At 22.9% G+C, this 72,089-nt stretch overlaps 6 protein-coding genes across 13 annotated transcripts in view; 2 read left to right on the forward strand and 4 right to left on the reverse strand.

Annotated features, from left to right (window-relative positions):
• The window catches only part of ClC-a (chloride channel protein 2), a 32,717-nt gene extending 29,827 nt beyond the window's left edge, over window positions 1-2,890 (reverse strand). Inside the window, exons 1-2 of the mRNA XM_011505165.1 lie at window positions 2,324-2,890; window positions 2,160-2,255 (exon numbers count right to left, since the gene is read on the reverse strand). Coding sequence (XP_011503467.1) covers window positions 2,160-2,185 — 26 coding nt within the window. The 5' untranslated portion in view covers window positions 2,186-2,255; window positions 2,324-2,890. The remainder of the gene's footprint in view (window positions 1-2,159; window positions 2,256-2,323) is intronic.
• Window positions 2,891-8,424: 5,534 nt separating this feature from the next.
• Syb (Vesicle-associated membrane protein synaptobrevin) lies at window positions 8,425-9,160 on the reverse strand (the record flags this gene model as incomplete). Its single annotated transcript, XM_011505164.1, has 2 exons — window positions 9,135-9,160; window positions 8,425-8,734 (listed from the first exon to the last, which is right to left on the reverse strand). A coding segment is annotated over exon 2 (303 nt), but the record flags the coding sequence as incomplete, so codon positions are not given.
• nSyb (neuronal Synaptobrevin) lies at window positions 9,009-26,466 on the forward strand. Of its 7 annotated transcripts, none has more exons than XM_011505162.1 (6): window positions 9,009-9,044; window positions 15,165-15,394; window positions 17,463-17,542; window positions 18,335-18,386; window positions 19,584-19,628; window positions 26,231-26,289. In XM_011505162.1, exons 1-5 carry the CDS (start codon window positions 9,019-9,021, stop codon window positions 19,595-19,597), a joined length of 402 nt encoding a protein of 133 aa, XP_011503464.1. In that variant the 5' UTR covers window positions 9,009-9,018; the 3' UTR covers window positions 19,598-19,628; window positions 26,231-26,289. The 7 variants fall into 7 exon arrangements, with proteins under 7 accessions (XP_011503464.1, XP_011503465.1, XP_011503462.1 ...); XM_011505163.1 differs by having other exon boundaries at window positions 19,584-19,624; window positions 26,231-26,285; XM_011505160.1 differs by lacking the exon at window positions 26,231-26,289 and adding an exon at window positions 22,235-22,267 and having other exon boundaries at window positions 19,584-19,624.
• Window positions 26,467-28,808: 2,342 nt separating this feature from the next.
• On the forward strand, window positions 28,809-35,007 carry Mccc2 (methylcrotonyl-CoA carboxylase subunit 2). Its single transcript, XM_011505166.1, has 9 exons — window positions 28,809-28,926; window positions 29,785-30,038; window positions 30,834-31,105; window positions 31,582-31,729; window positions 32,499-32,914; window positions 33,647-33,781; window positions 33,999-34,135; window positions 34,620-34,705; window positions 34,774-35,007. The coding sequence occupies exons 1-9, from the start codon at window positions 28,816-28,818 to the stop codon at window positions 34,889-34,891; spliced, it is 1,677 nt and encodes a 558-aa protein (XP_011503468.1). The 5' UTR covers window positions 28,809-28,815; the 3' UTR covers window positions 34,892-35,007.
• Window positions 35,008-35,451: 444 nt separating this feature from the next.
• On the reverse strand, window positions 35,452-58,216 carry qsm (Zona pelucida superfamily protein qsm). 2 transcript variants are annotated; one of them, XM_011505168.1, is made up of 9 exons: window positions 58,091-58,216; window positions 57,817-58,002; window positions 48,018-48,119; window positions 45,252-45,361; window positions 44,669-44,850; window positions 38,516-38,746; window positions 37,926-38,073; window positions 36,103-36,247; window positions 35,452-35,750 (listed from the first exon to the last, which is right to left on the reverse strand). In XM_011505168.1, exons 2-9 carry the CDS (start codon window positions 57,893-57,895, stop codon window positions 35,590-35,592), a joined length of 1,158 nt encoding a protein of 385 aa, XP_011503470.1. In that variant the 5' UTR covers window positions 57,896-58,002; window positions 58,091-58,216; the 3' UTR covers window positions 35,452-35,589. The 2 variants fall into 2 exon arrangements, with proteins under 2 accessions (XP_011503470.1, XP_011503469.1); XM_011505167.1 differs by having other exon boundaries at window positions 57,817-58,216.
• A 1,950-nt stretch (window positions 58,217-60,166) lies between these two features.
• On the reverse strand, window positions 60,167-70,441 carry conv (insulin like growth factor binding protein acid labile subunit convoluted). Its single transcript, XM_011505170.1, has 12 exons — window positions 69,991-70,441; window positions 65,894-66,142; window positions 65,374-65,661; window positions 65,040-65,277; window positions 64,637-64,883; window positions 63,610-63,864; window positions 62,883-63,199; window positions 62,362-62,659; window positions 61,801-62,281; window positions 61,334-61,594; window positions 60,840-61,068; window positions 60,167-60,530 (listed from the first exon to the last, which is right to left on the reverse strand). Exons 2-12 carry the CDS (start codon window positions 66,138-66,140, stop codon window positions 60,191-60,193), a joined length of 3,201 nt encoding a protein of 1,066 aa, XP_011503472.1. The 5' UTR covers window positions 66,141-66,142; window positions 69,991-70,441; the 3' UTR covers window positions 60,167-60,190.
• Window positions 70,442-72,089: the final 1,648 nt, after the last annotated feature.

The following is a 72,089-nucleotide window of genomic DNA, read 5'->3' on the forward strand; positions in this document are numbered from 1 at the left end:
TAAATTAAGATAACTCCGTTATTAATTTTTTTGTGTTTAAAATCATAAAATTTAAAATAAATTTGACCTTATGTATACATAAAATATTTATTCATAAATAATTAAAGTCTTTTGAAAGATTATTTTGATGATTATTTTATATATCATCGTATCATCATATACATACAATTGAGTGACTGAATGTTGTCTATTACAGAATCAGTTAGAGAAACTTTTTTTATATGGTATTATATTTTTATATTGTAAAAAATAATTATAATATTTATTAGATGTCCATAAATATCAGAAATTTTGACAAATATTAAATCGATATTAATTAAAAACACTTAAATAAAGTTTATAATTAGAATTGTGCTTATAAAGTAATCTTGAAGGATGTATGAATTAGTATGAAATTTCATAGAAATTTTTTAATATGGATGATTTTATGTGAGATAAAATAAGTAGGAAAGATAAATGATAATGTTAAATGTTACGTCATCATAGCGTGATCTTTTACGTCAAAGAGTAATTGATTACACAGTCTAATGATGATAATATAATGTGAGAAATATCGAGTGTACGCGATAATAATAATGCTGTGAAAATTTCAATATTTAAAGAATCAATATCATCTGTAATAAACATGTTTTTATTCTTATTTTGGTAATTACTCTTTATTTAATAATTGAAATATCTATTTATATTAAACTATGTTTTCTACTAATCATTGGAAAATGTTATCTGAAATCTATAAAAAAATGGAACGTTTTACATTTTGAGTATATTTTATTAAATTTTATAAATTAAAAATTGTTTTCTCATAAGCTATGACAAGTTTTCTGCTTTTCAATATGTTATAGCTTTAATTGGAACAAATATTAATTTTTTTGATATTGAAATTATTTAAAAAATGAAATGGATATATTAAATTCAATTTTAATATACTTTAAACTATAATAAATAAATATAGTTCAATAGGAATAAAAAAAGTTAAAATGAAATTGTTCTATAAAGAAAGAATATTTAAAAAATGTCTATGTTCATAACTTGTAATTAGTTTGAATGTAATGTATGTATATAAATGTGTAGTATACATAAATACAATTGGAATTTTTTAAAGATATATTTTAATTCTTTTAAAACGATTTGTAGAATTTACTACTATTTATTTTCAACAATCCTTTATTTTTTGTTATTTATTCAAATTGATTGATATGAAACATAAAATTCAAATGATATTAGTTTAAGAATAAAAAAGCAAGTATTTAAATAACTTCAAATATTTATAGTTATATATGAATAAACATATAATGTTTATTTAACACACATTTATATTGTCATAAAAGTACTTATTATTACAAAAAAATTTAAGTGTTCTCGAATAAAGAATCTGTTAATTAAAGTATTATTTTTTATAACTTTATTATAACATTTATTTTACGTTCCATCTGTCTAATAATAATGAATTATAAAGTTATCATTTATTATAAATTAATTATTAGGTTTGAATTATTTCTTGATAATAATTTTTGTAAAATTATGATGTTCTTCGTTATTGAATAGTGTATGAAGTTACTAATAATAATACATTAGTTATATGTCGGGTTAGAAAAATTTTTAATTTCTTGAGAGAATATTGCAACCACATAAATTAGTTAAGTCGAGTAAAAAAGACACTCTCCATATAAACTACCTAAAAATAAGGATAAAGTATGGTTCTTGGAAAAGGGCAATGGCACACCGGAATTTTTAATGGCAGCAATAAGAAATGTAACTAAATATCAGTAAAATAGAGCAGTAAACATAGAGATCTAGGATTCACCTTCTTGAGATCTTTTGTCATCATCAGTTTTACTCAAGTGTTTTATAAACGAGTATGATAAAAGATCAGTCTAAATGGTAGGTATGTATTCAATTCTATAAAATGCTGAAAGATCTGAAAATCGGCGTTTTTACAAAAATAATCGGAAACTATGTCCTAATTTACTTGTATTGAGTCAGAGATTATATAAGTAGTTTGAAGTATCTAAATTTGTAGACACTTTAAAGTTTCATTAAAAACGAAAAGTTACGTGATCACTAGCTGATATGAATTATTAATTTTGAGACAGAACTTATTACGCTATACTTCCGATAATTGAAACAAAATTCCGTTGATAATGATTAAATGTACTTACCAATGTATTCTGGTAGCCGAGGCCATAATTTCCTTTATCTTTACTGGACATCATCTCGGCACTTTGTATTTGAAAATTTGCTACTGGTGCATTGCACTGGAAATGTGGACTATACTATTAAGACTCGCATTCGGCAACACTTGGTGCGGTGTTAGTGTACTAACGCTTGACGGTAGTTGCGCGATTTTTTGTTGAGAAATCGATAGATATGCATGCGTGGTTCTACTTCGGTTGTTCAAGTTGACGTCCGAATACACGACGTCACACTGCTGGTCTGCTTCGTTAATGTCGAAATTGCGACGGATGTTTTCGATATCTCTCCAAGCTAACTTATCACTGAACGATGTCCCAGCTGGTTATTATATGTTAACCTTGATTTCGCTTGTATGCGTGTGTATGTGCATGTACACACAAATATGCCATCGCATTCTATCTCTTGTCTTTTTCTTTCCGTCTTCAATAAACTTAGCTTTTCGCAGTCCTTATAAAGACGTGTCGCGTTTGATCTTTAAGTTTCTACTGGCACTACGTGACTGTGCCTGTATCTGTTTTTAGATAGGTGGATTCGCGCAGGCATTTGTTGATTGTGGCTTATCGCGGGATTCCTCTATTCTTCTACTTCGTTTCAGACTGATTTTCCCCTTCTTCTTTATTTTGTACTCGGGGGATGATACCTGTTTGAGTTATTCATTTTCGGTTCTGAGTATATGCTACTCTTTTATGAAAACTTATTAGCATTGTAGTTGCCTCTCCCACATTAAAGACATCGCCTTGCCATGCTGGAAAATCATAAGCTAAAAATTATACGAACTCTTTTCTAAAATCAGTATTATTATTCAGAGTAATAAAACAGTTTGTATAAAATCGGTATTTATAATTACCAAATTTTTTTATGACAGGTATAATTTTAATGAAAATTTAATTTCATGTTAAAACTATTAGTGAAAGTTTATAATTTAAACCTTTTCTTATCAAAACAAAGGTTCTATTACTTGAATAAATATGAAAACTTAAACTAAATATAATCAAATACTTTAAACATTAAAAAAAAATTATGGCAATAAAATTAACAGTTATTTCTTTTTCGTTGTATCCGATCCAATATTATATACAGCAAAATATTATAAAAATTATTCTATATATTTATTTATATTCAATCACATTGTTTAATAAACTAGAGTATACTTCCGAATGACAATTTTCTATTTTGTAGAATTATATAAATCTAGTTTTCTAGTTTACCAAAAATGATAATTTTCATTATAGTTAAAAAACTGTTTGAAATAGTGAGAAAGATATTATTAAAATAAAAATAATGCCTTTATTAGACATTTAGATGTTGTAAGTCATTGAAAAGATAAATATTTTAATAAAAGTATTTCTGTCATATTCTGACATATTTCAAATTCCTCTTGATTAAAAAATGGTCTAATAGTAAGATAACACTTTGGTTATGTAATTCTAACAAAAAAATTAAGGGAGATGAAAGAAAATAGTAGGGGAGGAAAATAAAAATAAGGCAGTGTTTATTTACGATTGACATTCGTGCGCTATTTTTTTTCACTCTTTTCACATCATGTCTGGTCAGTGTGAAACGTGATAGTCGACTGATATAATGAATTAATGAATATGAAATCGAAAGGGAGACGGAGAAGTCTTCTGCCTCCCTAAGATTTTTTGCGTTTTCTGCGGGAAATTCAAAATATTGCTACACAGACTGAAAGTGAACAATACTATTACTTCACCTTTTTCATCATTCTTTATCTTATTTTTCATTTTCAAACAGCACATGTGTTCACTTAACAATGTCATTTTTCGAATTTTAAGAAAAGTTTTGGTTTCTAATTCCATTATTAATTTTCAGATTGATTATGTGCTAATATTGTTATACCCATAATTGCATTTATTAATAAAGTTATTCATTACTTAATTGGCTATATTTGAATATTTTTACGGTGTGAAAAAATAATAAGTTTATTATTTTATTAAAATAGTTACATTCATTTATTAATTTGAAATATTAATTTAAATAATTTTTTATTTGTCCTAAATTCTTATAACAATAAATCCTTCAATTAATCAGATATAAATATAAGATTTCATTATATTCATTGAAGTGTATAATTTGATGTAAATATATTAATGTAAATATAATATATATATAATATTTTATTTTATGTCAATATTTACTTTTATATGCCAAATCTTAAATATATAAAAAGATAATTATAATATTATTAAAATTAAACTGATTAGTATATTTCATACTGTCTGACAAAAAAGCAAATTTTAATTTGAAGAAATACTAAGATATTTTTTAATGTAATATTAAAACATTTTAAAAAATGTTTTATTAAATTTTTTTTTAATGAATCTATAATATTTTTAATTTATAAGAAAATGAAAATTATTGTGAGATTAAATAAATGCATGTCCATATAAAATAAAATATTAAATTCACGCACAATGATTTCTACTATAATTATGCAAAGTAAGAAAAATAAAGCACTGATCTGCAGTGTACATATACGTTATATCAATAGATACTATCAATATAAATAAAATTAAGAACCTTGAAAAAAATTAAAAGGAACAATACGTTCATCTGTATATAGAGGTTTTAGAAGGACGTAGGTGTTCATTATTTTTCATATATATAGTTACTTGAGTAATTATTATCATAATATATAAGTAAATATATATATATTATTAAAATATTTTAAATGTTAAGTTTAATAATTTAACAGTATAAAATACAATTTTTGGAAGAACATCAACACTACAAAATTTATACGAATTCATATTACGCTATGATACATAATATGTAATGTTATATAAGTTCAATATCCATATATGATCGCTTAGTATGTTGTTCTATAGTCTTTTAAGTTTTTATTATATCTATTTAGTACATTTTACCCACTTTATAATATACAAATTATTTGTCTATTGAATTTATTAAATGATATAGAAATTATGTCAATGTTATTTTTATAATAAGAGTATTTTATTAAACAATTTGAAAATGAAAATCTGTGAATTAATTGTTTTAAAACTATTGAATTATATATATTTCAAAATATATAAATTCAATATTTTTTTAGAGCACTTTTTTTGTACATTAAAAGATTATTAATCAATATATTTGAAGCAGAATAAAAAATACTACATATGTAAAATATATAATGCAATAATTAATATAATATAATATGAAATTCTTTTATCATAGAACGATGTAGTCTTATTAGCATATTTATAGTTCTGAAATAAAATATGATATACAAATTGATTTTGTAAATTATTTTTTTTATTATTTAATGACAACGGGTTCTCACCTTCGGTTTATTATTTCGGATCATTAAACTTTTGTAAATCAATTAGTTCAGTATATTGATTTTTATTATTTTAGATTATATTAATTCATGTTAATTAAATATATTAGTAAAAAACATTTTTAATTGAAACATTTCATAATATTTAAAACAATATAAACTTATATGTAAATTTAGTTATATTTAAAAGAAATAAATATGTAGATAAAAATAATTTTAGTAACTTTCTATAAATGAAAAATATGCATTGATGTATTTTATTTTTATTTTATAGATAAACTTCATAAATTTAACATATTCTACTATATTAGTGTTGTATTTTACACGCAAATATATTTTATAATTATAATCAATATTAAGTCATAAATTCCTCGTATGTTCCTGGTACAAATTGTTTACAAAAAGAATTTCAGTCAATAATCATTAGTAATATACGATATATTTTTTAATATTCACTATATTACTATATCAATAATATTTATCTTGTTATTTGATTTGTTTTTAAAATAATTATTTTGATTGCATATCACTAATTCAGTTCAGATATGCATACTTTATGTCTACAATAGATATCTAGTTAAATTAAATTTGAAATTTATTTCTAATCAGAATAAATGAAAAAATATTTATAAAATTTATGGTTTTCCAAAATTTATTTATATGCCATTATTTCTAAATCGATCACATAAATAAAAAATAGATAAATTGAAAAGCTGTATGAATACAAATTTATTATTTTCACAATTTGATAATTTTAGAGTGTCTACCTGTACAACATCTGTAAAGTAAAATGTTTTTATTTGTCAAATTATGTAATAAAATAATTAGTATCAATTATTTAATCGCCTTGATTAATAAAGGAATAGCTTGTTTATTTTTTAGTTCTAATATTAATGTTTTAACTTTACTTAACTATTAAAGCAATGAATTAATTTAAGTACAGTATTATAAGTAAAACTACTAGATATCTTTTATATATATTTCGTTAGAATAAATATTAAAATATAATATATTAAACATATTAAATTAATATTATCATCGCTTTTCGTTAATTTGTTAAATAAATTTCACGAATCAGATATTTTATTAAAAAAAAGAAAGATTATATTCTAAAACTTATAGTTTATTAAACATCGACTTTATTAAAACAGTCTATAAAAGGTATTAAAATTCGTTTAATTATAATATTAAATAATAATTTAGTTTTATAAAAATATAAAAGAAAACGATATTAAAATAATTAATTAAACTTAATATAATGATTTATGAATTTAAAAATGTAAAATGTCTTAAACAATTTATCTAAATTTATTAATTTATAATTGGTTCGATTAAATTTATGATTTTTAATTATTTAATTTTTAATAATATTTGAATAGTCAATTATATAAGAAAAAGTTTTAATATAAATTAAAATTTTTATATAAATAAAGTATAGTTAATTTTAAACAGAAATAAAAGCTTTAGTAATTATATGGGTATATCGTATAAATATTTTAATTATATTTGAAAAGATTAATATTAAAATATGGATCATAATTTCAAAATATTGAATTGAGTATACATCATAAACAATATATTTTAATCTATAGTTATTATGATGTCAGAACAATAATCTTTTATACATTTTTTATTATTAACAATTATAAAAAGCACATATATTTATTTTCAGTACAACACATACCTACATTATACTATTACTTCAGTATATCAGTGTAAAATTCATTGATTAAATTAAATTTAAAAACACTAACAAGGAATTTCGCTAAATGTATTTAATGATTATTTTTATTTATCTATTATTTAATTGATATTTAAATTGAAATAAATAAAAATCTTAATACATAGATATAATGTAAGTTCCATTTATAATTTAAGAAATATAAGAAAAATTCATAGTAAACATTTGTATATAAATTATACATTTTCTTTAAAAATGATTATTTACTTATGTACTGTTTAGGTGCAATAGTATTATTTCTAAACAGATTCTTTTACGCCAGAATAACTTTTATATTGATGTCTATTTAATCATTTTGTTCACATACCAAATTTAGATTATAAAATTTTTTTACACAAATAATAAACAATTTTGTTTTAATGAACAATATATAAATTACTTAGCCTTGTTATTTCAAAGTTGTCCGTAATATTACAAATTATTTATTTTATAATATATAATAAATATTTATTTCATGATACATTTGTTAAGCAAGGAATTATGGAGGAATTTTATTATGCTGATTTGGATCAAAATAAATGATAAATTACTGCACTATAGTGTAGCTTTAAATAAAGAAATTTATTAACTAAACATTCGTGTTTGTTTCAATATTACATCACAAAAATATTTATCTGCTACATAAATTGTTTTATTAAAGTTTAGAAATATTTAAATTGTTATTTAATAAATTTATGTATAACATAGATTGCTATACATAAATTATACAAAATACATTATTACTTGCATGAATATAATGTTTATATCCTGTATGAAATATTAATCATATGTTGTAAATACAAATTTCAACTATCATAAGTTGAAATGCATCAAATTGATCGTAACCAATTATTTTATTAAAAAAAATCAGACCCAAATCCTAGATTTCTAGTAAAATGTAAAAACTATTTGTTTATGTGCTCACTTAAAAACTACACTTATTTTAATTCTTGTATATTTAAGATAGAAAATATGTTCAAAAAATATATTTTTTACCAATAAATGTCAATTAATAGTATTGACTGTACTGTCTTATGCTTTGAATCTAAATAGTATAGTCTTAAATCTATGATTTTGTTATTTATCTCCAGTTGGTGAATCATCAGAACTTGAACTTGGCACAATTGACGCTATAATAATATATTTACAAATTAAAAATTTTGGTATTATTATTTTTATTTAATAAAGTATATGTAATATTATCACCAATAATAATAACTAGTATTATTAGAAAAATAATACCAATAATTATCATCATTTTAAGATTTTTCCACCAATATTTTCTTTTTAATTTTCCTGCTTGCTGCTCAAATTGTGCAGCTCCCATTTGCAGCGCGTCAGCTCTATTGTCAAGTTCAGATAATTTTTGATCTCTTTCTAAGACTTTGTCTACATTTACTTTCATTATTCCAACAACTTCATCAACCTTGGCTTGTGTTTGTTGTAATTTTTTATTTGAAACAGATGCTTGTTTTACTCCAAAGTCTCCATCAGATGAGTAAGTCCTACCTTCCATATTAATTCTAAAATAATATATATATTTTTTAATCTAATAGGAATTATTTACATATTCATATTAAATAATTATTACAAATAAATAATTTTGTTTTTTATAAAAATGATTGATTGTCTTTCCTATTTTAGTAAAACATTGATTATTCTTGTGTCCGAGTTTCTTAAAAAATCTAACTATTAATACTGGTTTTAAAGTAAAACATCCATAACCTCAAAAACATTAATACGATTAATAATTGATGAATCATATAAATTTTCAAATACCATGCTTAAAAATAAACAGTAATGATAAATGATATCGTATGCTTTCTCAAAATGGTAAATATTTTTTCTTTAATTGCTCAAGATATTAAGCTTTTCTACGGATTTCTCATTATTTTAGCCTATAAAACATTGAATATAACTTACGACTTCAAATATTTCAGATTATTATCAGAATAGAAAGAAGTTATATGTAAGTATTGTTAATTTATTTTTAGGAATTGATGATACCAAGTCACTTGAAAGAAATTGATTCCGTATACTATCCACCTTTCATGGATACATTTTATATGTGGATTAGCTTGCGTTGGCGATTTATCGGAAAGATTTAATATTTTCCACAGTCGTTATTTCTTGCATATTTTTTTATTGCTATTTAAAGATGGCGATATTTTGTGGCGTAAAATTAATCGAATTATTACGTATAATTCTTCTTATGTATTAGCATAAATAAAATTTTGATATTTTTATTATGAGCAATATAAAATAAAATTATAAATTAATCTGTTACGGAATATTCATATGATTTATATAATCCGAAAAATATATTATAATATAAAATTTTAGAAGAAATAATGGTCTTAGATACATATTATATATGAATATTTTATTACACAATAGGTAAAAAATATAATTGAAAAATTTATATGTAGTCCATTTTAATAGATTGACTACGCTTTCTATATTTTTTATTAAAATACGCAATTAGAATAAATAGAATTATAAAAAGATATAAATAAATATAATTGAAATAAATTATTAATTTTTCGCGGCAGTATTAAACAAAAAATTTTAAAAAATCTTGAAAAATAATTATTTTCTTATATTTAATGTTATGAATATAGACAAATAAAATACTTAATTAACTAAATATATTGAAATTATTTTTATTTTTAGATATTTAGTTCTAAATAAGTTATTAGTTACCCAATACACTAATAATAAAAGTATGAGAAAAATTGTAAATAAAAATTTCTTTCTAATAAAATCTGTTTTATTATTAACTTTATCCCAAAATTTTTATTATATATACTATATATATAATCTTATATATTCTAATTTATAAAATTAATTTTTATAATTGACAATAAATTAATTTAAAACCTTTAACTTTATATGCAAAACATTATTTAATTACAAGACTAGTACGCGTCAATTGTAAGATGGACTCTAGAATATAATATATAAAATTATAATGTTTTAGTTAGATTAATAAAATTAATCCATTTAATAGATATCATTTATTAATTGAACTATGTGAAATTTTAGTATAATAAAAATTATTATATAGTAATAATTATAATGTATTTTATAATTCTTTTTTATTTTTACAAAAAATTGATAGTTATTGTAGGTTTTTTTTCTAAGCTTTTTGGAAATTATTATTTTTATATATATTTCCTGTACAAAAATAAAAGAATTATTATTTAAAATTGTTTATACTATGCTAAATTTTTAAATAGCAATCTTATAATGTTTGTACTAACAAAGATATTATTAATTTTAAATTCAAAATTCGCACTAGTTATTTATAATGTAATTATTATGCGTCTTGCCATAGTTATAATAGTAAAAATAGTTTAAATTTTTCTCATTAATAGAGTAACAGTTATTACAAAAAGTAGATAGAAAAATTAAAGTATAATCATTTATATAATGAAGATCTGATTAAAGTAATATGGTTCGTTTTAAATTATAGTTGAAAATGGATTTGTATATTTAAACATCAGCTTTGTGTTTATATAATAAAATAACATAAGGGAAAGTATAGAAGTTCCATATTTAATTAAAATTTATATTGTTTTATATCATTTTTATTATTAGAAAATTATATGCTGGTCGTTCATCTATAAAAATCTGTAGAGGCATAATTTTACTTTATGCAGGCAAGTACATACTAAATTCCAGTCAAATATCAAAAACGTTGGATCAAGTATGCGTATGATTAAATATAAAAAGAAATTGGGATTATAGCTCATTTGCTTATTGACAATAACGAATTATAATTAGTATTCTTATATAAATACTCAGTCCAATTACGCTACCTTTTTTTAGTGTTCTTTTATATTTCCTTGACGCATTTGTGATCGTTAAAACTTCCTCGCCTTGGTAGCAAATTTGTGGTCATGCGTTATTGACTTTTTAGTGCATATGGTTTTGGCGGGAAAATTCAAATGATATCGTACGAGTTGTGTGATACATTACGAGCGAGGGCGCCCGCAGCAATGTCTCGTCGTTCTCGTTCGTGGCGGTGACGGCGGCTCGAGGAAAATTCATCAATACCCGGTAGTAGTAAGTAAAAGTTACTAGTGAGGGGTTTTTGATGATACCAGAGTGGTCTTAGTCAGTGTAGTATTTGTTGCTGTCATTACAGAAACGAAGAAGAGTTATACTAGCCAATCGAGGTTGTGGCGAAGCTCACTCGCTTATTTGTTATATAAAATAGCAGTAACCTGTCCATAATGTGAGTACGGATTCCTAAACCTGTCTAACCTATTAGCGTACATATCGTCCCCTGTCTTCACTCCCCTGCTCATATTTGCGTGTGTACATTGATCTTCATTTACATATAGTTATATATATATATATGCGCGGATGCGCATTGTACCGTTGCAGGATTCGCGCAGCCTTCAACTCTCGCTTGAAGATCGAACCTGCCGTGTCCTTTTTTACAAGTATAAAGATCTTTATCGACTATAAAAAATAATGCTGCCTAATTTCTGAAAATACTTAATAAAATGACAGTTGGAGAATCTATTAAAGAAACTTTAGATCGCTTAAACTGAAATGCCTGGATAATAACAAATATTCGCGGAGGCCTGATCGAAATTGATCGATGTTATACAAATGAATGTTGTTTATAAAGTGCATATAATTGCATCCGAGCATAATGTGTAAAATCAAAGAGGAAAATAGCCATGACTAATAGCGCCAAAATGAAAAGAATTTGCGAAGCCAGTCAAGAAAAACGGAACGACTTAATCAGACGGTTGTTCGATAGAAAGGGTTGTAGGACGGGAAATATCATTTTGATTGAAGATAAAATGATAAAAGAATCGCATAAAAAAATTGAAAAATTAATAAAAATGCTGTTTATTTAATTGTTACATTCGTTCATTAGCCTACGAAAATTAATAATTTACGGAATGTTAATAAATAAGTACGAGATTTTTCAAAACTAACTGGAATGTAATTAAGCTCTATTCAGTTTTCATGTTGGGAAAATTAGGACTAGTGTATTAATCTATAACAAAGTTTCTTTTTTTTTAATAAAATAGGCATTTGTTATCTGAGAAATTTTTATTTTAGTCTTTCAGTGTTCTGAAATTGGAGTATTCTTTGTAGCATTCGAGTTTATCCTTTAATGTATTTTATTAAACAATTGCAATAATGCAACTATAGCTGCAATACTCCATATTATGAATTTCTACTTCATTGTATATCTCGAAAATTACTTTATTGATTCTGAGAATTAAATTTTAAGAAAATGAATAAACTTATAGCGTAGGTTTAATTAATTACCTGACAATTTGTATTTTAAGGTTTTATTATGAAATAAAAGAAGAAGATTATTCTGTCAGAATAAAAATACTTATAGGTATATATATATATATATATATATAATGTATGAATTTTTGCATATATAGTTTTTATTTTATGAAAATTTGGCGTCACACTAAAATATACTTTTCTTTTTTAAAAATGCTACTAATGTTTATTAATTCTGAATTCTGTATTTTTAGATATCTGTCAAAATTACTTTATAATGAAGAGTTTGTTTCATGAACTAATATATAATTTTTAATAATTTTACAAATTATCAAATACGTGAAATATGTACAAAAAAATTGTTTAACTTTTCTTGAAATTTATTAATATTATTTATAAATATTATTGTGTTAAATGTGTAATTGAACCAAAATAATTTCTTATCCATAATAATTGCTATAATAATCAATAATAATTACTGCATAAAAATGTAATAAGTATTAACCTTCTAAATAAAATTAGAATAAGATTTTGCATGATTTTTTTTTAAATGTATAAAATTATGCTTATTTTAATGAAATAATAATATAATTTCAATTGATATTAAAATTAAAATCATTGTATTTAATAGTATAAAACAATAAATTTATATTAATCAATGAAATCGCTGCTATATAAACGCGTTGAGTTAAATGGTATTTGTGATATTTTTAAAATATTTACGTCTTTACTTCGATTCAAAAAGTTTTTTAATACATTTATTTTATTGAAAATTATTGATTTATTTAACTTAGTCTATTAATTATGCTTTCAAAAAAAACTAAAATTATACGTGTTAAATTGAAAATGATATTAGTTTTATGCAGATGGTAAAAATATGCATTAATGTTTTATTATTCTTTATAATTATACTAGTGAATGTGCTGTTATTTACATGCTAGTCTTAAAAGCTTTAACAACTCAAATATATACTTAATATCATTGTCAACAAGATTTAAAGTCAAATAGTATTAATATGTTTATGTAGGCTTTTAAATTTAAAAATTAAAATTCGTATTAAGAAAGTGCTTACTATAAACACATGAGCAAATAAAATAAAATAAAATATGGTATTATTGAATTTTTTAATTACGTTTTTAAAATATTTTTATAATCTTCCCAATAGTTACAAGTGTATAGATTAAATACTAATATGACGAAATATTTTTATATTTCTATTTTATTATATGCTATAAGCTATAAATTTTCCATGTAACATTTATCAAACATAAATATTCATTAACTGCATTCTGAATAAGCTGAATGTATCCGAATTATTTTAGTTTTAGTTAAAAAAGGAACATTTATTTTATAACAAATCAAATTTAGTGAAAAGAACATTAAAATAAATATCGATGTTTACTAGAAATTGTTGTATTTAATTGTATGATTATTATTCAAATAAGTGTATTTGATTCGACCATAAAATATCGTAAATGTTTAAACGACCATGTAATTGATATGTATCTTTCTAAACGTCGTTATTCATTACAATAAGTAGAATGAACGGTTACAAATAAAAAAAGTAATATAGATCTGACTTGTTTTAACGTTTGTTTCTAATTGAAATCAAATAAATGCTAAAAATTTAAATTAGTTAGTATGTTAATATTAACCCAGTATTTATATCATCTTTATATAATTTATATAAAATAATATTAGACTGACGCCTCGTATCATTTTATACAATGATTAAAATTTGATTCATTTTTTAAAAGTTCATACATAAAATTAATAAAAGGAGTAGTTATTTAATCCCAAAATAGAAATTTCCCGAAAATATTTACATATTATTTTATACTAGAAATATTTACTGGTATTCTAATATTAAAAATGTATAGCAATACTTATTCATTGTAACATATAGTATTTTTTTGTAATAGACAGTAGCTTCTCTTTTTAGATTTTCTTTTATCTAACTAAATCAATTATATAAAATCTGAATAGATATATTCGGATTACATAACATAAGATTTGATAATATAATATTGTAGTATTTATTATTTTATGAAAAAAGGTACCTCCATAGCTTAAATTTAATATATTAGTATTCAAATGTCTATTCAATTAAAAACTGAATGAATAAATTATACATTTAATGCATTCATGAATAAAGATTTTTTTTACAATTAGATAAATAACTAGATACAATTCATAATTTTAATTTGATCGAAGAATAAAATAGAATTAATAATAGATAAACTGCTTTATTGAGAAGAAAAATTTTTAAATATAAATAAATGTATAACAAATTGAAACAATTGGATGATTATTGATTACATGATTTAATGTATTATAAGAATTTTAATTTTTATCAACATTTTATTTATAAATTAATATTTTAATGATTCATAAGTATTATACAAAATTAGAAGGAAGATTCAATTCCTGAAGCTCGAATTTGAAACACATGGATATTATATAAAAATATAAATGTAAATGAAACTCTGCTTATAAAATATAAAAAAATAATGTTTAATATCTAATATTGTTAAGCTGTTAAAATTAAAATTATTTACTTACTTCATCTCATTCAAAACCATGCTTTGAAATATGTAATGCATTATGAATAAGATTCGAAAGAAAGTAATTAATAGTAAAGAATTGCAAAGCGTATACTAAGGTTTCAGCATCTAATAAATGTTACAGGGCAACTGAGGGGGGTGGACTTGTTCCTGACGTGGCAGGTGGCGTGGGATCGGGAGTTCCTGGTGGTGATGGCATCATAGGTGGTCCAAGGACTCCTCAGCAGGTTGCCGCACAGAAACGGTTGCAGCAGACTCAGGCGCAAGTCGACGAGGTTGTCGATATCATGAAGACTAACGTTGAGAAAGTTCTTGAACGAGACCAGAAACTTTCTGAACTCGATGATCGAGCTGGTGAGGATTTCTTAATATATATATTTTCAATAATGGAGCCTTATCCGAGAGCTATTAAGTCACAACCAAATGATGATAAGAATGATCGCAGAGAAAGGAGGCTTCGGCTTAAAGACTGATTTAGTAAATTGCAGTATTTTATATAAATCTACTAAAATTTAATTGTAATTATCACTGGCAACTCTGTGCATCGCTCTAATTTTATGCAATTGGGCATATATTATAGAAGTATTTTTTTAATGCAGGTAATAAAGCTAAATAATATGTTACATATTCAAATTATACATAAAAATTCAATAAATATGATCCTCAACAATCAATATGTATACGTATATATATATTATTTGTTTACATATTGCTTTATTTATTTCTGTCCTTTGATAAAAATTATAAAAGATCCATTATTATCTTATTTTGAACTATTATTATACTATATATGTTATTTAATACTGCATTAACTAAGTTTTATTAATATAAATTAAAAAATATTTATATCTTAATATAAATACTTTAACAATCATACATTATTTAAGTCATTATATTAGAGAAAATCATAGCTTTTAGATTTTAATTAAAATAATTTTCATTTTATTTCTCATATAAAATATCAGTTCTTTTCTTTATTTTTACATTAATTTTATAAGTATTTTGAATTATTAGAATTTAAATATATATCTATTTTCATTGGGTCTAAATACATTTAAATGAAATCTATTATATATTAATATTATGCAAAATGTAAAAGAAAATATAAATTTAAAAGGAATAAATAAAAATAAAACTTTGTTAAATGTTGTATGAAGAGATGAATAATTATCAATTAATAATTCATGTTAATAAATGTATACTTTTTAATAAATGAATTTTTTAACTATATACAGTAGAAAATAATTTTTGATTAAAATTTATATTCTAAATTCACTTTTCAACTTAAGTATCTTGTAAATTACATGAAATATTATGATAATTCTAAGATAACAAATTTTAAGAAATTAATTTTTCTAACAACACAGATATAATATTATGCATTAATATTCAGATTTTATATGTATATATGTATATATATATATTGTAATTCCTTAATAAATGAGTAAAGGCTAATATGTTTAAAGTAACTTATTAAAATTTTATACTACCCACATAGAGAAACTTATCTTATGATAGCGAACCAACCAGTACTTTAATCAATATACAATTTGATTCGTAAAAGCGATTATATTATTGTATTTTGCTACAAGATTGTAGATAAATCTATCACTAAAAAATGTTGAACTATATGATTATTATGTTTTAAAACATTATGAACAAAACATCAAGAGTACAAGATGTGAACATATAAGACACGTGCTTGAATTTTTATTAAATAAAATAATATATTTTAAAAAGTACTTAGTATTAAATGATATGTGTAAGTACACATTTTGTGTATGTTTGTTTCAATTTTTAACTTTTTTTTATCAAATATACTTGTTAATACTGAAACCTATAAACAAATTATTTATCTAACTTTTATTTAATTAAAATTTGTGAAACAAAAGTTCATTAGCCAGTAATTAAATTTGATTAATATAAATAGTAGAATTGTATTTCTTTGTTTTCATCAACATAATATAAATATAATAAAAATAGTCAAGTTATAAAAGTGTAACATAATTTTGATGACATTATCAAAGTCAATAATTAAAACATATAATTAATTTTTTTAATAAAATTATATAAACATAACAGCATTTGATAGAATCTAGAAAATTTTGCAAACGAAAACAAAGTTTCTATTTAATCAGCCATTTCCATATTTTTTAAATTGTATTGATTATAATAAGATTGAAATTTTATGCATCTGTCTTAGATATTTTATTCTTCTTTAGAAAAGTTAAATTTGTGCGAATTTCATTTACGCACGCTTTCAATTCAATAAATTTGTATAAAATATTTGCTTTACAATTTTAGAAAAAAGTATATAGCTAATGAAATAGAACATTTGCCCATTTTATCAAAATTTTATCAGAATGAAAATTTTTTATGAAGTACTGAAATGTAGTGTAATTGTTGTTCTTCGGTTTTTTAGATGCACTCCAACAAGGTGCGTCTCAATTTGAACAGCAAGCTGGAAAGTTAAAGAGGAAGTTTTGGCTACAAAATTTAAAGGTGATTTGTACACTATTAAAAGATCTTGTTTTAATGAAATAGTTTATTCAACTTTATAAAATAAATTTCCATATTATATATAATTCGCACTTTTCTTTTGAAATTGATTTGTCATTTTGAAATTTTATACTCATTAAATAAATTATATCATAAAAAAATATTATATATAGTTTTACATCCATAATTGTAAAATAAAAATAATGAAAGATTAATAAAATTATTATTAATCTTACAATTAATATGACTGGTATATAAAACTTAAAAATGTTTAATAAAAATGAGATTTTATTTTACATTTTAATAAATTTAAACTTTAATTTTTTCAATGAAATATTTTTAATCGGTGTAGAAAAGAAAATAAAATATTACTTTGACACTTATTTTTAACATGGCATATATTAAAAAATATAATAATTTTATTTGCAATATAACTTATAATATAAACATTTCTATATTCAGTTTTAATTAGTATTGGTTTTTAATTATACATTATTCCAAGTATTACTTATTTTATGTAATACCTTTGCCATGCGATTAGGGGAAATCTTTTAGTGTACTTTCTGTGACATATTTATGTAAATTTTTAAAAATAAAATCTATTTGTAAAACAATATATTATAATATGATGAACTAAATCGAAATTATTAGAAATAATAAGTATCGTATTTTTAAAATAATCCTGTCAATAAGAATTCAATCAAAATTTTTTAATATATTAGATAAATTTTTGTTCTAATCAAATATCTAAACACGTGATATACAATTAATAGTTTTTTACTTTTATCATTAAAGATGATGATATTTATGGGAGTTATCGGATTAATTGTGCTCGCCATTATAGTTGGTAAGTAAAATACGCACAATTTGTTTGCTTTAAAAAGCTACCTTTAAAACTCATAGCTGTTCAATGTCCAAAATGAAATGTATGTATACGTCGATGTATGTCGCCGTACTGGTCACTTACAAATTCCAACTTTTGCTCAAAATTCATAACAATATTTAGAGTGCATCACAGCTTTAAATCAAAATTAAATTTACAATCAAGCAATAAAATAGTTTATAAATTACTGATTTATTTCTATTCTGATTTATTAAAAAAATTTTAATGATTTATTTAAAAATTTTGTCTGGTCAACTTGTTATTAATGATTTTTATTAATTTCCTTTAGAAACAACTCTTTAATCATATTAAAATTACTTTTGTTTTTTAAAATAAAGGAAAATTATTTTTGAATTGACACAAGGTTTCATTCATTTATTTTGTATATTAAATATAATTAAATTGTCATAGAAAATTGTCATCCGAACTTATCAATTAAGTCTATTCAGTCTTTACATTTATTATAACAACGGAAATTCGTGTAAATGTTATATTTTTTTAACGTTTCTATAAAATAATTATTTGATTATAGTTTTCATAACATTTATAAATTAAAATTTTCATTACTTTCCAGGTAGTATTCTTATTGTAAAATATTCATTTATATTATTATATCGAACTTGCATAAACGAATTTTCAATAAAAATTTTAATCTTGGTAGTTATATTGAAAATATATTAGTGATTTTTAAGAAGAAAAATATTATTAATGAAGCCTTTATGTAACAATCAATCATTTTATACATTAAGAATAATGTAAATTGAGAGATTTTGAGAGAAAACTAACGCTACTTAAATTTCTTGCTAATAAATAATGTTTTTGAAATTGCAAATTGAAATATAAATTATTAACGTAGAAATTTATTTATAATTTTTTTTTATTTTATAAAATCTGTAGATACTTATAATTTAATCAATTGAAATTTATTACAATATATATAGAAACTTAAATATAATTATAAAATCTGAATTTTAATCTTGTAATCATAAAAGTTCTATCTATCTATACAAATATATTACATATTTCAATTCATGCATATTTCAATAAATCCATGTTATAAATTTTATGTACTTTATTTTCTATTACGCATTAATCTTGTTTATTGAAAGAAAAATCACCTATAATGTGTGATTTTCTATTTTTCTTTTTTTTTTCGTTTAGGAAACTTCATGTAGGTGTGCTGTTTAATGGAAGGGATGTGTGTGAGTGAGTTAGGCATACGAAACATTGTCTTTATTTTTTCATTGTGTAGATTATTACCTCACCATTAATTAATCTTTTTAAAATTTTAAATTGATTATTACATTGTACTGTATGCTTTTCTTTAATTTCATATAAATTTTATTCTGTACGTCAACATTCCATAGAAATTACTGGTTATCTGTTATGCTGCCAATCTTGTATTTACAACACATACGCGTGCACGTGGATGCGCGCATTTAATGATTTATTGTATTATTGTATTTTATAAAATAATGTGTTGACGAGTTTTTGACAAAAATAATTTTTGTATTTGCTGATACATAAAGTAAATTTTATGGTGCAATTTGTGGCGACTTTATTGTTTCAGTTATAAGTGCATGAGATAAATCGATTGCTTTTATTTTTACCCAAATTATCAATAATCAGAATATAAGTTATTAAACTCGTGTATAAGATTATTCAATTAATAAAATTAATTATAAAGCTACAATCATAAATTCAAATTTAAAAGAATAAGCTTTGAAAATTTTGTTTTCTTTTTGGATGTCCATTCAAAATTATAATACGTTAAGTATAATACGTAATAGTTTAAGAACTTCAAAAGAATATTAATTAAATGCAAAATTACATAATTTAACATATTACATTTTTTTCTATTTAAAAATAAAAACGATTAAAATGTTCTGTATCATAACAAAACATGTAATTAATTATTAAAGTAAGCATTGTATATTTTCATTAATGATATGTTATAAAATATAAAAAATGTATCAGAATTACTACAAATTATTAGAGAAAAATAATTATAATAAATATAATGAGTTTATTGACACCAATTTCTGTGAGCTAAATAATCTTTTCAAATTGAAGACTTTCTTATTACCATTGCTTTTAAGTACAACATAAATATTAAGAAAAGTTGAATAATGTAAATTACTATATTACATATTTTGGGATATTTAAAATGTTATGTGTCTGTCTATTTCAATTTATTTTCCACATCTTATATTTTGTTCGAAGCTAGTCCCAGCGAACGAATTTCGTCATTTATAGTAAAATTATTAAATTTACAATAGATCTAATCATTTTTATTTAATCATCTTATTTAATAAAATTTAGAAATAAAAAGATCAAAAATTGAAAAGTCAAAATATTAACGAAATAAACTTTTTTAATAAAATACGAGATGATTTTGTTGTTGCATTATCTATTCTATTCTGTATTATTTTAATGCTAAGTTTCGTTCAGGACTTTTTACCTCTATACCTTCTACTCAATACGATAAGCTTTATTTTTTCTTTAGTTTCAATATTTGTATTTTTTAACTTTTTTTTATAAATATTATTTTTCCATTTTTCATTATATAATAAATATGTATGTAAAATAATTTATTTGTTTATATATAATCGATTCAATTTAGAAAGGAAATCAAATAACAAAAATCATTATTTAATTGATTTTTTCCGTAGGCAAAATTTTTTTTAAAGAGTTACTTATGTCAGATTATACGAGAACAGAAAATAAAATTTACTAATATATTAAATATTAATAGAAAATATTAAATAGAAAATAACAAATAGTATAATCATTCAAATATGATTATATAAAAAAATAAAGAATTATTATGTATACCTTATAAACATTTTCTATATCTTTAATTATATTCTTATATAAATATGCCTCATGTATTAACTATAAGTATAAAAACTAATATTAATTGCACTTTTAGAAAAAATACAAAAAAATTGTACTTGTTCAGATATACTATTAAAATAATGTACTGGGACTCTTCGAATATAAATTCTAGTTCCGCTTAATATAAATTGAGTATTTATGAAAATTTATTTGAATATCATAGGAATAAAATTTATCAGCATGGCTACATTTAAACAAATGCATGTTTATATATATTTTAAAATAAGTATACAATATAGATATTAATTGCCCATCAATTATTAAAATTATTTGAATTTTTTTTAAAAAGTGAAATCATTAATGAATGTTTTAAAAATATTTAAAATAAATAATTATTGATTTACTAAATTGAGTATATATGGCACTATTATTATAGTTACATTTGTATATATTATGATTGAACAATCAAAATATTTGAGGTACTTTGTTAATTAAAATTTTGATTGAAGTTTATGCATTATTTAATATGCAATATTAATATTATAGATATAGTATGTTTGCATTAAAGAAGATTTTAATTTACCTTGCTTTTTGATTAATTTGAAAAAATACCTCCTTTTATTATAATAATATACTGAAAAATGTAATAAAACCATATTCAAATAATTTTTTTTATTTGAAACACACGTAATATTTTTATTTAGTATTCACAAATAAAGAAAGGCATATAAATATAATTTATATAGTAAGTTACTTTCAAGTCGAAAATTAGTTGATATACTTTGCATGTAACTGAAAAACAAATCAGATAATTTATTATAATTTGTATCTATTTTAAAAAAAAATAATTACAAAATTTGATAATCCGCATGCAAAGCTTATAATTTTTTTAACATGAAATGGCTCATAAAAATAACACTCGTCCATTAACTATTTTACACAGTTCATAAAATCTATGGATGTGTTATTTTCAGCGAGCACCACTTGGGGAAACGACTCCGAATAATCATTAAAAATTAATATATTCGGGTTTAGAAAAAATAGAAACGGGGGATAAGAAATATTCACTAAAGAAATAATGTAAAAAAGGAAATAAAGAACATTAATAGAGGACTCAACATCAATCGAGGACTGTGAAGATCATCAAATGAAAGCGCAGAGTAAATTAAAGTGGAAATACATCCAAAAAGCGAGGACGAAGAAGATATTGTGAACTAACTAAAATGAAATGAAATATTGATTATTTTATTAGACTTGAATTAAGAGGATAAAACTATGCTTATTCTTATAGAAAATAAATCACACAACGAATGCTGATTGGATTTCCCGCATATGAAACATGTCCGCTCATGTGATTATTTCAATATACCTAATTAACATAGTGCACTTGTATTCTTGGTTTAAATTAAAACAGAATAGCAAATAAAAACATAAGCTCGTTTTCTTGTAATAGGATGCCTTTCATGGTGTGGATATTAAATTTCTGAAACGAAGCTTCAATCAACAAGACAAATGAAAAAAATATGAGCATGTTATCTCAATCTTTTTAAAATGCATTGATTTTTATTTTCAAAATGTTCATGTTTTCGAAGTTTATTTTCATCTCTGAATTGAATACATAAATTAATTTCTATTTTAAAGGGAACGAAAATTTAATAGTAATTTTAAGTGCAGCTATCAAAACAATTAGTGCTTATCTTGTATATTTAGATAGATCCTACAATCATTTTACTGTACAAAATGATCTCAAATACAAGATCTGAATTAAATTAACAGAGTCAAAGTAAAAAGAATAGGATTATTAATAATAAAAATATTAATTAGTTTTTAATCTGGCTTAGTATAGACAATTTGCAAGAAAACCAAACTCATCAATATAAAGAAGTTAATTAATTCATGATTCATATTTGCAATAATTGCGTTCTAATACTATATAATATTAAATATACAATGTTGAATGTGTAATAAGAATATAAAGATCAATATTATAAAAAATGAGAAAAACATTAATTTATTTCGAATAGGTATAACGGCTTTTTATTATAGCTATATGAATGTAAAATAATAAAACCATTTTTAGTTTACACAATTCATCTTATAAATATAATGTTTGTATATTATAATTTTATTTTATTATTACATACCTGTTTGTGAGTTTGTTTGATAAAATATAATAATATACTATATAATGTTAAAAATTCCAATAAGTATAATTATAAATATGTCTGAACTATAAAAATGAATAAAATTGTAATATGAATATAACGTAAATACAGTACAATGTAGAAAAGAGAAAAACTGAAAACAAAGTAATAATATTTATAAGCTATTTTTATTAGATTTTTAAAGATTTTATTTAATGATTCATTTAGCTTCTTGTCAAAATTTGAGCTTTGAAATTGTTATCGAATAATTGAATCAAATGAACCATCTATGATGATAATTCTGAAAAATAATTAATTGTATAACCAGTCGTAAATCTTTACAAATTGCTTACTCATGGTATATATATATATATATATATGTATGTATGTATATTGATACTAGTTATAATATAAAAAGAAATAAAAAAAAAAAAGAAATATGATAATAAGCAAAAATATACTATTGCTATATTAGATACTAATGCTTTATTGGTAAATTGTTCGTATCTTATTTTTAAATAAATTTTACAATTACACAAAAAAATAAAAATACAATTTTTTTCACAATAAATTCTAAAAGACAAGGAATACTAAATATATTAAATTACACCACTATAAAAAAGGATTGTATAAAATTAAATTTGTTCTATGAATTCTATTTGTTGCTTTACTATAAAGTCATTTTTATTGCGCAAGGCATGTATTTTTGTAATTGAATATTCTATGTATTTATTTGATTTTTAATCAATTAAGGTCGTACATAAAAATGCTAAGTGTAAGAATATGAAAAATAAATCAAGAACGAATTGGATGAGTTGTTTATGTAAAAAATTGGTAATGGAGAATGAAATTCAGATGCTAGATAAATAATGCGTTACATTAAATATATGTACATTAGAAAAGAAAAGAATAAATTTAGAAAATAATCTCTGAAGTATTAGTTTATTTTCAAATTTTGTTTGTTAAACAGTGTTTCCAAATAATCTAGAGAACATTTTTAAAGTATAAAATGTAATTCATTACTCAAAACTTACAATTTTTACAATAACCCGATGTGATATAATTTAATCACTTAATTTTGTTCTTAAAAAAATTAAGAAATAAAATAGTAATTTATTGTACTATTTAACATTATCATTTTTATTTCGTGAATCATAATAAAGATTTACAAAAAATATTATATTAAAGATTTGTAATTAAATATTATAAAATTAGAAAAATAATTTAATATTATTGCTTTTCATTTTATTCGATTTATTTAAGATAGAAAATAATTCAGTATAAATATAAATGATATTTTCTTATTTTTGTCGTGTTATATATTAAAAACAGCTATGTAATAAGAGCATCATATTTTTATATTTACCTTTTTAATCCTACGAATATTATCGATATAAATATATTTACTTTTATTATTACTATCGTGGTTTAGGCATTATTTATAAATAAATATTCAATAATATTTAAAAAGGAAATGTGTACAATTTTAAGATCAAAGAATAGGTGATCTCCTTTCTATAATTATAAAATGGCTATTGAAAAAACTATTTTTAATGTTTTATTATTACTTTTCCAATATTTCATATCCTTTTATTACGTAAATAATAAAATTGAAACTATAAAATAATAATTGATTAAATATAAATAAAGCTGGAGAATAAGCTGAAAAACACGACAAATAACTGATAAAGTATTCGAACTCGTCAAAAACTGGGTAAGGAACAATTATTCATTTTGAATGTGCATGACACAGATTTCTTTTTGTGCATGTTTTGTCATTTTTTTCTAATATAATAATTATGTTTATTATAAAAATATATTAACGAAATATATTTAGCACTTTTATTATTCTTTAATCAAATTAATTAGATAAATTTGTATACGTAGTTATTTAAATCGTTTATATTCTTTTTATAATTAAGATAAACATGTTTTACACTTAAAAATAAATTTTCTAATATCTAGTTTATATTTAAATTTTTTTAAATGTAATGGTAACTAAAATTCATCATAACAGATAATAGTATGCCTAAAAACCGTAATAAATACAATAGTAAAAATGTGGGACAGACACATAACACATTGAAATATTTTACAAGATTTTATTTGTACTATATACAATTACCTTAAAACAAATTCAATCAAATTTATCTTATACAATTATTGTAATGAAAAGCAAATACTTGTTCTGTTATCAATGTTCATTATTTAAGTTTTTGTATTTAATTTACTTGTCATTATCTCTGTACAACTATTTATAAAATTTATGGTAACTAAATAATTTTGTTATATTATTTATTATATGTGTATTATATAATATTTTATATTTTTTTTATAATTCTTTAGTTTAATAACTAAATTTTTATTACAAATAAGTTGTATAGTATCATTGTTTGGTAATTAAGAAGATGATATTTTTAACATTCAACTTTTCTGATAAATTTACATATGTCTAAAAAATAAATAATTTGTTATCAATAAATAATAAAAATATTTCATATTGATATTTTTAAAATATCAATTTTATCAATATCATTTTTTAAATCCTTCTTAATATAATAATTTATAAATATATTATATTAAAGTTTTTTACAATTATAATATAATAAGTTCTCGGTATTTCTTGATAAATTTAGTTTGAAATAAAGAATTTTCATTAAAATATAGGTAAAATTTAATAACCGACGGCAAGACGTCTAAAAATAAGCACTAATCCTTGATCTCCAAGGCAATATATATATTTAGATGTATTGTTTCTCTGGTAAATATGATACTAGAAATAAGCGAAGAATAATTCGATTAATAGTTTATCTGTTCGATTTACAGCGAAATTCATGCCGGAGTCAGTATCTGCACCTCCGACTCCAGTCTACCAATATCCAATACTAGAACCACCAGCAGCCGCTCCCGTGGGTAAAGCTTCAAGTGTGTCCCAGTTAAGCCCAGATACCGCTGTTGGATATGCCAATCTTTTGTATTAAGGTTCAACATCGTATAATTTACCACCTTTAATCTCCTTCTCTTATTCTTTAATTCTGTACCAACTTTCTCGAGCAGAATTAAATTATTAATTAAATATTAATTAAATCGAACCATCATATTAACACTAAATCAGGGAGTTGTTTTGAGCCATTTCTTGAAACTTATTTTCAGAGTTTGTAATTGCATGGAAAGTTTTTTACCTATTTAATTACCTTTAAATTGATTCCATATAGAAGAAGCTGATTGATTCGCCACGCATTTTATGACTTTTATTATTAAATTAATGAAATCGAGACTCCAATTGATAAAATACCATTTCTTATTTTCATTCATTTTATTTCAATAACGGGTTTCAGATATATTATTTAAGGAAAAGAAAATATAAAATTCATTGAAAATGTTTATATGACATTTAAAAATTGTTCAAGTTTGTTTTATTTTTATATATGTTATCAATTAAAAAATATTTCAAAAATCTAAATAAATATTTAATATACTAAAATTTGTTAATAATACTATACTATTTTACTAATTTTAAATTCTTATTTTTTATCTTAAGGAAGTATCTTAATTTCAATTATTTGAATTCTGTTACAAAACTAAGCAAGGTCATGAACTTATTACTTTACTCAAAAAATAAATTATGAAACATTCATAACAATAATAATTAAAAACAATGATAATAATCAGAACCACTTATTCATATATGTTATGTACTAGTTGATATTCCAATTTCCATGATGACGATAGGAATACATAAACGATATAGATACTTAAAGTTAGAGATTTTTTATTTGAATAATTATAAAATTGAATTCGAATAATTAATTTATTTAAATTTATTTGTTAAATTAAGATACATTAAGAATTAATATAAGATAATATTATAAGATATATAAACTTATATATCTTATCTTATAACTATAGATTATATAAACTTATAAATATAAGAACAAATTAAATTTGGAAGTAAATCATAACATTAAATTTATTTATTATTTATTATTAAATTTATTTATTTATTTATTTATGTATTAATACCATTTTAATAATGATATGCGAAACTGAGATGATAATTCGTCGATGAAAAACAAAAAAAATATTCCGAATGAAAAAATATGCATTAAGGCAATAGTTACATAAAAAGAATCATTTAAGTCTAAAACATAGCAGTACAACATCTCTATAACATTTTTAGATTAAACTTCTTATTAAAATTTTATTAACTTTTTTAAAAATTAAAGTATATACTTAAGTATTTAGAATTGTCTAAATCTAAGGATAAAATAAAAGTTTTTGTTTGAATAATAAAAATGTCATAGTAATTTAAAAAATAATTTATAATTGTATTCTATTAAAGAAATCACTGCATCAACCAAAATTATTGAAAATCTATAAGCATTAAAGCATATTTTTCCATTCAGACAATAGTAAATATTATTTTAATTTAATAATTAAGATTATGTTAGTTATAAAAAATTTATTAATGCAAATGCTACAAATCCTATTTAAGAAATGTCTTTTAAAGGCTCATATACATATTATGATAAATGTTTCTTATAGGTCTCTTATAAGTCTATTGAATATAAAAAATAGTCAATTTATTAAAATATCCTCATTTAATAATCGTTCTTTCTTAAAGAAATAAAATATTATATACGATTGAGTACAAATAAAATAATTACATTTAATTATCACAAATTTCAGAGAAACTTCTATATAAATAACTTGAGCTATTATTATTAAATCTGTAAATTATATACAAAAATATCTTCATGTACTATGTTGTTTCTAAGAATTAAATTCATAGCAAATAAACCGCGGTGCCCATACATAATTATTGTATACTTACACAAAATAAATATTTCAAAAATGAAAAATATTACTTTAAATTTTATCAATTATTTAACCTTTTCTGCATTTATATTTATAATATAATATTCTGTGTTTGTTTCAATTACAAATTTAAAATACACTTATTGAGTATATTTTATTAAATTATATATCAATCTTAATTATATCATGATATTAATTTTATTTTTAAAAATAATTTTGTTAGTGATATTGTAAAATGAAATAAAATTGAAAAAATTAATTTTTTTATACGTTATGTAGTTAACATGTGTAAATAAAATTCTTACAGATATTAAATATGTATTTTTATATGATATAACATATAAAAAGTAAGATAGTAAAATATTTCTGATTAACATTATGGATTAATAATTATTTTGTTTTATGTAAAAATTTTATTGATTGAAAAGTATACATTTTTTAAGATGCTCTTATATCCTCGAAGATGTCTCCACTTATTTTTCTTATATACAATTAACGGTTATAAGGTTATATATGTATTTAGATAGAGATTACAAAAAACTTCTCTTGTATTTTATTTTTAGTTTAAGAAATAAAGTCGCATTTATAAAAAAATGTCTCGAAAAATCATATATTTAATTAACAATTTCATTATAAAAAGAAAGTATTGTGATAAAGCTTCTATTATTGGTACTACACAGGATATTAATTCACCAGAATATCAGGTTAATTATAATAAGCATTTAGAAGTTATCAATTTGTGATAAGGTTATAGAAAGTGGAAATATGACTCTAGTAATGAGATGAAATTAAAATAGAATTTTCTACTAATGCCTTTATCCAGTAAAATTTATGTTCTATTGATATTATTTGTGTACATATTATGAATTAAGTAGTTCATACATTTAAAAAGAATTTAAATTATTATTTTATTGATTTTTTATTAATATGTATTTAATCTATTTTTTAAAGCAAATTCTTTTAAATAAGTTGTATTGTAAAAAATTTGTATATTTACTTATTTGAGATATTTTTACATTATATGTATTATATATGAAATAATGCATTGTTACATATTTTTATTGAAATAATTATACAAATAATTACAAAAATTGTTTATGAAATATAATCAGCATAAATGATACTTCAAATTATTTAAATTTTGTTTTCATCCATGTATATAATATATTATTTATGTATATTTAATTATATTTGTTATAATAAAATTATTTTTTATGAAGCAAATTATACAGTTTATAAATATAAATTTTTATGGAAATGAATGAAGAATAATTATGTACTTAAATTTTTAACAATATCAAATATCATTTGTAAGAATAGAAATATTTTGATTATCTAATTTATAAATTTTGGAATACATATTTTTATTTAAAGAGAGTGAATATTTTTAATAAATAATGATAAAAGTAAAAGATAATTACAATTTTAACATTTTTATTATAATAGTTTTTTAGAATTCATTAATATATCTTCAATTTTTGTAATGTTAATAGAAATATGTAAGTTTTTAATTTAACTTAATAAATAATAATATTAACATCATAAGATATATAATATTATAGGAAAATTATATCCAACTAAAAGCTTTAGTCGATCAATTAAAATCAATTGTTGCAAACATAGTAGAAGGTGGAGGAAGAAAAGCGAGAGAAAAACATATTAATAAAGGAAAACTCCTACCAAGAGATAGAATTAATTTACTACTAGACAAAGGTTCACCTTTTTTGGAATTTTCTCAACTTGCCGGATATGAAATGTATGACAATGAAGAAGTTCCAGCTGGTGGTATTATAACTGGAATAGGTCGTGTAACAAGGTACCGTAGTTATTGACAATATATTTATTATACTGATAATTTATTTTAAGAGTGTATATGAAAAGTATAATAGTTTCTAAAATAATTAGAGTTAAAACAAATTATTTTATTGATATTTTGTATTTGAATAAGTCTGATTAATAGAAACAAAATTTATTGAATATACATACAAAACTTAAATATAAAGCACTTTCTTTTAATGAACAATAAATTGAAGTCTATGTAGTAAATAATTTTTTTCTTAAGTATTTTATATATTTTATATATACATAATTTATTCTTAAGCTGAATATATATATATTTTATTAAAATGATATTGGATTCATTTAATTGATAATTAAGCATTTTTATTAAATGTAACTCTAATGATTTATACTATAGGATAATCTAATTATAAGTGAAACATACCGAAAGTTATGGAAAATGTTAATTAAAAAATATGATAACATGAAAGATAGGATAAAATTATGCTAATCTATTAAAATTTTTTTGAAGTATTTTGTTGTGTATTCTTATAATATTCTGACCACCGATAAGTATAGTATCAGATTATACATTTGAAACAAAAATATAAATATGCACTAATACAAATGATTTTATCATAAAATATTATTAGATTTGGAATCTTTACAGAAGTTACAATATTTTAGTAGATAAAACTTTTATTTATTGTTTTGATTTTATGTATGAAACATATATTTAATGTGTGTGTCTTAATGATAATGAAAATATTTTACAACAGGCTTAAAAAATTTATGAGTAATAAGCGGGTAGCTAAGAACGCTTTTCTTACAGGACCGAATGTGTTATTGTAGCAAACGATGCAACAGTTAAAGGCGGTACATACTATCCAATCACAATAAAAAAGCAGCTTCGTGCACAAGAGATTGCAAAAGAAAATAAGCTGCCTTGTATTTATCTTGTAGACAGTGGCGGAGCCAATCTATCTAGGCAGGCAGACACTTTTCCAGACAAGATGCATTTTGGACGAACATTTTACAATCAGGCAAATATGAGTGCTGCTGGGATTCCACAAATTGCTGTTGTAATGGGGAATTGCACTGCTGGTACATCATTTATAATTTGAATCTTTTGATCATGTGTTACCCAAGTTCCATTTTTTTAATATTATTATTTACTTATTATTAACTTCATTTCAAAAGTTGTTTCATTTTAAACTATAAATAATGTATATTAAATTATATTTTAATTATTTAATTTTTAATTTGGTTTATAATTTTTTGTCATTTTAATTTCTTTTATTTTAATTGTCCTTAAGGAAATTCTATGATACAATTTTTATTAATTAGATTTTTTGTCACAAGATATAACTTTATATATTTATATATTTATATATTTATAAAATTTGAAAAGTAAATGTATAAATATAAATTTTTGTTTATTTTTAAAAAAATGTTTTATGTATTAATAAATTTGATTTTAAAAGGCATATACACCTTTATTTTTAAACTTTTGACTGATTTCATTGCTAGTACGTGAAGCAAAGAAATAAGAACTTTTTTGTTTCTGGTCTACATTATAGGTGGTGCATATGTACCAGCAATGGCTGATGAGAATATAATAATTCGACATCAAGGTACGATTTTTTTAGCTGGACCCCCTTTAGTCAAAGCGTCCACTGGAGAGGAAGTTACAGCTGAAAATTTAGGTGGTGCAACTCTTCACTGCCAGTAGGTTTTTTTTTTATTTTCTATCTTTAAAATACTATTTTGTACAGTTAAGTAGTTCTAATACTTTTCCAGAAATAAATAAGCAAATTTAATCTTTTATTAACTGATTCTGTCATTGAGATCTGCATAAGCATAAAAGTAATATAGTTTAATAATAGTTAGCAAAGACAATTTTCTAATTCGATATTTTACGAAATTATGATTTGCCATTTATTTTTTATATATAAATTAAAAAGATAAGAATAAAATCCTTTTTAAGAGAAAAATGATTCAATTTCTAGTCTCAAGAATAAATTAATTAATTTAATTTTTAATTTATAGTTTATTTTAGTAAAAATATAATATTTTTAATTATTGTAAGGAAATATTATAATACATATATTATATACACTAACTGTATACTTAAAAAATGCATGGATAATTAATGGATTAAATTCGAAATTATTAAATTACTAAAAGTTAGTGATTATTTAGTTAATAAAATTTTATAATACTTATTCTCTGGAATAATTACTAATATTTAAATGTAAAATATACTGCTAATTGTATTTTAATGTTCAATATACAGAATAATTTTAATAACTCAAATTTTATTCAATTGATTATTCAACTGATTCAATGGATTATGAAATAAATATTTTGCAAATGGAAAAAATGTCATATTTCTTTATCGTAGTATCTTTTAATGAAATGCAATTTTATGTAATAAAATAATTTCATATATTCATCCCGGGAAAAATTGACTGTTGGTAACAATGCTTATTAATAGAGAATCAGGTGTAACGGATCATTTTGCCTTGGACGAGGAGCATGCGCTAAAGCTGACACGTAATATCATATCACACTTAAACCGAGAGCGCAATATTCATACGACAATTGATCGTGATTTTAAGCCACCGATACACGCCGTGGATGAGCTTTATGGCATTGTTGGAATTAATTTGAAGCGATCCTACGATGTACGAGAGGTAATAGCTAGGATCATCGATGGTTCAGTCTTCCATGAATTCAAGGCTCAATTTGGAACTACCCTGGTTACCGGCTTTGCTCGCATTCATGGTTACCCTGTAGGTATCATTGCCAACAACGGTGTTCTCTTTTCCGAAGGAGCGCTCAAGGGTGCACATTTTGTTCAGCTCTGCGCTCAGAGAAAAATACCGCTAGTCTTTCTACAGAATATTACTGGTAAATTTTTAACATCTATTCCGGACTCTTATTACATGTTTGCGTTAAGCAATAAATATTTGTAATAAAAACACGAAATAATATTAAAGTCGATAAAATTAAGGAAGGTGTTGAAAGAGTATAATTTAAAAATTTTATATTAGAGCTATTTAATGATTGCCTTTTAAATTCTTAATATGATGATAATTCATCTAGAAATAAATATTGAAAAAGAAAAATAGAAGAATTTATAAGTCTTATTTAGAACTATACAAAGCTGTTGGGTATTATTGTACTTAATATACCCATTGATTGCTCAATTTTTACTTTTCTTTGCGAGTTTAAAAAATCATTTATTATAAATATCTTGTTTATAATTCATATTGTTTACAATTAGAAAATATTATTAATATTTTTATTTATTTATTAAATATTTATTACTTTAAATAATACTACTTAATTTGCTTGTTTTTCTTAAAATTAATCACCAGCTTATTTATAATATTTAATTAAAAAATTAAATAAGAACTCTCTATTGTTATTTTATATTTGTTATGCAAATAAGAATGAAGAAAATAATAATGTATTTGTTTGCAAAAATTGCTGTCTTAAGAGTTTGATTAGATAACAAATTATATATTTGTTTACATTATATTTCATTTTAATGAATAATATTAATAATTTAATAATTGTTGTACAAAAAAATTATCAACTATGTTCATTTTCTAAAAATTTATGAATATTTGTTTTTAGGATTCATGGTAGGAAGGGAAGCGGAAAGCAGTGGTATCGCGAAAAATGGGGCGAAAATGGTAACAGCAGTCGCTTGTGCGAAAGTACCAAAAATCACTGTTATTATTGGCGGATCTTATGGAGCTGGAAATTATGGTGATCTATGAATTGATCTTTTTTGTATTCGTAAAAAGTAACTTACCAATATTATTGTTCCGATCTTTTAAAAGTGAAATTGAAATTTCTAGAATTTAATATTTTTATTACTGTATATCTCCATAGAAATTATAATTATGTAAATAATTATATTTTTCTCTGTTATTACTTATATTCAACTATTAATTATATTTTTTGATAAAGTACCTTCCAACAGGTATGTGCGGACGTGCGTTTTCACCAAGGTTCCTGTACATGTGGCCAAATGCAAAAATTTCTGTGATGGGTGGCGAACAGGCAGCCAGTGTTATGGCTCAGATTACAAAAGATCAGCGCAAAAGAGATGGAAAGGGGGTATATATTTACGGGTTACAATTTTAATCAATTAAAATAAAATTATTCTAGATCTTTCATTCTTTATAAATTAGTACACTAGGAAAACACAAGTCTTTATGATATTTTATCACAAACTGGTGTTTTTAAATTATAGTTTTTTAAAGAAATTATTTTTTTATATAATTTTTAATTTTTTATAATAATAGTATAATTTTAATGATTTTCTAATTTCAATTTCAATTTTCAATTTACACTTTGTATATATAAGATTAATTTGATTCTTTTTGATTTATTTTTAATAAGGGATGAGGGTGTTGATTATTATTTTTTATATAGCTGTTAAAGAAAACTTGATATACTTAAATTAATTTAAATTAAATTGTGTTTTATAAAAAGAAAATTTCATATTTATCAATCAAACTTTTAAATAATAAAAGGCGAAAAAAGCATTGTATTTCCTAGTTAGATTCAATACTTGTTAAATCTATTATGTTCTTTTTAGTGGAGTCAAGAGGAACAGGATAATTTAAAAAAACCAATTATTAAACAAATAGAATCTGAAAGTACAGCCTTCTATTCTAGTGCTCGGTAAAATCATTATTTCATTTTAGATAAACACATTAACATAATTATTTAATAATACTATTCTGCAATAGACTCTGGGATGATGGACTGATTAATCCAATCGATACAAGAGTCATTATTGCATTAAGTTTAGCAGCAGCACTTAGTGCACCAATACCAGATAGCAAGTTTGGAATCTTCCGAATGTAAATATTGTTGGTAATCATTGTAATGATATGAATAATCTTTATGCAGCTATTGTTATTTTTATATTCTATTGGGAACACTTTGAATGCAGAGTGTTATAATAAATATTTTTTAACGTATTCTAGAAATCCTTTCCAATCTTTTTCAACCGCTAGAGATCGGATACTTTATTATCTTTTATATCTTAATATCATACAAGTGGTTTAATATGCAAGATGTTTCTTTAGTTTAATTTTTCTATAAGATTTAAAAAATTTAAAGAGTGCTTTTAAGATACATGAATCTTATTATATTTTAGATATAACTTTTCTGAAAGTAAACTTTGTTTTATCTATAATCTTTAATATAATCTGTATTTTACTATAAAATATGTTTGAAGTGCTCATTTCTGATTCAGAAGCAATATCTTTAATAGTTAGTCTTTTATTATATTCAACAACAATAAAATAATTAGTATTATCTCGAAATATAATATTTACATGAAAAAGTAAAAGTTGATTATAATAAGTAATTGATTTCAATTATTATATTTAATAACTTGTTCGAATTTTAAACAAATTATGCAATATTAGTAAAATATTGAATACACTTACTCCAAATAAAGAGCAATAAAAAAACATCCTACGATACATTATACTAGTAAGTTCTTTTGTTTTAGCAATACGATCATTTGATTTCAATTAATGTAAGCTTTATAGAATTCAACAAAAATATAGAAGCATCAGGAAAAAGCCGATAATTTGTGAGATTGTGGAACTGCTGGCTTTAACGCTGTTGGTGTTGTATTTAAATTGCTTACCAATCTCTTCAGCTCTGACAGTCCTTTCACGCGTTTTTCCTTTCCGAATGAATTTAGAAACTTCTAAGACAAAATGTATAAAAATTACAGGATTATTAAACGTTAATAAATTATTGAATAAACGCGACAAAATTCAAATTTAAAAGTATGCTTAATAATGAATCAAAATAAAATAAACAAGTACAAAATAACAGATTTCGTATTCAATAATATATTTAATACTTACAAAAAGTTATTACAAATATATAAATGTAATTTTTTTTTTTTTTTTTATATAATTGTATTTTATATTCAATAAAGTTTGTTTAAATATTAATGCTATTAATACTACTAATATTAATATACAATTACTTTGTCATTATCATTCATGGCATTTGTAATATCTGTTGAGTATAAAATTCTGTTTGTTATTTACCTTCGTTAAAAAGAAGGGTGTGATCGAAATCTACCCTTAGGAATACTGACATTGCCATTTCCCACACTTCGTTTTTACTTTTATTCGATGATTCTATAGTCCTCCTCCTTCTGCCATATCCAATTTTACCATTACTGCACTCAAACTAATAAAAAAAAACGTTAACCTTTATTTTTTTATAAGCACCCTTTTTTAGTTTTTTTTTTATTTTTTCGATTTAAATGTTTATTGTTTATTTAATGTAAATTAATTTAATGTAAATTTAATGTAAATTTAATGTTTTTATATCTTACTCATATATATGATATATAAACTATTATTAGAACCAATTAAAAAAGAATCAGATAATTTATTTATACATAAACTTCATTAGATTAAGATTTATTCCCATGCCTTATATGTTTATGGTAATATATATTATATCTTATATCATTATTTAATATATGTAATGTTATTTAATTTGTATTATGTATGTTCCATTACTTAAACTTTTTTAAAATTTTTATAATATATTATTATGATCAGAATTAACTGTTATTATATCTTAACCATAAAACAAATGATGTATCAAATGTATCAAATTTAACAACTTTACTTTTTTATTAAAATATGATTTTTGTAATTGTAGATATTATTCTGAAAGTTATTATAAATTTGCCAAATGAAATGATATTTTTACATCAAAATTTACAAAGTGTATTAATGTGAGTAGTTATAGTACTATTTATTAGAAATATTTAAAAATTGAAATTATATAAAAAATTTATCTGAGTAATAACAGATTAAACAAAATAAAATAATTTAAAATAAAATAATGAAATAATTAAGAATTTATTATATTAATAAATTCAACTTTGAAAATACTAATATTAATACTACTTCCATTAAAATTACATTGTTTTAATTTATTAATAATAAATTTATTCATAACATAAAATTTTAAGTATTTATATATTATTAAAAATTATTATAGTATCCAAGAAATAATTCTTTATTTTTATAAATTTATTTTTAATTTAAATTGATTTATATATATATATATATATATATATGCATTTTTATTTGCATATTTATATTTATATATATATGCATATATATTATATACTATTTAAAGTGCTAAAAATTTTGAATTCAGTTCTTATCAATTATATTATTCATTTTGTGAAATTAACAAGCAATTTTAAATCCGCAATTTAAATGAAATTTAAATAAAATTTAAAGAAACAAGTTCTAAATCCACAACATATTTGTAGAAGTAATAAAGAATACAATATAATTACTTTATAATTTTATCATATAATGCCATATAAAAAAGGCTGTACTAGAATATTCGTTTTCAAGATATTCTTTCAAATTAGAACATATTCTTCTATCTACAGAATATCAGCCTTGATTTCATTTATAATTATAATTGTAGTTGCAAAGTCTTTAAATAAAGTAATTATATTATGTATATCGTACTTTTTGATAAGTCTTATTACAGTTCTCTATCAATAAAAATTGGAGTACTATAAATTTCTGAATGTAATTATGATTTTTTATTTAAAAAATCTATTATTAATTGCATTATATCATTTTATTTTATAATATTCGAAGCGAAATTGGTCGATTTTTTATTAAAACTAATTTAACATACAATAAATTTAACACTTTCATTCAGTGTTTAATAAATTTTTTATTAAGAAAATTTTGAACTAAACAAAATCTCGGTCTAAAAATTTTTTTAATCTAAATTTTGGATTCTATAAACTAAATAAGTTAGGCATTTGTTTTAAACGGAAAGAAGTAAATTTATGTATTCGTGTACGTCGTAATTGACTTACCCCACGACATTTTCCCACGCAGACAGTAACAGTTCCATGGAACTGTACGTAACTACTTTCCGGGAACTTGAAAGCACGAAACTTGGCCGACAAAAAATGACCGTTTACGGTCTCGAAATTTTCAAAGAGGTAGGGGTCAACTGAACATCTGAAAATAAAAATTGTATTCATTTTTAATATGAATCGTTTTCAACTTGCTTTTTAAGCGAATCATCATTTGTACACCGAATACGATCTTTACGAAATATTGCAACTTTTTATTCGCCTAAGTTAGTAGATGTTAAAAATGCAGATATGATCAGCTCTGCTCAAATACAATAATGCATACTAACAAGAAAGTAGTAAGAGATAATTTACGCATATCTAATAATTTATAAAAACGCGTCTGTATATTAAATATATTATTCTAATAAAAACAATAAAATATCAAATTTATCACTTTTTTATTGTTCACGATTCTGTAATTTATTAAGTGTGTACCTTCTACTATTATACTGTTTACTTTACAAATATCAAATATCAGATTGATAAAGCTTTCGGTTGTTTTATATATATATATATATTTAAATAAATTGCTAGTTCTTGTCTACCCATTGTAAATGATGGTTTCTTCTTGGCTTTTCGTGTCAGTAACTTGCATATGAGTTACTAACAGTCCATAAACCTTAGCTGCTTCCTCACTCAAATATATTTCCATTTGCAATGGTGTACCGGGTTTAACAACTAATTCATCCTTAATAATTTTATTCCCTTGTCTGACGTTGAACAACAACTTTGGCTCTGATGCATTACCTTCCAGCATTCCCAACACTGGTGTATTTCTGTAATAAAATTAAAAATCGTATTATTTTCATCTTGTCATCATAATAGATAAATTAAATTATTAAATTAAATTATTAGTATTTGTTGAAAAAAATAATACAAGTTATTTAAGTAGTAAAATTCTATAAAAAGTTCGTGCAGTATTTATATTAAATATAACTAAGTAATATAATTTTTTTTAACTTAAAATACCGATAATTAGAAATAATCCTTATTTTTAAGAATAAATTAAAATTCAAGCATTGAAATCATTTAATATTGTTCTTATTCAATTATAAAGTTTGTTTAAAAGAACTTTTTTTTCGAAGAAAAATTATTTTACATTGAATGTTCATATGATACGTTACAATGTTAGTCAAATTTTATTTTTCATTTCGGTGGAAAAGATAAATAAAAGATAGTAAATACGTCGATATCTAATCAATTATCTTTAACGATTTATATATTATTAATTTAATTTTGAAACCTCTAAATCATCCATACATCTTAGCGTAGAATTCAACAAGTATAATCTCAGATTTTGCCATACATTCAATATTACTTTATTCTTAATTGCATTGAATATAACATCAGCTATAAATTGCTTAAAATATCTATTTTTATTTTAATATTAGTATTGATTATATTTGAGTAATGAACCACTAATTCTCTAAATATTTACATGAATTACAGCATAAATAAGTTAAAAAGATAGTATTCAATAAAACTTTAAATATCATATATTTTTATTTAATTGATTAACATTGAAAAAATGTTTTAAAAAATAAAACAATTATGAGTAACTAAAGATATACGGAATAAAAATATTGTTAATAATAGTACTGCGAGTATTTCTATATCAATTAGTAATTTATAAAACAGTAATAAACAAGTGATTAAGTTTGTAGAATTTTGGAGTCCTCTAAATGATAAGAGTTTTAAAAATAAATGGTATTAATGTCCTAATTAACACTATTAATAACTTCCAATTCATTATGAACAATATGGATTTAATTGTCAGTAATAAGATTGACATCAGATATTTAGCTAGAAATATCAGATCATTCTTATCTTAACTGGGGAGCATTTGATATTATACCCCGATTTTGAATATTAATTATACTTGTAGATGCGATGTATATTGTACCGAAACGGCATTATAAATACTGATGAATTTTCCGATGAACGAATGCTTGTATAAAGAATGCAAGGTCACTAATGTGCATGCATCTTTATTTCCTTTCAACCATTAACCATAATACTAATGCATTTGTTTTATGCATAAAGCGCGGCGATCATTATTTAGGAAATAGAATAGAAATTTTTCTTCTCTCTCTATGATATTTTGTTATATATTATATACATATATGGAAAGTGTAATTTTGAATAAATTTATATAAAAATTGAACTATGATTGCTAATTTTTATTTATAATACATATAATTTTGTACTTGTAGAATCATCGTTTGATATTCAGTAAGCGTTTCATACAAAATGTTATTATTACCATAGTAAACAGCTTTTACTAAATAATATTTGTTAAATATTATTAAAATTACAAATTATTTGTTCGAATTTTAAGATTTAGTTTGTGTGGAAACAAAACTGTATATTCATTTTTTTAATTGTTATTCGAATTGGTGCTACGTGGATGCATAAAGTAATTAATTGACGTCTTATAATATGCTTGTTATCATGGGGATGAATATAATTTTATAAATATAATAACAACTCTTTGCAATAAATAATATAAAATGACGTATTCTTAGTCTATAGTATACGAGTGTACGATAAATAATAAATACTTAATATTTTAAGGCGATATTCAAATAGCTATAAAAATATTGCATATTAAATTAATTAATAAAGAAATAAGTTAAAATATATAAAATAAAATAAATAATTGCAGTTTTATTAAAAAAAAAAGAGATGTAATTATTTTATTCTAATACTTTATTTGAATTTTTTTAGATATGCATTTTTATAGAGATTTAAACGATTTTATTTAAATGTAATTAATATACGATTCTCCAAAAAATATAACAAAAGGTTATAGTTCTTAAACTATTTTTTAATGAAATTACCCTTACTAATCATATCTTTTAACATTATTAAATTCTCACTAATTCTATAGAAAATGCAGTAAGGTAAATCTGAATTTTTTTTATTGCATTATATATATGGTGTGTGTGTGTGTGTGTGCGTGTGTGTTTGTGTGCGTGTATGTGTGTACGCGCGCGAAATGGTAAATTAGATAATGAAATATTGTGTTACAGAATTCTACAGAATTTACTATCAAAATTGAAGCAGAATTAAATTACTTGGTTTTGTTTATTTATTTATATATGGCTAATAATTTAATCTTCTTTCGCAAAGTTAATTACGATCATTTATAAATGAACTGAAAGTATTAAATCGTATAATATGATACAAGGAAAAATTTTTATTTGGAAATCTAAATATGGTCAAAGAAAATAGGCAAAATGATTTTAAAAATTATTGTATATATTTTTATAAATATATATGTTTATCAAATATTTGCTGCTATCATATACTTAAATTACAAATTTCAAAAGTTATACGTACATATTTGCAGCTATTTGATGTTATAAATTACAATATACTGGTTTCAGTTTTCTAGAATTCAAAAATTGAAATATACAGTTTTTGTCTAATTATATGATGAAACCTAAAAAAAAAGAAAAAATTGTAAAATTAGTGATAAAATTTATGAAAAACAAAAGTTTTTCCTTAAAAATAAAATATCCAAGATATTACTTTAAAAATTATTTATTTATGAATACAAAATTGAAAGCTTTTACTGTAAATTTATCCCGCATAAATGAAAATTTATTGGACTGATTTATACATAGTAAAGTATAAAAATTATGACTATCATTTTTTCTATTCTCTTTTTTAGGTAGACTTTTTTTAGGATTAGATCAATTAATGTAAATTCAATGAAATATATGAAATAGTATATAAAAATAGCAGTAATATATTATATATTATATATTAGATTTGAGTTTTATTACGATGCCTTCTATAAAACCATTTTCCTACATTAGGCTCAACAGGTTATGTGCCTAATACATAACGCGAACATATTTTATTTATGTAAATCTAATTTATTTTTATTTTTTCCTTATAAATTCTTCCTCGCTATAAAACCAAATGAAATATAAGTTTCTCTATTTCTTTTTATAATTTTTACATAATACACAAATAAACTAAATTTATAGAGTAATTAATTCAAGAAGTTTCTAAGTTAATAGAAAACTTAAAATAATTTCAATCGGATTTAATTTTAACGTATAAATTTTAAACAAAATATTACTTTCAATTTATAAATTAATAATAAATTATGAAATTATATCTCTTAATATTTTTAAACTACGCAAAATTTATTTAATATATATACATGTGTATGTGTAGTAATTTATACTTCAGTTATAGATTCTTATTCATTTTATTTGATTAATTCAAATATCTATATTCATTCGAATTAAATAAAATGTCGTGTGTTCAATTCATCAATATATTAGTATTTAATTATAGAATGAAACATATAATAAACATATAAAGAAAAATTTTGTGTTCTATTAAATTATTTTATATTTAATTACATTATTATATATATTGTATATACAATTATATTTATAAATTATAATATACCGTTTAACATAATATCAGTCATAAATGTAATTATATCGGCTAACAAAAGTATCCTTGGAAATATGTTAATTTAGTAAGAGGCGTATGTAGAATACCTTGTGTAATTGCAAATATAACAAATATGTATTGTATAGCAACACATTCGAAGTCATACAGTAATATTTGAAACAGAAATGTTAGAAACTAAATTATAAATTTAGTTATAAATCATAAATCATTTAAACCCTTGATTGTTATTATAAATAAATAAAATTAAATGTTTTTTTGCATTTATAAATAAAGAGACAAAATTGCATATTTGGATAACCTATTATATAAAAAGATTAAAAGATTATTTTGACATGTGGAATAAAAGATAATTGACATATTTTTGTGTCTGGTTTTTTCCTAAATAGTCTGTATATATTACATTTGTTACAAATCATTGTAATTCTTATGGGACATATTTCAAGTTTATTAATAGAATTTTACATATTTATAGTATGTATAATAATTTTTATTTTTTTATATTATTATATAAATTTCAGATACTATCGATACCGGTATTTGGTTGTTTAAACTAATAATATTATTCAAAATTAAATGTTATAGAATTTTAAGTAAAATTAATAATAATATTATATTATAATTAGGATTTTATAATATGAACTATGATATTCTATTAAGTTTTTAATAAATTATAATTATTTTCATATAAAATTCTAAGTAAAATATAATATAAGTAAAAATATTAAAAATATATAGATAATAATGATAGATAATAAAAATATATAGATAAATATAGCTATGTGTAATTGTTGCAGAAAATAAGATAATGTAAATTCAGATAATATAAATGCTGCAATCTCTAAATATATACGTACACGCATCCACACATATATTTGTGTGATATTTATTTTTATGAATCTTTAGCCAAACAAATTTTTGCTAGCTAATTCAAAAGTTGTTCAAGATATTGTTCGAATAAAGAATGATTATCAAATTGGCTCAAGGTTAGCACTTGAAAGAGTCGAATCACTGATTCACGTCACTCGAGACATCCTATGTATAACAGTTTAGTTTTCAAGTATCGCAAAAGTATATTTTGATTTCAAATAAACATCAATTATTCTTTAGGTTATTTCCTATTCTTTTTAGAATATTTCTGAATGTATAAATTATATTCATCTGTGATTCATCATTTTCATTGTCGGTTTATTTTTTTCGTTTTGGTTGTAAATGAAATGTACGTTTCCCATTTAAAATTGACGTCTTAATTTTATCGCTAAAAGTTAATATATAAATGAAACTTATAAGTAAGCGGTTTAAATTAATTATTGAATTGACAAAGTAATTTAAAAAATTAATGAAAAATTGAGTTATAGTTAGATGTCTTAAAAATATATATTACGTATTTTTATAATTATTTTAAAATAATAACACCTGCAATCTATAAAACGTATGTATAAAATTATTTATTATAAAAAATAACTCATCCTTAATTATAAGTGCTAATATTTTTCTCTAAATTTTTATATTAATAATAACATTTTATTAAATTGTTACATATATATTCCTAAAAATTTTTTTAAACATTTTCATTTTTTAATATTTAAAAAAATATATTCATAATAAATAAATTTTAATTAAGTACTTATAAATTAATTTTTCAAGTACCAAGGAATTATATTTTAATATTCATTTATCATTTATAGTTTAACAATCAATACGTATATTTAAAACATGAAAATCTCTAAGAATATTCTAGGTAGTACATCTGAATTCATTGAAAAAAATAAACAATTAACGAAACTTGTTAAAATTTTTTAATATTTTTGTCAATATCGTATACATTATAATCTATTCAACTATAACGTCGTTTTTATTACGGTATTATTATACAAAAGTTTTAAAAAGGACCGATTTCATCTCCTGTATGTATGCATTGCTTAAGTACTTACATAAATACATATAAACTTTTTTCTTTTCTCATTCTTACCTGTTGTATATTTTTCAAACAATACTAAGTAATAAACTATCAATATCAACAACACTTTCTCTTTTTTTTCTTTCTGGCTCTCTGTCTCTTTTTTGTCTTATAAACCTATCGCATTTCCCACGGTTCAATTATAATAATTTTCTTCTATTAAAATTAGAAAAGAAAGAAATTTCAAATTTATTTATATATACTCAGTGTTATCAATGTACATAGATGCACATAATATTGATTAAAATTATAAAAAGAGAAGAAAGATGAGAACATGAGAAAGAAGTGTAAAATAACTCACGCATCGGCTACAAAATCTTCTGGCAACACGCTTCTCTTTGCTACTACTGTATGATTTGTTCTCGTTATGAGTTTCAGCTTTTGAACGACAACATCCGTGATGCTGCATTTAGCAATAAATGTGATCTTGCTAGAATTGGACGGCTTTTCCACTATTATCCGATGATAATAAACTTTCTGACCCTGTGCAGATTATGAATTAAAATTATTTACTTTGAATTCAAATATGTTTGAAAGTACCTGATATACTTCATCTCGATTTATCTTTATTATTTTCATAATCTGCCAAAAACTTCGGTTTAAACACAAATAGTAATTTATCGCAGCATCAAATAACAGTAGGCAACTTAAATTAATTAATCATTTGACGCATTTCTTTGATTTAATCACTCAAATAATTTTTTTACCAAAGAAGGGAGACACAAAATAGTAATATAATCTTAAATTTAAAATATTGATCACGGGAACACATATTTCTTTTCAAGAGTTTAGTATTTATTTATAATTAATAAACGCGATTCCATGTATTAAACGAAAAATGGAGAGTATGTGGATCAAGGAATTGAATATATGCGAATACTTACTGTGAGTTTATTAGTTATTCTCATGATTCCGCAATGTGACATATCCTTTTCCATCAGTGACAATTTAAATGTCGCTATACCATTGCTGAATTTTGGCTTACAAGCTTCGTCTATAAATGCAAAAACGATGACGCACATTTATATTTCTTATACCTTCGTTTATATTCTATTAGATTCTTTGTAGTGAAGAATCGAGAAAGCAATTTATTTAAATTAAACAATTATGTTTAATTTAATTTGTATACAATTAAAAATAGATTTGAAATATATACAATAATAAATAAAGTAATTAGAGTTACTATCGATTAGAAAAATTGGTTTTTGTACAATATTTATAAAGCAACTCTTAAATATATGTATCAAAAAATTCTCAGTAATATGTATTGAAATATTTTAATTGATCACTCATCATATCGATTAAAATTACTAAAATAATCTATAATAAATTTGATAACAATTTATTAATTACTATTTCTTTATATCGTTAAATATATATTGTGAGGTAAATTAATTATATAGAATAAATTTTATAAACTACTTTTGTATAAAATAATATATTTCTTTTCATGAATATTTTATTAAATTAAAAATTTGCAAAAAGTTGATATTTGTATGGTGAAAATATTATCAAGTTAAATATTTTAACTAGAAATAAAACATTAAATATATCAAATTTTATTGAAGTACAACTCATATTATGCTATAATCAAATTGACAAATAGTTTATTAAGCATATATTAAAATAATAATGTAACTAATATAATAACAGTATAACTAACTTTTTTTTAACTACGCACACAACAGACTTTCTTTCGTATCACACTCATAGCTTTTCGCATCTGTCACATTTTTCTTTGTACTTCTAGTTTTTAAAATTAGCACACCGTGAAATGTTATTAATTAAAATAATTGTTTTTATTAACTTGTATTATCATTGGAATTGCACGAAATATTTGTATATTTCTTTAAATTTTGTTTTAAAAATATAACATATGCAACATACTACATCTGAATAAAATGTTAAAGAAAAAATTGAAATGTTTTTGTTTTTAATTTTATGAAGTTTACTGAATTACTTTTTATATTAAATTTCTTTTTGATTACAACTCAATATATCTTTTAAAATAATATTTTCTCTAAATTGCAAAATTAAATGATTACAAGTATTAAAAATATATTTGACAATTATACAAATTTATATACAATAAATTATTTTATATTTATTATTATCAATTACTTTTAGTTAATTTAAGTAATATTTTTTTAAATTTTTATGCAAAAATATTAAAAATCGATCAAAAATTTAAATGTAATTATTAGTTTAAAATATATATATCAACACATAAATTGTACCAAATATTAATAGTCAATAATTAATACCAAATAAAGTGTTAACGATAAACGGTTAAAAATGAAAAATGTTAACTTCTGTAGGCTCTAACGAAATATTTCCGGTACTGTGTAATATTGCGTACATCTGACAGTATTATTCAATATTAGTAATGCTATTTATTTCTTAAAGTAATCATAAAATCTGTACTATGCATATGTGAGATCGTATTCTAATAAAAAATGCGTATTCTTTTGTGTTATTGCATATAACTACAGTCTTAAAAAATTAACAAAAAATTAAATTATGATATACGGCTGTTATTAGATTCAATCAATTCGATGCGCGGTATTAATAACGATAATTTGAAAATATTTGCCGATGAAAAGGGAAACTAATGTTTTATCCCATTACAATGTATTAGACAAGTTTACAGATACGTAAATAATACCATATAAGTATGAAGGCCATCTTTATTATTCAGCTTTAAATCATTACCGAAATGATATACATTGATGGCATTAAATATTAATTGTTCAATTGTTAATTGTTGTAAATAATTATTTTAGGTTTGATTATTTAATAAGATTATAAAGGTTACAAGTAGTAATTTAGAGAATGACTTGAATAATACAATATGTATCAAATTTATTAAATAATTGTATTAGTTTTACAAACCATATATATATTTTCCAATATCGTGTTTTTATTTAAAATGACAAGACATCTGTTTATTTGATTCTTCAGTATTACTTTCAATTAGAATGACCATACTTTATAAATCTTTTGTAACAGGTATTCCTATATTTAATGACAAAGTATATGTTTTTCAGACCTTCAATAACTTTCATAAATCAGAAATCTCTCTTTTTCCTTTCTTTTTCTTTTTCAATATATAATGAATTACTTAATTATGTTATTTTCTATGTTGTTCTATGTTTTTCTGGTAGCAGCATTTAATGCATCAACAATTCACCTCGCCCCGACCTAATACAATAATTTTTGGCCATATCTTATGTCCATAATTAACATAAAATAATAGAATTATTTTAATATCACAAAATTTTTATTTTTACTACAAATTATGGCTAGAATTTTTTACTAGAAATTATTTTCGATGCTATTTTAGAAAAATGAAATTGATGTATTTATAATTCAAGAATTTTTTAACAATTTGAAGAAATTAATTAATTTTTGGTTCGAAAGAAAAAATTCAAATTTTGATTCTATAATATTAACTTTTTCTCATTAACATAATGTTATTTCTTTTAAATGTAATAAATAATATTTTTCATTTTATGATAATTGATTTTTAAAAAAATATTTATTCGTAATGAATTTCTAATAAACTTATATATATAAGTATAACATAAATTTTCTTGAATAACTAAGAAAGGTAATAAATACCAAATAATTTTTGTTGAAAAATACATTACCGGGATAATTTTTCAGCTGTTGAAGGTATATAAGATTTTGCAATGTGATCCCTATGATTTCGACTTCCATCATGTGATCTGAACATTTTACTTTACTTTGTACTGTAACAAAAAAGGTAAAATAAATAATTAGGAGTATGTGGGCATCGAGTGGAACAAGTCTGAATATTACAGAAAGAATTACTGTCAAAGAATAACTAAAGTCGAATTCTCACTTGGATTAATAATACTGCTTGTTGTTTGGATTGTATGAATATTTTCTGAGAGCGAAAAGGAACAACGCAAAAATAAAGTACTTCTCTCTTTTAGTCAATAAAGGTTGCATGACTATGAGCATTTCAATTATGTAAAAGAAGGCTTGTCTTCGATCTGAACATCGATATTAATGACAGTTCAAGTACATTAAATGTGAATATCTCTCTATATTACTTAAGTATTACCAAAATTTCATTTAAAATAACCGAAGAATATTTAAGATCTATGTAAAGTATGAAAAGTATTCTATTTTCCTGTCCTTTGTTCCCGAATCGTGAGCTTATACTTTACTTCAGTTATTTCTTAATTTAAAGACTCTCATTTTATATAGTTGTTTGTATGATTACTTATTAAATATATGGATTATTATAACAATATATAATTATATGGATTATTAAACATAAAGATATAAAGACAGCGATTTTATGTAGAATAAAAAAATTTACTATTGTACACACTTTTTCATGTCTTAATATATATTATAAATTATTGTAATTACTTAATTATCAATTGTACTTAATTTTAACAAAAATTGTCTGTATACTAAATATTTACTTTAAATTAAAAAAGCATTTTTTTATATTGATTAATAATACTTCAATTTTATTCAAGTAATCAAGTTCCAATACTTATTTTGATTGAATAATGGGATTTCTTAGAACATCAATTTGTATAAATTTGTATTGTGGATATAAAAATAGTAATTTAAAAAAAAGTTTTTAATGTTAATTTTTATTATTATTCTTGACTCTCGTGAAGAAAAAGGCAAATAGAAAAAGTGTATTGCATAACAATTAAATAACAATTTACTTCATTCTGCAATTTTATAATTATTCATCTATATATTATTTTTTATTTTGTGAGGCTTTTAATTAATATCAATTATAATATTTTAATTAATTACAATTTTTAAAGCAAGCTTATTAAGAGTAAGCATAACTTTAATTATTTATTTATATCTGAAAATAAAATACTTGTTTATATACTTAAATTTATAGTATAGTAAATATATTGCAGTAAAATGCTCAATTTATAAATATTTTTTATACATAAAAATAGTTTCATTTAATGATGAAGAAAAAAAATGTTTTGTAATGAAAACATAAAAATTGAAATATAAATTAATTTACAATAGTGATATGATTAAAAAATAAAAGTAAAAAAGTAAAATTATGATAACATAATAGCTTGAAAAAATATAAAAATTTAAATGTTAACAAAAATATTTAATAGGTAAAATTTACCATTATTTTAAGATTCCTCTTATAAGTTAATCATTTTTTGAATATAAATAAATTCTGACAATTTGTTAAAAATTAGAAATGTCTTAGAATATACAAATTTATAACTTAAACAATTTATAATTATTAATGAGTAATAGTCGCCGAGATCCAAAATATTGATTTCTTCGGGATAGTACTTACGAGTAATAACATACACGTAATTGACATTGAAGGGAGTGCATTCGTGAATCATGTACTGTACATAATTCTTACTGTACAAGTGTTTTAACGTAAACTGTAAACTGATGTAAACTGATTGCACGCCATAACAAGAATTATTTAAAAATACATTTATTGTATAAAGTATTTTCGAATTATAAATTCTTTAGAAATATTTAAAAATATCTCCTACGAATATTTTAATGGATTTATAAAAAGATCTTTTTTTATAGAGTAGTAAAGTAAGTAGATTAAAATTAATATATATCATATAAGTTTGTGCCATAAGTACTGTAATCATTCTAAAGGTATTTCAAATTTTTTCAGTTGATTACATTGATGAAATAAATTAGTATTAATAAATAAATTAATAGTAATTTTGTATGGTAACAAGTTTATTACTTATAATGTAATTTAAATAATTCTTTAACAAATTTTGTGTTTTTCCTTAAAATATTAAAATAAAAATAATTACATGATAATTCAATATCAGTAAAAAATATTTTACAAATTTAAATAAATTAATATGCAATAAAATACTGAAATAATATTAAAATGACTCTATGTACATTATTATATATAATCAAAGAAATATTATAAAAAGGAATTTTAAATTAAACGTTATTAATTGTTGTGCCTTCTAGATTTTTCACTTCTTAATTTTTCTGGCGATTACTTTGCATGGCCAACCTTCCGATATATAACCCAAACAGTCATCTTAGACAACAACAAGCTCAGCGAGATGCAAAAGTTACAATACATAAAAAAACTCCCTTCAAGGAATAGCGCTCAAAACTATTGAAAAAATTCCGATCACATATGGATCCCTTGTAGCAGCGTGGAAAGCACTAATAGAAAAGTATAAAGATCCAAGAATCCTACCTCAAGCAAATCTTTGAAAACACATCACGAGTAGAAGATGAGGCTGATTCAGTAGAAGACCTCGCTCGTGACTCAAGGGATTTACTGAATCAGCTGTGACAATTGAAATTAAAAGAAGATACGTGGGATTGTATAATTTTACATCAGGTAACGCAGTAACACACTCAGCGTACGAGAGAACAGTGGGAGGAATCATTAGGAAGATCCAATCAGTATCCCAAGTTCGAGCAGATACATACGTTTCTAATAACGAAAGTGAGAGCGCTGAGTGACGCTGAGAGACGAGCTGCAACAACAGAAAGCCTTTCAACAGCACAACCAAGAGCAAGAAGAACAGCTAATATGTACCACCCTTCCGTCTGTACAAATTCCCAAGGTCACCCCCCCCCCCTCCAAACTGTCAAATGCACATATTGTGAACAGCCACATGCCTTAACCGCCTGCCCAAGCTTCCAACAATTGCCAATTAAGAGAAGTCTTCAATGGATCCAGTAAGTCCAGTTCAGACTTTTCAATCAACGACATTATGCACACTGAACCCAATTTGAGCCCCGAAATCTCCGATGTGCTGATCTGGATACGCACACACAAGTACCTTTTTTCCACAGACATTACTATGATGAACAATTAAATCAAAGTTCACAAGGATTACTGGGACTTACAACGAATTCTGGGGGTCGACGACAAAAACAGGGAAGTACCATTCCAGCTAACAACCGTAATATATGACACAAGAGCAGCACCATTTTTAACAGTCAGAACATTACTTCAATTGGTAGACGATGAAGGAGAAAGGTTCCTCTGGCAGTGCCATCCATCATACACGGTCGATATGTCGACATCTTCGGGGGAGCCGACAACCCGCAACAGTTAATTAAAACTGCAATTCAATTGAAGAGTCTTTGCACGGCGGGTGAATTCCCACTAGCAAAATGGCATTCGACCAGGCAAGAAGTTCTCGCAGCCATCCAGGAGAACCAAACCTAGGAGGCAATAATTAACTTTGACGATTGCGATACAAAAATACTTGGATTAAATGGAGCTCACATGCCGATACTTTCTCATTCTCAATGACTCCTTACCACAATCCCAACAGTATAACAAAGCGAACGATGCTGTCAGAAATCGCGAAAATCTTTGACCCACTATGATTTCTTTCACCAATTGCCATCAAAGTGAAAATGATTTTACAAGAACTGTGGCTGCTCAAACTCAGTTGGAACGATCCACTACCACATCATGTAACCGCGCAGTGGTGTAGCACCAGAGAAAACTTGTAAGACCTCGACAAAATCAGAATTCCACGATGGTTCCATACTGAAGGTATATTTACAATAGAATTGCATGGATTCTCTAATGTCTCGCAACTATCAGTGACGGCAGTCATCTATCTCGTCGCCTATAACTCAAATGGCCCCGCAGTCACCCTCGTTTGCGCAAAAACCAAGGTAGCCCCGCTCAAACGGATCACAATTCCAAAACTGGAATTAGCGGCAGTACTACTACTAGCAAAACTCAGTTGATACGTAAAAGGTACGCTAAGGATAAAGACAAGAACTACATACCTATGGACAGATTCATGCGTAACCATTACCTGGATAATGACGCATGCATCGCGCTGGAATGATTTCGTGAGGAACAGAGTCACTGAAATACAAGAACTTACCGCTGATGCCCACTGGAAATATGTTCCAGGCACATCAAACCATGCCGACTGTGCATCCCGCGGATTAACCTCAACACAACTCATAAGCCACCCACTGTGGTGGACAGGACCTTCATGGTTGCACACTCCTGAATTGTGGTCTAAACAACCAACGCAGGATAACAACCTATGCATCCCAGAAGCCCGCCCCTAATATCATTAATAGCAGCGACTCGACATACAATAAAGCGCCTACAGTATGAAATGACCAGCCTCACCTTGCACTCTCGGACGACGTTCTACAGTTATTGTCAACTGTTAAATTCACGACAAGCTCAACAATTGTCATAACGATCGGTAACAATAACTACCAATGTAACATAACCTTAAATAAAAGTCACTACAACCAATTGTGTTTACATTAAATTGATGCATTAACCTCTCGCTCATCCCCTATCCATCACCATTAAACCGGTGGTATGGTCTAATCCAACCCACCTTGGTCTTCGGACCATTCTGGTGCCTGAAATTCCAAACAATTCATAATAACAATATTTATGATTAAGACAGAAATCCATTATATTTATTTAAAGACATTAATAAATTCTAGTTTAGTAAAAATAAATGCAATCAAAACTTCAATAAAATGATTTATACAGAACAGGGATTATATTTAAAATTATCTTTATTGTTATATATTATCTGATATAAGATATATTATATATAATCTCTTATAAGATATATTATCTAATGTTTCAAATACAAATATTATTAGACACATTTATTTTTATAATTTATGAATTTTATAATTTCAATTCTGTCACATTGCGCTTGAAATTATACTGCATTAAAATATCAAGAACTTCGAAAATAATTAATATTATTAAACTATGAATCAACGGTGATATGACATTTAAAAAGATATAAATGCAAGGTCACATTGTAAAAATTATTATATTACACATTTATACTTTAACGATATAACAGTAGCTAGCTTTATTCGAAAATAAGCGCACGTCATTAAAAATTCTTAGATCAGTTTAAAACACACTGTAAGTAACTTGTTATTTGTTTCTATATACTTACAATATTGAATATTAAGGATATCAAAATCGAAAAACAAACATGTACTATCCGTAATGAGACTCGTTATTTCTGTAGTTGGAATTAACATCAAATTAAAAGGTTATTTAGTATGTTTTTATAAAAAAAAATTATATACTTTCGAATACAAAAGTATTAATAAATAAAATAGAAGGAGTCGAGAAATGTATCGATCTGAAAACTATGGTTTCAATGAAGATTCCATGATTCAACGATCTTTTCTTGCCCACGCTTTTATTAAAAGAGTATAGGGCGATTTCTTATGACTATTCTTTTGCCCGTTTATTCCCTCTTTGGATTGAACCTCTCAGTTTGTATATAACTGCTGCAAGCCCTCCGTAAGGCACATATTTCTTCAATTAGTGTCGAATAAAAGATATTTAATATAATCGTAAATGTCCTTCCATCCCTTATTTTTCAAATATTAACAACAGCCTTTATTATGTACTTCATAAGGCACTTTATTTATAAGAAAAACCGAGTTCGAATTTAATTCTTTTAATTCTGTACTTTTCACTATATTACTCTTAAGTGTTATTAGCCTAGCTCATAGCTCCTAAAACTTTAAATTATACATTATTTGAGAAATTAAAAATAGTTTAAGATATTATTTAGATATTACAGAACTTCTATCAATTATAATTTAAAAATATAATACATATATTATACATTATTCTATTAACATTCAAATTACAATGTTTAATTTATTATGAATTAATTATTTATAAAATTGTATATAAGTTTTTATCACAAACTGTATAATTAAATAATATTTATATATTTAAGCGTACTATTGCATTATATCATTTACAAAATAATAATTTTCATATTAATTTTTTATATCATAACATACTTATGTATTTGTTTAAATAATATGCAGTCTATGTATTAAATAAAGTTCCACTCTTTTTTTTTTTAATAATAATTAAATATTTTTTAATTATTTATAATGCAATATAACTTTCACTTTTATTTATTACTCAAATATTTATCTGAAAAATCATTACGTTCAGAACACAAAATTTAAAAATTTCATTTTGAAAAAATTAAGGAAGTGAAAACGGAAATTTTTATAACTTAATTCAAATGTAGATACACTGATTAAAAATTATTGTAAATTAAAAACATAAAAATTATCTGTAAATAATAATCACTTGATAGTTGTCTAAATATATTTATTATCTTGTTTTTTAAATTTAAATTACATTATAATAGAAATCGAAATTTATTACATTCAGTATTTTTTTATTATTATTAGTCAGAAATTCTGTTTCAATTATATATTTTATCATCGTAAAATGAAGTAGTATAGTATTTCAATAAATACCTTATAGTATAATATTTCAGAGTATAATATTCAATATCATATTTCAATAAATTGAAACATTGAATTCTCTTTGTAACTAAAATTTATAAGTATTTTTACTATGAGAATGTATAGCTAATGAAATTAATAAATACTGTTATTTAGTGTAGTAAATTCTAAATTGATAAAATCTTTGACAAATACAATAATCCTAGTTAATTTTGAAAGAAACAGAATTTATTATAAATTTTCATCCCATATGTAATGTATATGATCATACTTGTTTCATCAATTCTCTTCAATTATATCAATTATTCTTAAACATTAATCGAATAAATTAATTACTAAATGCTAAGTAATACCAATTGTTCAAATATGCTATCAAACAATATAAATTTATTTCAATTAAAAAGTGAAACAAGTAAATAAAAAGTAAACATGTCAACACAAATTCTTATTGGCGAACACATATCCTTCTCGAATTTTTTCCTAATATCTTCATTTGCATTTCCCAAATGTAAATTACATTTATACGTATTTCCATTTAACCTTTTAACCTTTATATTAATATATTTTTAACTCTTTCAAGGATTAATGAGGAGATATGACGCCAAAACACCAAGAAATAAAGAATAAAATTTTAAATAATTATATGTTTTATATAAAATATATTATCAAAATGTACAAACTGAATGATCGAAAATATTACAAGACGTATTACATTAAAAATATTCAGAATATTGTAGTACAGTTTCTAAATAGAAGTTTACCGGAATAATATCAGATAAATAAAAATTTAACGCATAATTGATAGAATACTTTTTACTGTTTTTCAAGTGATTCTAATTATTGAATATAAATTAAATTGAAATATAAAAATTCAAATTCGAATACAATATATTCAAAATATTCTTTCAGACAATGTAGTAAATTTATTAAATAAAATAGTTTCTGCGTAGAAAAAAATACTTTGTTTTAGAATTTAAACAATTTCAGACGATTACACAGATATTCTTTAATAAAGGATGAAGTGTTTTAAGTAATGAAAAATAGGTCTTACAATACCATATTGATTGTGACATATAACTAAATTTCATATTCTATACGTCTAACCTATATAGGTTCTTCGAATGAATACATAAAACTGATATATATAATTTATTAAAACAGAAACTTATGCGAGAAAATTTTTAATAGGTAATCTGCATGTGTAAATACGTGGAGATTATGACAAGAAATTTATATCTGTACACGTGTTTTTAAATACGTTTCAATTTATAATGTAAAAACATGTTATTATTTGTAAGATTTAAATAGAATTTTCATAATAGTTTTATATAACATCTGCCCTTGAGTCACATCAGCTTTCAACTTCTTTGGCCTCATTTGTATTTCGTATATTGATCTTTTTAAATTAAAAATATTAAAAATATTAATATTAAAAATATTAAACTTTATTTTTATTAATATTAAAAACGTTATATGACAAGTAATTTGCATCTAAGGGTTTAAACTCTTATAAAATAAATTCGACAAAATAATTTATTTTGAAGTTTAAAAATCGATTATTCAATTTTTATTAATAGTATCAATGCAATATTATAAAGAAAAATACAATAAAAATCATGTATATTGTGTAAGTTATATTTGAAAAAATTTTCAAGCATCCCTTCATAATTATAAAACAGGATCTTTTAATTAATTTTCAAAAAAAACCAGACACATGGGTTTTTTACACGTACTTAAAATTACAACAGGCATCATTTTCAAAATTTTAATTGATATTAACAATAATTGACAAATATATAAAAGAATAAATGGCCAAAATATTTTAATTTCTATATTAGAAAAATAAATATATTGTTTGATCGAACCATCCACTGACATTTAGAAAATAATGTTTTTTATTTAATATACATATAACTTTAATGTTGTTGAACTTTATTTGATATATATATTTATATATATATATATATATATATATATATATATATCAACTATAATTTGATATAACGCCTTGAAAATAGTTTTTATATAAACATAAATTTGTAATTATATATTAAAGAATTTTTCTTACATAAAGATAAATTTTATATATTACTCAGAATAACAAAGTAATTGTCATACTTCTATAGTATATGAAGTTTTATGAAATATTATGATGAATTGTAGGTTAATAGATACATATTACTATTAATCTATTAATTTATCAACATTATTTAGAAAATATTTGTAAGTTATATAATTTGTGATAAAATACCGAATGGCTAAGCAAAGTCGCCATATTTAACTTTTTCATAACTTTAAGATGTGCAGCGTATTAAAAGAATATTATTTAATTACTTTCAATTGAACTGTAGTATTTTTATTATAATCTCCTTATAACTATACATTAATTTATTCTAACATTGAATTGCGTTTGCGCCCTATTCATGCATAGTTTGCCAATATACAAAATTTTCTTTTTGGTTTTCGAAGGATCAGCCTGTATTTATATCTTTTATGAAATCGTAAGTCCTGAATTGAAATGATAAACTAATCAACGCTATAACTAATTACATTTACAAAGAAATTGTTTTTTGTGTACAAGTAAATGTGTTGAATCGCTGTTTAAACCAAATTATGATCAGCAATGATACAAAATCTAAAATATGTAGTTATACATATTATAAAATTTGCAGAATTTATAAAGACGTCGATCAGCAAACAATTAAAACATTGTTTTATTTCTGCTTTTTTGATATTAACATTCATTACTGCCAAATATATTTATGATATTCATGCTAGTGGATATTTTTCATCTTGAAAATTGAATTTGTAATAGTTCTTAACAGATTCATTCTAATAAATATCCCTCATTTTGCACAAAATAGAAATATAAGAATATATAGATTTTTTTTTTTTTTTTTTTTTTAATTAAAAAATTTAAATGTGCTGTTAATATACTAATTATGTAACAAACTAAAATGAAAGCACTTAGTGTTGAAAAAGAACACTATCGAACAGGACCAATATCAACAGTTTATTATCAGATTTTATTTTAATCGAGCGAAACCATACTATATGATTTCATTGAACGACCAGTGTCCCGTAAGAAAACTGCGTTATAATACTCTGAACGAAATTTGGTTTCATAACTGATCATTCATCACCTCGAGTACTTACCGTTCGCATGTACCGTGATGACAAGAAATAATAGTGAGACCCAGACGATGGTACCCATGACGTTCTTTTCCGTTGACATGGACTTTTTGGTTTCTTCTGTTATTCAACTGTTCAGCTGTGGGTTTCTTTCTCAACTGCGTGAAACTTCCATGATTCGCAACTATTTTGGCATCACTTGTCTCTCTTCTTCGAAGTTTGAATAATACGTTGTGCACGGACAAAAAGTTACAAAATATAAGACTGAGATATGGAAATAAGCTTAATACAAACTTACGTGTTACTAGTTTAGAGTCATAGAAGATACTGAACAATCTACGGTGAGCGCAACTCTGGACAACGTAGCGGTATATAGACAGTGAGAGAGAGAGGGAAGGAAAGAGACTAACATCATTGCAACGTGAGTGGGCCTTAACGATGGACTCCAACAAAAGATATACGGATAAGAAAAGCACATATGGAGAAAACTGATTGCCGCTGGTAGTGGGAGCGTCCTCTTTCTCATGAACTTACTACACTTAGTTGACTTTTTCCTTTTCTCCCTTGCTCTGTTTCTTATTCTACCTAAGAAGTTGATACTCACTAAAATGTGGATCGACAACTCCACCTTGCTATTTAAGCTTAGATTTTGTGCCAGACCTTGAAAGCGAGTAATATGTCGCCATACATTTAATAAATTATGAAATTCATTAGTAAAGATTAAAACAATTTATTGTTATTCTTTTTTTAAATTTCTCTCCTGTCAACTGTCAAAATATTATATTAATATTTTTACATATTCTCAGAAATAGACTCCTTTAAAAATTAGTATATTTAATCAAAAAAATATTTATTTAATATTTTCCAAATTTGCTTTTATTAGTATTAAATCTTATAAATAATGTTTATTTTTTTATTTTAAAATTAAAAAATCGGAGATCAAGAGACATAAATATACGATCAATGTATTGGCGCACATGGAGTTCTACCTATAAAGGATCTGACTGTATGCATATTAAATTGTGTAAAAATTATATTAAATTAAGAAGAAATATTATATTTGCTATACAATTATTGTAAAATTATTAGATGAGAACAAAATGAATCAGGCATATGTAATAATTATTAAAATATATAAATTTAAAAAGCATAGGAATAAAAGAGGTCATCATTATTGACATTATGGATACTGCAGTTAAATTTATCAATATATATCTTTTTATTTAATAGCCGAACGATTAATTACATGAATATTTATAAATATTGTTATATATAAGAATATTTTATGAAAGTTCATATTTATTAATTCTCAAAATCAATCGATTTGTATTATAGTTCATACTATAGTTCACTGCATTTTGATATTTTTATGTTATACATAATTAAATAAATAAATATTAAATATTATTTACAATTAACAGAATAAATTCTATATAAGTAGATACTTAGAAAAAATATATTTATTTATTGTATATATATTAATTTATACAGAATTATTTAATTATTTATTTTTAAATATCAACACAAAAAAAAATAATGAAATTTAATTAAACAATTTTTCTTATGCGAAGGTTTAAACTCGCATAAACAATTTATTTTAATTTAAAAATAAATGCAATCATATTTTATCATTCTTAAGCTGATTCGTTACGTTTATTCACGAAAAAAGGAAAAGGAAGATCATATTACTATTATTAATGTTATTTTATTCATAATTTATCAAATTAAAGAAGACATCTCCGTAAAAAGGTAAATTTCATTAAACACTCCTTTCTTCTGCTAAGATTCTCTTAATTATAAATTTAAGTTACATAGTATAATGAAATAATCTCACTTACTGTACTTATATATATTTTCATTTCCCTGGGAATTTTCGAAAGAATAGACTTTATTTATTAACAGTAGAATAATATTGAAATCTGAATCGTGCTTGTTCGATATGTTATAGAATTTTCCTTGGTGCCATTTATTTTCGGTACATATTTATTACATGAAAAGTCTTGAATAATCCAACTTTAACATTGAGTAGTTAATAAAAATATAGTTGAATACTAATAAGAAAGTTATCCAGGCAAAAAAGCCAAGTTAATGCAACAGTTTTTAAGTCTTTGTACTCTTATTATTTACTGTATTAAGAGGATTTTATGCAATTTACTACTTATGTGTGTATGCGTGTAGAATAAAGTGCCTATGTGTATGCATAGACGCACAGTTACATGATGTTTCTATATAAAATACTTTACATCTTTATACATAAATAAGTTACAATCTATATTTATTCGATTAGCAACATATGAAATATATGAAAAAATATATAAAATGTTCCATCTTGCTTGTATGGTTACAAAAAAGCGTTCAAATATAATGCTATAAAATTATTTTAATTTATTCTAACTTTCTAACAAAGATTCATAAAAACTATGAGAATTACAGCAAGTAGAGTATTAATAGTTGATTGTTTGCTATTTGACTTGAAAGCTGTTTTATCTAGTATTCTGCATTGTGATTTACGAAAATGTTTTATATTTCCTACGGAATCCCGTGCGAGAATACAAAGCTCGTACTTTACATTGGAATCTGGTAGATCTCTTATCTTCAACGATCTCTCCTTATAAATGATGTCCTTCTCAAAAATATTCTTGCTAGATTCCAGTTCTCGGACTACTATGTAAAAATCACCGGTATCTTTACGTGTCACAACGTACCACGAGATTTCCCATGTATTTTTATCACGATCACTAAAAATGATATAAGTTTATTAATAATTAAGTAGATTATGTGTAAACAATACGTGAATAAGAGAATATTACTAATAATTTGAAAGTATAGTCTAATAAGTAATCTACTAAATAGAAGTTTTTAGATGAATAAATATAAAATTTAAGTGAATTTTAACTCTTATTCTAATTACAATAATAACAAAGATAGCATTTCCATAACACTTCAATTACGTATTATTTATATTCACATAGATAACGTTTTAGAGAGAGAAGAAAGAAGTTTTATTCATTTTTAAAAAGTGTATTTTCGAAGAATAAAATTCTTACAACTCCAGATCTCGATATTTAACGTCGGAAGAAACGTCATATTTGGGATCTTTCAAAATATCAATATCGCTGCAGTTCATTAGCATTTCTGAAACACCCCACAATTGCATATGGGCAATATAACTCGGACTCATACATTTTAAATTCGTCCAATCTTTAGGAATCTCGGTAAACGTGTCGAGCCATCTTCGTAAAGGTCGCACAAGGCAGTTGCAATGCAATGGATTTCCTAAATAAATAGCTGATTTAGTGTTATTAAAGAATTAATAAAAATAACAATATTATTTTTTTAAATGAATTGTATAAATAATTTATTCCCAAATATTTTCGATTTTTACCAAATTAAAACTATATATAGAAAATGTATTTTATTCAATGCAAAACGATTAAAAAATAATTAATTAATGTTATTAATTTTTTTGATCATATGTATTATTCATTAATTAAAGTAATAATTTAATATTTTATGCACTATATATAATACTCGTAATTACCAGTATATTTGAGATTCGTTCCATTTCTTAAAATCTTCATAAGATTTTCATCGAAATTGCAAAAATTATTGTACTCAAAATCTAAAACTAACAAGTTTGACATTTTAACAATATGATTCCATGGAAAATATTTAAAATAATTATGATTCATAATTAAAGTCGATAAATTTTTTGGCAATATGAAAACATCATCAGATAAATCAGATAATTTATTATAAGACAAGTCTAAAGTTTGTAACGCAGTTATATTCCCAAGAACATCTAAAAAGAATTCAGTAATTAATTATACATAGATATATATTATATTGACATTTGTTTGAATATATATATTATATCTAAAATAACTTATAATTTAAAAATTAATAAATTATTTTATTAAATAATTAATGAAAGATTTTTTAAATATGATAAAAAATTTATTTTATTTATTTAAAATCAAAATAATACATCGATTTAATTTTACTTACATTTTTTAATGTCATATATGTTATTATGACTAAGATTCATAAAAATAACTTTTTGAGTTCCCATAGTAAGATCAACATTTAAAACAGACATACTATTGTATGATAAATCAACTTCCTTTATTTTGTAAGGGATCCAAGGATCATAAGGTAAAGTTTTACTTGTAAAAAATTCTAAATTGTTGTGACTTAAATTAATTGTTTCAAGTGACAGGCAATCATCTAATAATCCATTTGTTTGATTATCTAGCTTTTCTAGTAGATTATGTGAAAGATCTAAATTTTTTAGAGATACGAGGCCTTTGAATGCACCATTTGGAATATTTTTTATATGATTATTTGTTAAGTTTAACTTTAAAAGTTGTAAAAGACCTTCAAATGCACATTCATTTATATTATGTAGTTGATTATTAGCAAGATTTAATTCAAATAGTATCGATAATTTACCAAAAGCTGTTTTGTGTAGACATGTTAAATTATTGTCCTAAAAAAATTAATGTATATATATAACTATTGAGATAAATACACAGGAAAATATTTTAAAAGTTGGCTTATAAATTTCACCTGTAAATATATATATTGTAAACTAGTTAAAGAACTAAGAGCTTCCCAGGGAGGTTTATTTATATTATTAGCTTGAAGTTTTAAAATTCTTAAGCTGAGTAAATTCTCAAAGCTTCCGTGAAAAAGATTGTCACTTAATCGATTATACGATAAATCAAGAGATAGTAAAGCATTCATCGAAGGCCACACATTCATATTTGGGATTTCGTGAAGCAGATTTTCCGAAATATCTAAATATCCCAACGATATCGGTATCAAAAATATTTTTTTGAGTTCATTATGTTTTAAAGATAATGTTCTAAAAAAATAAAAACATAGTATAGTCAACTTATAAGGTACTATAAGCAGCTTTTTAAATAATTAACTATTTTATATTTTAAAGAATTTTTCTATTTTATCATCAATTCTAAACACACAATTTTTTTAATAAAAAAGAAACCTGTTTTTTAACTAGAATAATATATTTTAATACTTTATCTGTGTTTAAATATTCTAATATTCCAAAAATTTAAATAGTTTACCTGCAACTTAATAATTTTATTAAGCTTTCACGAGAAATATCATTTAATTTATTATAACTCAAATCCAAATCTAATAGTGTGGGTAAAGAGCCGAAAGTAGATGGTTTAATTTTATTCAGTGAATTATGAGATAAATTTAACATTCTCAAATTAAATAATGTTTGGAAGATAGTATTATAAATATCAGATATATTATTATAAGATAAATCAATTGTATGTAATTCATACAATTTCGGAAATGTCTGCCGTGGGATCGTTTGGATATAATTATGCGAAACATTTAGAATTTTTAAGCCAGTCATATTTTGTAAAGGAATCTGTAAATATAAAAATATTCATTCTATAAAAAATATTGATAATATTTTTCTTAAATTAAAAATGTTATATAATAATTTTTAATAGTATATATTACATTATATTGCATATTATATTATGAATTTTGTGTTAATTTTTTAATTATCTGGAAATTTTTAATTCAATATTATAAAAATTATGTAATAAATTTTAATAGTATATATTACATTATATTACATGTTATATTATGAATTTTGTGTTAATTTTTTAATTATTTGGAAAATTTTTAATTCAATATTATAAAAATTATATCATGATAAGAACTAATACAAAGTTAACAAATTAAAATAATTTGTTCACGTATTTTAATGATCTGTCTACATAAAAGTTGTACAAAAAACGTGTCGATTCTAATGTAGAAAATAAAAGTTACTTGATTTAATGCAGTCAAATAATTGTAGCTTAATTGCAGCATTGTCGCATATGTAGCACTGTCAAATGCCATTTTTGAAATATTTTGTAATTTATTATGGCTAAGGTCTAGTATTATAATATTAACACAATTTTCGAAAGCATGATTTTCGATTGTTTGTATAGCATTGAATGAAAGATTCATAGTAGTTGAATACAAATCCTTGAAGGCTGATTTCTCAACAATTGTTACTTGATTTTCTGATATATCTATATGCTAAAACATAAGATATATTTGTTAATTGAATTTAATCATACAAATACTTTAACATAAACGTTAAATATGTTTTTAAACATTTTCCAATATCTTTCTATAAAATGGAAGAAAAATTTTGATTATTGCATCGATGATGTAACTAAAGTAGCTAAATAAAATTATGACTGTTAAGTTAAATACAATATATTTGTAAATTTCGATAATGACAAATATTTTTATATCTACGTTTTAACAAATACTACACTATTATTATCATACTACTGATACATTATCCAATTATTTAAAATTATTAAAGTTAAAGGTAATATATATAGTTTATGAGTTTAGTTTATTAATTGAACTTATATAAAAATATTTAATGATAATAATTTTTGTCAAACCTGCCAAAAAAATATATTTTTAAATTATCTAATGATTATATAATTACAAGATACAAAGTATGAGTTCAAGACAAAAAATTATATCCGGAAAAACCTGTTAAGACTTATTCGTTAGGTTTATAAATTATAAGTTAAATAAATACGATTAGTCAATTAAAAATATAAATTATTAATCCCTTTTCTTATAAAAAAAAATCGTGTTATGATTTAATTATGATTTAATATTATGAATGAATTTATTTGTATTGAAAGAAGTAATTAACTTAAAATACAGAATAGGAAATAAAAATCTTGCCACATCCCTAATTAATATGTGATATAAAGCAGGCTTACAAAAGTAGATTTCTCACATAATTTAAGTTATGACAAAAAACTAAATTAAAAAAGTACACCTCAACATACTGCAGTTTGTTAAACATTAAATAATCAATTTTTTTTATCATATTTTTTGATAAATCAATTGTGCCGAGTCTAGTCATAGTTCCGAATGTTCCTCGGCCGATATCGAATATACGATTATTATTCAAATGTAATCGTCTCATTAACCGCATTCCTCTGAAAGAGCTGGAATCAATTTTACTTATTTTATTACTATTTAAATTCAGTAATTTCAATAAAGAATTTCTTGCAAATGTCCCTCTGCAAAAAATTAAAGTATGTTTAAAAACAAAATATAATATTGTGCCAATATTTACTTCAATATAAATATGTTATATTAAAAAAGACGAAGTATTTAATATTTTGTTTAAATTTTGTAATTTAAATGTTATAAATTTAAGTTATGTGATATAAAACCTTTTCAAATCAGAAATTGCATTATGTGATAAATTGAACCATGCCATATTTGTGAGATCTCCAATATGAGAAGAATCAAGCTTATTAATTAAATTGTGAGACAAATCTAAATATTCAATATATTTTAACCCTTTAAATTGATTTTTTTTTAAAACTATTAGTTGATTTCCATGTAAATCAAGCCACTTTAATTTTTGTAACGGTTTCAAAGTCTCAACTAACAGTGAATTTAAGGTACCTAGAATATTAAAAATTATTAATTCTATAATAACAATATATATTTAAAACTTTATTATTTCTCCTAATAATTTATAACAAGAAACGTGTGTATTACCATTGCTAATTTCAAGTCGTTCAATTTTGTGAGCAAGTAGGCTTTCTAAAAAAATGTTACTTTGCAATTCGTTTATTTTATGTCCTCTAATATTTAACACTGTAAGGTTTCCTAAAATTTGAGTTGCTTCTCTGGGAAATTTTTCTAATACACTATTTATTAAATGAAGTTCTTGTAAAGTTCGATTTACGCCAAGAAAACTGTGTTCTTCTATAAATTTTAATGGAGTGTCAACGAACTTAAGAATTCGAACATTTAATGGATAAAGAGCAGGGCCATAAAAACGTACTGAAATAAAAAAATTATTATTTTATAATAGATTAATGAAAGAAAATATTAAGAGTAGTTAAATAAAAATATATATTATTGAATTTACTATATACATTTTTTAAATAATAACTACATTTTATAAGTCTAAAATATCGAAGAATATTAAGATTTTAGAAACAATAGAAAGAATATTAGAAACAATCGATATTAAAAATATACTTTCAAATTAATTATAAAAAAATTAACATACCAATATTACATTTATAAATGATTAGTTCTTCAATGGGTAGTCTTTCATTTCCAAGATTAAGAAAAGCTATACTTAAGGTTGCTAAATTTGTATTCTCACATTTCACACGAATTCCATAATTACTATTATGTACGCATATGCATGGATATATGTATATACTTTCTTTCGGACATGTAGACTGTGGTTCTGGTAATATACAGTTCCCAAATACAAGAAAAAAACATCCCAATAATAATGTTAATAACATTTCTATACAACAAACAAGCGTAAAGTTCAATTATCAGCATACAGCATGACACTAATAGTAATAAAGTGACTTTAAAATATATTTATTTAAAATTTATTTAGAATATATTTTATTATGTATTGTACTACTAGAATATACATAATAAAATATATAAAAGATGTTTTATTTATATTAAAAACTAATTTAAGAAATATAAAAAATGTTATTGATTTTTCTGCAATAATTATTTGTGTGCTATGAAAATGATTTTGAATACAAAATAGATACTTATATTAAACATAATAAAAATAAACATATAACGTTTTACTTAGAAATATATGCACTTAATTAAAAAATTTCCTATATTTGTTTTCTATACTTATTATATACTATAGTGATTTACAAAATCATATTGTAAAACGAATACAACTGTTTGAAAGTAGAACATAAATAATGAAAATAAATTAAATTCAATGTATATAAATTATTATATAAATTAATTTATCGATTTAGCAGAAAAATAACACATATTTAACTAATCAATGAATATTTTATAAAGTTATTCAAGTTCATTAAATAATAAAATAAAAATATCCATAAAAATTAATTATGTTAAAAGATTTCTAGTTAAAATATAATTTAAAAAAGATAAGTATATAATCAAATTAAAAATGCTTATGGTTTGAAATTATTTTGTATAATGAACTGAACAACTTATAGTTCAATTAGAATTGCCGTACATAATATCTTCATAAAACATATGAGCTAATTTTAATGTCTATAAAATAGTTAGCATGAATCTGTCAAGTAAGCATATTATCCGACTACCTATGTTCGTCATTTATGTGAGCAATCTGCAGTTTTTCTAGCTTATTGTCAAAATCAATAGATCTATAGATCTATAGATAATCTATAGATCTATTAAAGGTGTGTATATATATATATCTTTATCATTTATATATCTTTGTCAATTATATATCTTTGTCATTGGCTGTTGATGTATATTCCATATAATTTATGTTTTTTTTGCAACTCATGCAATGCCAAATTTTTTTTTATCGATAAGCAACATTTCTTTTACTATTGGCTGTAATCTTATATATCTTAAATATTATAGATTAAATCTTATAGATCTTCAATATTATAGGTAATTGTTAGAAAAATGTTAATTTCATATACAGTGATTATTCTGATTGGAAAAGAGATGATACTGATGATAATTTTTAATGAGTTTAAAAATTTGTTTACAATAAGACAAAATGAACAAGTGACCTACAATAGTGAAACTCATTTTATAAATCGTTTAGAAATTAAAAAATCATGTTAATTATCTGATGCATAAATAAACATTTAATTGTGTTGAGTGATTACTTCTACTATTTTCAAATAAAGTAAACTCCATGTCAATATACATAATAAACAATAGCCATATCAATAAAAGAGTAAATAGCAGTAGTTGTATTATTGAGTACTGTAGGTTTAATTTATCTTTCTTTTTAAATATAGAATTTAACCGTAGAAAAAAAAATTCGCATAAATTGAATTTAATTTTGTAATGTAAATTGCATATATACTTAATCTTTTTGAAAAGTATGTTAATATATTAATAATGTAATATTCAAGTATTGTAAAAAAAATTAATTTTTTTAATAATAATTTACAAATGTCATAATAATTTTTAAAAGATTAATTTTTTTTAAGCTTGGACTATCTTCTTAATGATTATATTTAAAACATATTACTTGTGTAGAAAATAAATATTAAAAATTTAATTATGAATACTTCTAATATACTTTATTTTAATAGAGTAATCCTGTAATTTGGTAGTTAGTAAATAAAAGTTTAAATCAACATAATAACAATGAAAAAGTAAAAGTATTCTATTACATAAATAAGAATAACTGATAAATTTTAAATTCAGTTTTATTAAAACTAAATTTAATTGTGAAAATTATTCTATATAGCTTTTTCTTCTTTCTTGTAAAAAAAAATCTTTAACTTTAAAAAAGTGGATCAAATTTTATGACAATACATATTGCATTAAAAATAAATATACATCATAATGCATAATAATTTATAGAATGTCTCGTAAAAATTTCTGATCAGATAATTATCAAACTAAATAAAACATTAGGAAAGTATAAAATAGTAATCGAATATTTAAAAAATATAGGCAATTGTATAAACTTATTATTCTTAATTTTAGTAATTGTACTAAAAATACATAATAATAATATAATTCAAAATATTCATTTAACGACGAATACTAGAAATTTAAATTTATTTAACAGAAATTTCTATTTATTTAACAAGTATATGCTATTGTTATAATAATATAATATAATATAATCGATTATTTTAAAATACAAAATTTTAATACTATCTGTCCTACTAAATTTGTTGAATATTTTTATAAATTTTTCATCAATGTTTATTGGTTTATAATCATTTATATAATTAATTAGAGTATATAAGGATGTAATAGCCGAGTTTGCAAATCTTATACAAAAAACCAGTGATCATGTGATGAAATTAATTTTGGCAAATAAGAAAACTGTATTAAATAAAAGTGAACAATTTAATACAGTCGGCAGATTCCATAAAATACCAATTTTAATTTTAATTTTGGTATAGATTAACTTAATAAAATTTAAAAAAATGTTGTATATATTATTGTCAATAAATAATAATTATTATGTATCATAGAAAGATATGCAGAATGAACAGAAAAAAATTTTCAATTGATCAGTCTATATTTTTGAGTAACTGAATAGTTTACAGAATCTCTCTAATAATAATAATTGGCTACTATATTCAAATATATATATAAACTTTATATATGTGTATATATATTCTATATATATATATATATATATATATATATATATATATATTTTTTTTTTTTTAATAACATCTTTATATTTTTTAGCAATATTTGTAATATTAAAATTAAACAATACTAGGTACCAATTTAATATTACCAAACCAAACCAATATTGCCAAAAGTAATTTGGTATTCAAAAATATATTAGCTATTTCACATTTTAATAAACTTATAATAAATAAGAATTTAATATATTTTTCATTAAATAATATTTATCTAAATCTTATTAATTTAAGGTATTATTTTATAGATATACATATATTTGGACGAACCGCTGTTGAAACGAATGCTGTACATTTATTATTATTATTTATTATTTAATTATATTTATTGGTTATTGCAATATGTATAATAATACATATCAATATTGCATATCAATATTATTAGGTGATTTCTGTAGAGTAATTCAAATATTAGGGAAAACTACATAATTATCAAAGTACATAATTATCAAGTAAAATATTTACATTGTCTTTTATTCCCTTATATTATTAAAAAATTTCTTATTTAATGATCATAATTATCATACAAGACTTAATAAATATAATAACGGTTTACAGGTATTTACTGTATGCTGCTACAATGATTGAATATGCAAACAATAAAAAAGTTGAATTATACTAAAAATATATTTTGTTGATCTTACGTAAAAATATTATTAATTAAAAACATTATTATACGGCATTGATAATTTCTTAATCTATTAGATAGTTTATGCATAACTTATATTATTTATTGATTTTAGTTTCACTCACTTTAACTTAAAAAAATTATCGTTTATTTAAAAATTTAATTATTTACAAGCACATCATATTTATTATAATCTTATTAATTTTACCTTGAATTTATAAATAATAATATGTTATAAAGTTAATTTTCATATAAGTATATTTTAGATGCTAATATTCTAATAAACATATAAAATAAGCTTAGAAAATATCATAATCGGTAATTAGAATATAAATAAATCAGAGGATATGAACTAACCTGCTTTTAAAAGTTTTCTACCGATTTACAATTTGAAAAGTAACTCTTCATTTTTCTCTTCGTCTTTCTCGCTTTCTAGTCATTTTGTCTTTCCTCATTTATCTTTATCTCTTTTTATGTTGTAAAAACGATAGTAAAATTAATTACCAAGAAATTAATATCAGCCGGAAGCTGGAGCACTATTGGAATATTTCAAGAATATATTTCAATTTGTTTTTCTGTCGACACTAGCACTGAAATTGTGTCTCAGTGCTAACTGGTTGCGAAACACTGATGGCAAAGGAGAAAGTCTGGCGGTCGATGACGGCGCTATCTCTAAAAGTTTTTACCTGTCACTCGCGTCCAACGGGCCATTTTATATTTCGGATTCACTTTTACAAAAATGCTGATTAAGATAGGAGAGAGAAAAAGAATTCAGAAAATATCAGAAAAAGAAACGAAGATCTAATTGTTTCTAAGTGAGAGCACCAATTAATATTTTCATAACGCCATCATGCGTTTCCTACTTATAAAAATTTTGTATCAAACTCTGATGTCGATTATAAATATTTGTAGTAACGAATTTCGTATCTCATTCCAATTGATTTCTTCGACTAAATTAGTTTCCTTTAAAGAGAATAATTATTTATATGATCGTAAAGAAATGGTAATCTATAAAAAACGTTATTTTAATTTATAGATGTAAATTTACATTAATTTAATCAATTACATTATATTTATTTCTAATTGAACACAATTCATAGAGAAGAAGGAAAATAGAAAATAACCCCTATGATTTTTAGATTATAAAATGTACAGTAATTAAATTCAATTATTAAAAAATCATAATGTTTATTCTAGATTATTTTAATATGTTTCTATTATATTATTATTTAATAGAAAATTATATTAATTTTTATTAAATTAATATTATATTAAATTAATGTGGTAATCAAAACTATTCATAAATAATAAACTTACCTTTGAAAACAATAAAAAAAAACTATAAAAATATATATGATCTATATATGTTTGAATAGTTAATAAAGTAAAATTTATTAAAATTGAGCAATCAATCGCAGAATTTTAATATTTCTGTATATATATTTGTTCGAGATCGTGAGACCTTTTTTTAATGTAATATAACATCTGGCAAAGCAACAACGTAAATTTGTCTTTTAGATTTCAAAACTCTTGCTCACAACCATCTAACAAAAGTGTCATAAAACATCTGGAAAAACAAGACAATAAACACGGGAAAATCCAACTCATTTAGGCATCTGCACGAATTCACTTCGCTCGGTAACTACTTCAACGGTGTGCACTAGCGACCCCCCTCTGCTGTCGACAAGTTGTCATGTTGTCGCCAGATGGGTCAGCGGCAACGACAGTTCTTCTTGCCAATGATGACCAAGAGACGACTATGCCCTTAATTAACTATGAAGCCACAAGAGACGCTGCCCTCGCTCTGTAAGGGAGGAATCACTGATTGGACGAAAAATAAGGGAAGGGGTTCAAGTGAAGTTCATGATCAGCAAATGTATTTAAGGGGCCCATTTTTCAATATTCAAAAACTCTCGATACAGTACTTATTAAAATAAGTGTCAAGTAAAAGTCCATTAACGCAGTTCAAGAACAAGAAAAGTTCTTCAAGAAAAGTTCAAAAGGATCGAAGACATATTCCCTTATCGGAGTCCGAAGACAAGTGTCCACTGGCAGTCTTCTTGAAGAAGGGACAGGAAAGTTCCTCTGCTGAGTCTACCATTAGTCTTCGTAAGTAGTATCATTACTACAATAATCACTGAACTCTAAGATTCAAAGATTAAGTCATCGACAAGCAACCAAGGACGAAGAGGCTCTCTCCAGAGAAACAGTGCGGAATAAATTTCAAACGCGTGGCCAAGCTCGCGCCAGCTCATGCACGTCTTGTCGGCAAACCCTCATCTTAGTTCAAAGTCTGACGTTTACGAATCTATGCAGCGCACCATTCGCCGCTCATAGCAAACGGAACACGTAGCAATATCCTTCACCAGGTTCTTCAAACTCTTATTTCCATCTGAATTTATTGCAGTACGCCAATATAAGGAGTAACGTACGCTTGCTACGATACAAGTATATCT

Source organism: Ceratosolen solmsi, unplaced genomic scaffold, assembly GCF_000503995.2.
Source record: "Ceratosolen solmsi marchali unplaced genomic scaffold, CerSol_1.0 scaffold9, whole genome shotgun sequence".
NCBI classification, from domain to species: domain Eukaryota; kingdom Metazoa; phylum Arthropoda; class Insecta; order Hymenoptera; family Agaonidae; genus Ceratosolen; species Ceratosolen solmsi.

Excerpts from the sequence above, each read along its gene's own strand:
- qsm (XM_011505168.1), bottom strand. The coding sequence starts at position 57,895 with ATGTCAACGGAAAAGAACGTCATGGGTACCATCGTCTGGGTCTCACTA. Across the intron at positions 44,851-45,251 it reads GAATAACTAATAAACTCACA|GGTCAGAAAGTTTATTATCA; the intron begins GTAAGTATTCGC and ends TAATCTGCACAG. Across the intron at positions 38,074-38,515 it reads GAAACCATCATTTACAATGG|ATGTTCAGTTGACCCCTACC; the intron begins GTAGACAAGAAC and ends TTTTATTTTCAG.
- Mccc2 (XM_011505166.1), top strand. The coding sequence starts at position 28,816 with ATGTCTCGAAAAATCATATATTTAATTAACAATTTCATTATAAAAAGA. Across the intron at positions 31,106-31,581 it reads AATGGGGAATTGCACTGCTG|GTGGTGCATATGTACCAGCA; the intron begins GTACATCATTTA and ends TCTACATTATAG. Across the intron at positions 33,782-33,998 it reads TTATGGAGCTGGAAATTATG|GTATGTGCGGACGTGCGTTT; the intron begins GTGATCTATGAA and ends ACCTTCCAACAG.
- conv (XM_011505170.1), bottom strand. The coding sequence starts at position 66,140 with ATGTTATTAACATTATTATTGGGATGTTTTTTTCTTGTATTTGGGAAC. Across the intron at positions 62,282-62,361 it reads TACAATATATATATTTACAG|GACAATAATTTAACATGTCT; the intron begins GTGAAATTTATA and ends TAATTTTTTTAG. Across the intron at positions 61,069-61,333 it reads AACGAATCTCAAATATACTG|GAAATCCATTGCATTGCAAC; the intron begins GTAATTACGAGT and ends CTATTTATTTAG.
- nSyb (XM_011505157.1), top strand. The coding sequence starts at position 9,019 with ATGATATCGTATGCTTTCTCAAAATG. Across the intron at positions 9,045-15,164 it reads TCGTATGCTTTCTCAAAATG|GGCAACTGAGGGGGGTGGAC; the intron begins GTAAATATTTTT and ends TAAATGTTACAG. Across the intron at positions 15,395-17,462 it reads TGAACTCGATGATCGAGCTG|ATGCACTCCAACAAGGTGCG; the intron begins GTGAGGATTTCT and ends TCGGTTTTTTAG.